Consider the following 72,089-nt stretch of genomic DNA (forward strand, 5'->3'; position numbering starts at 1 on the left):
TAGGCATGGTATTTAAGACAACCTTCAGGCCTTATTAAACCAAGCACTTCCAAATAATTTCATAGTAAAATATTGGACAGTTTGGCTATTCAACTTCCTCTACTTCTCTAAAATTATTCAAAACATAACACAATATGAGAATGTCAGGTAGGGTAGGGTAAAATATATATTATCATTTGGGAAATTTAGCCTTTTTTCAAGTAGACTAAAAAACATGGCTATAAAATAAAGTTAAATAAAATAAGAGGACTGGATTCTAACTGTTAAAATACAATAGATCACATTATAAACAAGTCAGGGGCAGTAAATATTCTCCTTTAAAAAAAAAAAGAAACACTGCCCAAGATTTCTCTATCATCAGTCCAACTAAATTTAATTCCAGAAGAATGTGTCAAAGGGGAGTAGGCATTTGGTCAGCATTAGAAGTTTATAAAAACTCACCATAGAAATATCTTCTCTGTCCTTATAAACCCAACAAACATTATACAATATACTTCAAATATTCCAGTTGAAATATATTGCCAATGACTCTGTAGAACTTTATAAGCTGAATGATATTACACATGAACAATATTTCTAACTCCTTTATTTTGTTGTGTAATATAGTAAATGTTGGTCATATTTGTATGACACATAACTACTGTGTGTTTTGTATGCACATTCTATTGTCTTTTATTTTTTATAGTTTGCTAGACTTTTATACTCCCATAGCATTGAAATTCCCAATATTATGAGTCATGTTTCCATAAGGAAAATTCAAATTCCCAAATTTCTGATTTCAACTCTAATTCTTAAAGAGTTCATAAGACATAATTTAATTTCTTTAAGCAAAACAAATCTGAACAAGTTAAAAACCACTGGAAAAATATTGTAGAATATGTGTTACAGGGTAAAATATCTCCTAAAATTTAAAGATATAGGCATATCGGTGGGACATAGCCATGATCAACTTGGAACAGGAGCCCCTGAAATTATAACCTGGTAACAAGACTTAATGGTGCTTTTGACTAATTGCCTAAATAGCATATTTCAAGGGAAAACAAAAAAATACAACAAAAAGCCTTAAACACTTCTGAAAGTCACAGACCAGTGGTATAAAACTAGAAAAGATGCAGATACTTATGAAATGAGAGAATTCTTCCATTCCTCTGTATCGTATCACCACACAAATAAAGTTCCTCTATAATGATCAATTTTAAACATTGTACCTACCATAAGAGAATATATAATTATAAAACAGAGGCTTGGTTAGAGTATATAATGTCCCAAATTTCTTACTACTTACAATGCCTAGATCTAAATCTTTGCAATGACTGCCTATACTCATCATCAGTATGCATCCTCTTTCTTGCCCTTTGCTAGATCTCCAGTCAAGTCTCCTAAAATATTTTTTTAAATCATCTTACCAGTCATTTTTTTGAAATCACATTTTTTAAATCATCTTACCTCTGCCTGCTTCCCCCAGTCTCATGACCCAGGGATCACACCCATAAGCCACCACCTGCCAGTGCCAGATAATCTCCTTATTGGACACTGTCCAGAACTCATGTTGCTTCTCCCAGATGGGAGCATAAAATGAAGCCTCAATAACCAGAACTGTCATTGAAACCCTAGCCAAACAGGCAATCAAACTCAGTACATCAAGATCCTCCACGAGCTGTATTACAGATTCACCACCAGAATCTCACCATTCTACAAGGAAATGATCATCGATGTAAAGAGAGGGGCTCAGCAGGGTGATAACATTTCACCGAAACTCTTCAGTGCCATCCTCGAGACCGAGACCGTCATGTGATGACTCGATTGGGAAGGAATGGGAGTGAAGTAGGTTGGCAGCTACACCACCTCCGCTTTGCTGATGACATTGTTCTAATAACACCAAACATTAGCCAAGTGGCACAAATGCCTGTCGACTTTGACCACAAGTGTGGAAATGTCGGACTACAGCTGAATCTCACCAAGACAATGTTCATGAAAAACAAACCAGTCCCTCACGATCCATTTGCTCTCAATGAAACGAACATCTCCGAATGTAGCAGCTATGTGTATCTGGGTCGAAAACTCAACATGAGGAATGACTTGGCGCCAGAATTGCGCAGGAGGAAGAGAGCAGCATGGAACGCCTTCAAGAGCATCGAAGAACTTGTTAAGAGGACAAAAAAACCTCTGGCCCAGGCACATCTTTTTGATTCCACCGTTCTTCCTGCACTAACATACGCCTCATAGACCTGGGCCCTATGAAAGCAGGATTGAGAGTGCTATTCTGGTATCCCAAAGAGGAATCAAAAGAGCTTTGCTTGAAGTATCACATTTCACTCAAGTGAGAGAAGGAATCTGGAGTTCTGACCTTTGTTGATGATCAAGAATCAGGGTCACTGTCTCCTTTGTTAAGGCGTCACAAATAAGAAGGACCCAACACATAATATGATTTGAAGACAACCGCTGGACTAGAGCTGTTACCAACTGGGTTCCACAGGATGTCAAAATCCCATGTGGCCACTCACCTATGAGATGGTCAGACTTCTTTGTCAAAACTCTGAACGAGCGGTTTGAGGCTCTTTGTGTTCCTGGAACTAGCAGATACCATTGGGCTACACTAGCATGCAACTGGGGCAAATGTAGATGTTACTGGAGCCCGCTCAAGCAAATTGAAGATCAACAGGATGACAAGTGATACAAGTGATACATCTTACCTCTGCCTGCTTCCCCCAATCTCCAGTGATCCAGGGATCACACCCATAAGTCACCTCCTGCTGGCACCAGATAATCCCCTCATCAGCCACTGTCCAGAAATCATGCTGCTTCTCCCGGAAGGGAACATAAAATGAGGCCCCATAACCATACCACCAAACTCTGATCCAGGATGTTTACACTTGGGGTGTCCCAGAGGGGGGCAGGTGAAAGTCGTCCCTACCCCAAAGAACCCAGCCCCAGCAGTCGACCTCCACTACCCAACTGCCACCATGCTCCAAGCTGCTTTTCACATGCTTTAGCCAAGCCTCACGAACGAGTGGACATATTCCTGGATCATGCAGCCACTTTGCAGACACATGACACATCATCATAGAGGGAAATTTATATATATGCCTCTTGGGAAGCCCAGCAAGCTACTAAGAGTATTCTGCCCACGTGGCCGAGCCTAGCGATCTCCCTGTGGTCAGGTCCCATTCCCCGACCCTGAAAGAGCCTCCAATCATTAGAAAATACAAGTAAGGAGAGGCTGCTAAAATCTCAGGGCTGGGACTAAAGGAGATGTTACTGGCACCTGCTCGAATAAATCCATGAACAACCAGATGACAGTGACAGTGACAGTGATAAAAAGTTTCATATGTATGTAGGTATTTTTGGGGTCAGGGGGTTGAGCCACATTCACACATGCAGCTTGCTCAGGGTTTACTCCTGATTCTGTGCTCAGGAATCACCCATGATTTTTTTAATTTGTTTGTTTGTTTGTTTTTGGTGAACTATGTGCCACAGGGGATCCAAGTGGATTGACCACCTTAGAGATGAATATATTAACCACCTGTACTATCATTATAGCTTTATAATTCTTAATTCATCTAACTGATAAATATTTAAAATAAGTATAAGAAAATATTTGGTGATTATAGCAAGGAGTATATCCACAAAATACGGAAAAGTCACAATGGCACAACGTGACTTTTATAAAAAAGTATGAAAGTATAAAAGGCACAATGGGGAAGCAATGCAACAACTCACCACATTTAATGGCTGAATATGGTAGCCTTGAGGAGTAAACCAATATAAAGTACTTATATGGTTATATGACCTATCTGATAAGGACTTAGAGAAAAAATGTTGAGGATGTTTAAGAAACTAAAAAAAAGAAACAACAATGAAATAATACAATAAAACACAAAAGAATATGAGAGAAGAAATGGGAAAGCACTAAGCGGAAATAATAGAACTAAAGAATTTAGCTTGTGACATGAATAACTCACTGGAAGACTTCATCAGCAAAGTACCCACAGCTGAAGACAAACCAGTGACCTCCAAGACGAAATGCAGAAAAACTTACAGAGAAAAACACAGAAGGTAGGGGAAAAGACAAAATAAATGAGACAAGAAACAAGAGAACTCTGAGATTAATTCAAGAAGAGCAATATAAGAATCATCAGGGTCCTGGAAAATAGGAAGGCAACACTACTGAAGAAGCAATGCTGAAAGCCTTCATTGGGGAGAAATTCCCAGAGCTGGAAAGCACGGACTCCTAGATCCAAGAGGCCCAAAGTTTACCTGGAAAGAGAAACAAATAAAAACGCTCCAAGACATCTCCTAAAGAGAATAACAAATGCCAAAGAGAGAGAGACAGAATACTTAAAGCATCAAGATCAAGGAAAGAAATTACATTCAAAGGACCATCAACAAGACTTATAGCACATTTACTATACAAGACCCCCTGAGCCCTAAGTCAATGGTGGGACAGAATTAAAACAAACAAATAAACAAACAAAAAACCTCAATGAAATGAAGACCTAATCAAGATTACTTTACCATGTCAGACTTTCATTCAGATTTGAAGGAAAGATACACAACTTCATGAATAAACAACAGCTGGGGAACTTCAAAGCCCAAAACCATCACTTAACAAATAAAAATATTACTCTAAGACTAGTCAAACCTCACAAGCACACCAAACTTCTACAGAGTGAAGGCACAAAACTCCATGACAACAATCTTAGTTAATGTCAATAGCCTAAATGTACCTCTTGAGAAACAAGTGACAGGATGGATTAGAAAATTGAATCTAATCTCCTGCTGCTTACAAGAAACACATCTGAACATAAAGGCAAACTGTGTAATCACTAGGTGGCTAGGAAGCCCCCCAGCTCTCTTTCCGTGCCTGTGTTCAGTGGTCTTGGGCCACTTCCCCACCTAGGACAGCCAATGCCATGGGTGGACGAAGGAGGAAATGAGGGCCAAGCTGGTAGGTGATCAGTTGCATTTATTCCATTCTCCCCACATGCCTGTTCCAGTCTCACCAAGCTTCTCATTCTAGTCTCACACTGCCCCTCATTCCTGTCTCCTGCTGTCTCTCCCACTCATCTCTCTGTGCTCCCACTCGCTGCCTTGGTCTTTCTCTCCAATTCCCCACATTGGAGACAGCCATACACCCAGTCAGGTAGCATCATAAGAAAGCCCTTCTTCAGTTTAAGGACAAAATACCACTTAGGGGTGCTTTTTCTCTCCTTAGTTCAATAACTTAACATAGTAATTAACATCTTAATTCTACTTCTTAAATTTAGTTATTGTGTATGGACACATTAAGATATATATTAAGCTTGTAAGGTGGCTCTCCTGGGGGCATCTCACAATAGATCTCAGACTACAGTGCTCAGGTCAGATTAATCTTTCCTAACCCTAGTAGGGTCCTAGTTTAGTTGTTACTTTTTGGATCGTGACAGAATTTGTCCATGACCATGCTCTTAACTTATAGTTAAGTATTATGGCTCTTTGGTATGGACCATTTTGATGGCAGGGTAGTTCACAGCTTGCCCTGGGTCCATCCAGACCTTTGTCGGGACCCTGTTTTGGGGGTGCTAGAAAGTATGGTCAACTGAGGCTTAAGTTGAGAGAACAGGCACCCAGGATTGAATATTATTTGAAGTCTATTAACTTCCAAGTTACAAGAGCATAGCATTAACTGTCTTCTTGCTATATATAAAGGACATTACTCTGAATTAACTATGCAAAGGACTTAAGGATAAGAGAAACGCAATATTTATAAGTTAACACAGTCTGATTAGGAGATAAAAGTAATTGACCGGTTGGGGAAGCAGAGCACAGAGAAAGAGCTTGCAAGTAAACACAGAGGAATGGGAGCACTGTGGTGGGAGTAATAGAATAAACCTAAGCTCCCTGTGGCAAGACAGAAAGGACAAAACCAATGTTACCTTACAGTAAACACACACTCTCAAAGTCAAAGGTTGTAGGACAATATCTCCAGCAAACAAAACCTACCAATAGGCTGACATGGCCATACTGGTATCAGACATTGATTTCAGGATTAAAAATATTACAAGCGAGAGAGAGAGAGAGAGAGAGAGAGAGAGAGAGAGAGAGAGAGGGCTATTTCTTAATGATGAGAGATAGATACATGAGGAAGCATTTACACTCCTAATCAAATATACAGTTAAAAAGGACTAGCAAAATACATGAAACAATGGCTAATAGACATAAAGGAAGTCATCAATAAAAACACAACAAATAGATGAAAATTTCAACATCACTCTGTCAGCATTTGATAAACTAAAACTCAGTCATGAAATTCTAGAATTGATGGAAGAAATGGAATAGAGGGGATTAGTAGATATATATATAGGTCTTTTAATCCCTCCAAAGCAGAATATACATCTTATCCACTGCACACAGGACATTCTCCATGATAGACCACATGCTAGGCCACAAAACATACCTTCATAAACTCAAGGGGATAGAAATCATATCAACTATCTTCTCAAACCAGAGTGCTCTAAAAATAAAAATTAACCATGAACAGAAATGTAGAAAAAATCCAAACACCTGGAAATAAAGCAGCTCATTACTGAACCACCAATGGGTCAGTGGAAATCAGAGAGGAAATCAAAAGATTCCTGTATACTAACAAGAATGAGAAACTTATGGGAAGTAGCAAAAGCAGTGTTAAAAGGAAAGTTTATTGCTATGCAAACACTCATCAGGAAAGAAGATAAGTTAACAGCACAGACTGAAAAAACAGAAAGTTATAAGAAAATAAGGAGTCCCAAAGCAAACAGGAGGAAAGAAATGACAACACTTCGAGCAGACCTTAATAATTTGGAATGAAAAAAAATTCAAAAGATTAACATAACCAAGAACTGATTCTTTGTAAGCATACATAAGATAAATAAACTATTAACAAGCTCACAGAGAGAGAAAGAGAGAGAGAGAGAGAGAGAGAGAGAGAGAGAGAGAGAGAGAGAGAGAGAGAGAGAGAGAGAGAGAGAGAGAGAGAGAACCTTAGTTAATAAAACCAGAATTGAAAGGGGGCAGGGGGGTGCATTGGAACAAATACCACAGAAATTCTAATGATCAGCAGAGGTTACTTTGAAAATCTGTATATCACAAAATGAGACAGCCTAGAAGAAATGGATAAATTCTTGAACTCTTAAAACCTCAAAATGCCGAACCAAGATAATTTGGAATACTTTAACAGATACATCATTATCAAGGAAATTGAAGTGGTAATCAAAAATCTTTCCCAATACAAAACTCAAGCTCAGATGGATTTACCAGTGAGTTTTTCTCAACCTTTAAAGAAGACCTACTGCCTGTTCAGACTCTTCTAACATATTAATGAAACAGAAACACTCCAAAGCATATTAATATAAGAAAAAATAAATATGATCATATCAATAGAAGGAGGAAAGTAGTTTACAAGTTTCAAAACCCTTTGATGATAAAAGTAACTCTCAATAAAATTGGAATTGAAGGAACTTTCCTCAACATAGCCAAAGTCATTTACCTCAAGCCCACAGGAAACACAATATTCAACAGGTAAAAAAGTAAAACTCTTCCCCTTAAGATGAGACACAAGACAAGGTTGCCTACTTTCACCACTTTTATTCAAAATGGTATTGTAAGTACGTGCCACAGCAACTAGGCAAGACACATTAATCAAGGGCATCCAGATCGGAAAAGAAAACGTCAAGTTTTCAGTATTTGTAGATAAAATGATACTATATTCAGAAAACCCTAAAGACTACAAAATAGTTCCTAGAAACAATAGATTTGTATGGTGAAGTGACAGGTACAAAATTAACACAAAAAGTCTAAGACATTCCTATATGAAAATGATATCATAAAAGAGATTAAAAAATAAAAATAAGAACAATCCCATTCACTATCGTGCCTCAGAAAACAAAGTACCTAGAAATCAGCTTAATTAAAGTTGAAGGATCTACATAAAGAAAACTACAAAACACTACTACAAGAATTAAAAGAGGACACAAGTAAATGGAAACACATCCCTTACTAATGGATGGGGAGGATTAATATTGTCAATATCACAAGAATTCCCAAAATATTATACAGATAATATAGATGATCAGCTAAAGCATTACTGAAATTTATATGTAAAAATAAGCCCTCCATAAAAGCTAATGCAATCCCCCCAAAAAAGAACATGGGAGTCATCACTTTCCCCAACTTTAACCTACTATAAAGCAGTAATAATTAAAACAGTGTGGTACTGGAATAAGGACAGATCCTCAAATCAATGGTATAGAATAGAAAAAAATGAGATAACAAACAGGTATATGGTCAGTTAATCTTTATAAAGGAGCAAAAAATGTGAAGTGGAGAAAGGAAGATCTCTTCAACAAGTAGTACTAGAAAAACTGGTTGGCCACACACAAAACAATGAACTCAGACCTCTTTCTAATACAATGCACAAAAGCAAAATCAAAATGGATTTAAAACCTAAGTATTATACTTGAACCCATGCATTACAAAGAGAAAAACATAGAACTATCCATGACATGGAATCTAGAGGCATATTTAAGGGAGAAGCACAACTAAGCAAGTGGAAGCAAAAATAAACAAATAGGATTACATTAAACTAAAATGCTTCTGCACTTCAAAGGAAACAATGACGAAAATAGAAAGTCAACCCACAGATTGGGGGAAATTTTTTTATCCACCACTCATCCAGTATCCAAGATATATAAAGCACTGGTAGACTCTACAAGAAAAAACATCCAACCCTATTTAAAAAAATTGGGAGAAGATATGACAAGGAATTTCTTCAAAAAAAAAAGAAATACAAATGGCAAAAAAGCATATAGAAATGTTCTATATCACTAACCATCAGAGAAATGCAAATCAAAACAATAATAAAATACCACTGCATACAACAGAATCTGACACTCATCAAACATACCGAGAGTATCGAGCCCGCAAGGCAGAGCCTAGCAAGCTACCTGTGTGTAACAGAGATGCCAAAAACAGTAACAACAAGTCTCTCAATGAGAGACGTTACTGGTGCCCGCTTCAACAAATCGATGAGCAATGGGATGACAGTGATTCATCGAAAAAAAAATAGCAATGTTGGGGATGATGTGGGGGAAAAGGGAAACTTATTCACTGCTCGTGGAAATGTTGACTTTTCCAGCCTTTTTAGAAGACAATATAGATATTCTTATATATATATATATATTTTGTTCATATATATATATATATGAACAAAAACCAGGGGTTGAGCTTCCTTATAACCCAGAAATTTCACTCCTGTAAATACAACCCAAGGGCCCTAAAACCAAAATGCAGAAAAGGAAAATATATCTGCACTCCTGTATTTGTTGCAAAACTGTAGACAATAGCCCAGATATGGAAATATCCCCATAGTCCATGAACCGATGGCTGGATAAAGAAACTATGTACATAAACACAATGAAATTCTACTCAGCGGTAAGAGAAGATAAAGGTATGTGATTTGCTGCAACATCGATGGATCTGGAGAGCATCATGTTAAGTGAAATCAGTCTGAGGAAGAGGAACAGACTCAAAATGACCTGTCTCATATATGGGATATAAAGAGAGTTCCTGTGGGAAATCAAATGTCCAGTGGCAATAGAAACAAAGAGCAGGAAAACTAGTCTTAGAAGATTGACAATGGGAAGGCATGTGGAAGATAAATTAGGGAAGAGAACTCTAGGGCGACATTGAAAGGAAAAATTACCTGTCACAGGGACAGCCTGGTAGGCTCAAGAGGAACAGGGGACAGTTGTGGAGGGCCATCATCATTGGCTAAGGGATTGTTGCTGAAACAATATCTGCTTTAAACAATTATAAATATCTTTGTAATTTGTGGTGATTTCGTTTTTAAAATTTTAAAAGAAAGGAAGGGAAATTGAAATAAATAATGTAATTAAGGTCATAAAGCTGGAGTAAAAAAGAAATAAATAGAAAAGTCACAAACATATTCAGGAGTTGGAGGTATAGTACAGTGACCATTTTTATATAAATAGTCAAAATATGCCAAAGAACTACCAATTAACTACTGGTAAAATTATCAATTTAGAATGGAAAAGACACATGCTAATATTAATAAAAGGAGATTTGGAAGGCCTGAGAAACAGTCTAGGTATTGAGGCACATACCTTGCATTTGGTTAACCCTGGTTAGGTCCCAAACACCACATCATCTCCAGAGCATTGGTGGGTGCAACTCTAGGGTCCCAAGTTTTGATTCAAAGGCTTCTAAGTATCACGAGTGGCCAAGTAACTTTTACACTATAGAGCCTGAGCATTATTTCATCCTTGGACCCTCACACTATACAACTGGTTCCAGGGCCCTTGAGCACCACTCAGGAAAACACTCTCTTCAAAAATAAAAATAAAACAGAAAGTAAAATAAAGAATTCTGGAGTGTCCATTTTAAGTTTAGGAGAGAAAACTTCAGAGTAAGGAGAATTATCAGTAACCAAGAGGGGCATCAGTGATAAATAGGATCATTAGAGAATGACTAAGGAATATATCTCAAAGTGTCAAAAGATAGATGGTAAATATGATAAAACTGAACAAAAAACTGACAAGTAGCCTGAAATGCCAAAACTCCTCCTTTAGTAATTAATATATAAATCAGGTTAAAAGTTTATAAGAATATCATTGACATAAATAGCACCACTCACCACTATAGGTCTAGTTAATAGTTATAGAAAACTCTAACTGACAATTAAAAAGTATCCATTTTTCTCAAGTAGAGACCATATTCTGGAATATAAAGTGTACTTCAACAAAGTACAAATCACAGAAACCATGCAAAATAGTTTTAATTCACTTACTAACTTATTAAACTAGAATGTGAATATATTTTTTATTTATAAACTGAAATTAATTAAATGAAGCACTCCATACAATATAAAAAGGTAAAAAGGTAAAACATGGTGAAAAGCTGTCACAAAAATTAAAATATTTTGAATAACTGAAAATAATTGTATAACTTATCTAAGTTTAAGTGATCCTTTTTATGATAAAGATTATTTTCCCAAGTGAATTAAAAACCATGGTTTCTTTTGCCTGCCTTATGTAAAACGTATACTCTTAGATATTTGAAAGAAATAACCTCTGAAATTTCACATCTATTAATATAATATGTCAACACTTAGTGTAAAAATAGCACAAATATTTGCTTTTATCTTTATGTCGTTTGTCTGCCTGAGTGATAATGAAATATTCTTAGCAGAAGAGAAAGTTTTGTTTTGTAGAGAAAGTTCTGATAGTATATTATCATGTTAAAGTGGAAGTTTTTATCTTTGATATATATCCTTTTAAATTCAACAATAATAAGACAAAATCACTTGAAAACCTGTTAATGTGAAAATCATTTTTGTTCTAGGATCTATTGTAAAAAATATTGTAATCTTCAGAGAATAAATGGTGTTTATTTAGATATTTTTTTAAAAGTGTGGGATGTGATGAAAGCAGAAGAAAATTTTCAGCGTTAGATGCATATTTCAGATAAGAAGAAGCAGCTAAAATTAATAACCTTTACTTTGACTCTCAGAAACGAGTAAAGAAAAACAATTTATATCTAGAACAAAAGAGAATAACAACTAATAAATTTTTAAAACTATGAATCAAATTTAAGGCACAAAAAGAAAAATTGTCACACGTTGGTTCTTTGAAAAGACCAATAAGTCTAGTAAACACGTAATTAAGTTAAACAAGGAAATGGGAAGATACAAATTCCCAATGATATGAAGAGCAAACCTGATTAAGCAGGTGATTACTTCATGTCCACAAACCAGATTATGTAGATAAAATGAATCAATTCCTTGAATGAGAGAAACTACAAAAATATGTATGTGCAGTGAAAGCATCTAACTGGCTTGATATTTGCTAAATAAATTAAATTTGTATTAAACACTTTCCTCACCATATGTAAAAAATATAAGTGCCACCAGAACCATATTGTTTTTTTGGTTTTTATTATTGTTATTAAATAATATATTATAAAATGATATTAAATAAATAGTCATCCCATTGTTCAAATATTATTATTCTTATTTGGCAATTCTTATTACCAAAACTTAATGGGGGAAATGACTCCAATTCTCAATGTCTTTAAAAATATTTCTGTTTCCCAGTTTCCTTATCCAGAAACTTCCTTACCAGTTCAACAAATGCAGAACACAGGCATTTGTTCTTACCACTGCAAGCAAGACATGCCTTTAAGAGATTATAGTTGGACAAGAAAAAGGTAAGAAAGCCCAACTCAGTGATAATTCATGGAAGCTGTGGCAGATGTCTAACAATCCCCTGCTTTTTGGACTCAGACTTGCTGGGATTATGACCTCCAGCAAGCTGTTAGAATGACTTTAGTAGTTCCAGACACATAACTACCACATAGATTCTATGATCTGTTTAATTCAATTATGTATCTGATTAAAATGCGTAAACTAAATTCTGTGGCTTGCAAGAAGGTTAGTGTGAGAGAGATCTACTTAACCATAAACCTCTAATGCATAGTCTTCATTTTGTTTCATTTTCAATGTTGATTCATTTTTTGCAGGGAGGGAGGGGAATATTCAATGATGCTTAGAAATTACTCCTGACCCCATACTCAGGAATCAACTCTTATGGTGCTCAAAGGATGAATTTTGGTGCCAGAGATCAAACCTGATACTCTGCATGCAAGGCAAGTACCCTACTCACTGAACTATCTTCAGCTCTGCTATGTTGTGTCTTAAATAAAAGATGAAGCAACCAACCATTTCAGCAATGAAGGAGCAGTTTCATATAAAAGGTAAACTCTGTCTTTTGAGCTGCTTCCAACCACTAGCTTGGTCAAAGAAGTCTATTAGAACATTTAGTAGCTGCCAGTAGTTAAAGGCCAAGAACACCAAATATTCCAAAGTAGAGCATATTTCTCAGAACCTGGATTGAAGTTGAATGGAAGTCAGACCCGCTAGCAACAGATATTTAAAGTATGCAAATATATACAGTCCTTGGAGACTAAACGTATAAACCCTGCTAGTCAGCAGAGCCAGACCATCTGGAGGCTTGGGCACCAGTTGTGAAAGTCAGAGATCCAGAAAAACTGTATTAACTCCTTTCTGCGATGTACCATTGAACTGCAAGGCAGGAGAGATTTGGCGTCCGAAGCTTCCATTCCATAGAATAATTTCCTTGGTTACTAGGTGTGCCAAAAATAGAAGCCTGTCACTCAAGTCATAACTTCAGAACAAGCAAATAGGCCTCTTTTACAGAAAGCCTGTAGGGTGTCACTCAGGTATTTGTCTATGCCGTGACCCTGTGACAGCAATTTATGGAGAACTGTTTCTTCAATTGCACTGTCACATGGGACCCAAAAAAGTAAGCATCCGTGGGTGACCTGAGCACAGAAAGCAAGAAGTACCTCAGCAATAGTGGCAAACAGAGAACCATAGGCAGACAAACCAGAGCACTGGGCACCAGATGTCATAAACAGGATATACCAGAGAGGTGTAATATACCTGTCCTGAAGTTGCTGGTGTTCTGTTAAGGGGCAGAGGGAAATCACAAAGCTGCTGTCTGCTGTCTGAGATTTCTGTAGCACTGTAGCACTGTGATCCTGTTGTTCATCGATTTGCTCCAGTGAGCACCAGTAATGTCTCCATTGTGAGACTTGTTGTTAATGTTTTTAGCATATCGAATACGCCACGGGTACCTTGCCTGGCTCTGCCTTGCCGGCGGGTTACTCTCAGTAGCTTGCTGAGCTCTCCGAGAGGAATGGAGGAATTGAACCAGGGTCAGCCATGTGCAAGGCAAATGTCCTACCTGCTGTGCTCCAGTCTGCCCCTACTGCAGCCTTAATTAAAATCTGCCATTAAGCCACAGCCCTGAGCTTTGGGTCATTCTCCACAAAAAAAAAAAAAAAAAAGAAAAGAAAAAAACTCTAAAGTTTATTATCTCTTACTGTGTCCAAATACTCTTAATAGAATCAGTTTAGGGATTCATTTTCCTCTGAAGCCCACAAATACAAGCCTACTGGACACAAAAGCCAGATGAGAGGCGACACAGGTATCCTTTTGGCAACAACCACAATGATTGATGGCTCCAGAAAAGGGTTGTGAGCTCCTTCCTGGATGATACTTTTATAGCCACATGGGACCACAGTGACACAAGCTCCACATTCTTCAGAGTCATGCAATGAATACCCTGGTAGCCCCTACAAGACTGGGGTACCAAACATGAAAAAGTTGCCTCAGGGAAAACCCCAGTGCTTTAGAGACAAGCAGAAGAAACCAAGATAAGTGGTGATCACTGGTACCTACCCCAGCCCCAGACACCCCAGCAGGTTCTAAGGTGTGCATGGTAAATTATATATGAGCCTCTTTGACCCTAGATTCAACTTCAATTACCTTAAGCCAGATCTTAAGGCAGATTAGGAGAGGGTTTTTAAGAGCAGCTTCTCAGATCACTATAGACCATGACATAAGTGTCATTGGTTTTCAAAGTTAACAGATTTAGGGACTCACTTCTCAAAAATATTAAAACTTTGGGTATCCAATGTGGAAGTGAATCCTTCGTTCCTCAGAGGGGAAATGACAGGATTGAAGTTTCCTCCCATTTAATTGGGATCACAGTATTGAAGATGAGGAGTCTCCCAGCTTCTACTTTCTTCATTGGAGTTTTCTTCTCATTTGTCCAATATGTCGTCACTGCTCAGTCAGCCTTTTCGAATTTTAAATTTTCATTTTGTTTGTTCCTTTTAGGCTGGAGCAATAGCACAGCAGTAGGGCATTCGCCTTTCATGTGGCCGACCCATGTTCGATTCCTCTGCCCCTCTCGGAGAACCTAGCAAGCTACCAAGAGTATTGCACCCGCATGGCAGAGCCTGGCAAGCTACCTGTGCGTATTGGATACGCCCAAAACAGTAACAATAATTCTCTCAATGAGAGACATTACTGGTGCCCACATGAACAAATAGATGATTAATGGGATGACAGTGACAGTGATAGATGTTCCTTTTGCTTTGCTGCAGAAATCCATAGCTGTATCGAATATTGGGCTGTAAGGAACTGTGGTAAGAGGGGAGAAGGACCGGGTCTCCCCGGAGTCTGCCCCTAATGGTCCTCTGGCCAAGGCTTGCCCAAATAGCCAGTGGAGAAGAAAAGTCCTTCCCTAATATAAATCTGCTTCCTCCTGTACCCATGCTTGCTGAAGGTATATAAGAGAATCCCCTTTCGTTCTCAGAGATGGACTCTGAGTAAGATCTTTCAAGCCTTTGTCTACAGGTTTAATAAAGTTACTTCCCGAGAAAGTCCTGATGCATCTTTCTCTTGCCATAGTTTCCTGTGCCATTTCCTTTGGTGTGTTTTGGGAATCTATACTCAGAGTTCTCCCAAACAATACTCAGTTCAGGAACTGCACCGTGCTGTGCTCAGGGGACCATACAATACCCAGGATAGAACCCAGGGCTCCCACATATAAAGAACAAGCTCCGGTTCATCAAGAAATCTTCCCAGCTTGTTTTTATGTTTTTAAGTGGTAATTATTCTTTATGCAATTGTATTCTTAATGTGTCTATATAGAGAAGAATTTAAGTTCTTGTTAGGTTGCCATATTGAATCAAAACTCCTTCAAATTCATATTAGGCTTCATATATGAACTCTGTTTTGAGAGATAAGATAATCTTATCTTGACTGTGAACATTTCAAATTTTCACATACCTGTAATTTCATAGTATTTCCCATCCAGACAAGGTTAAATCTACCGCAGCAATGTTGGCAGCTATAGAGGCACTGATCTTGTTTAGGAAATAAAAGCATGAGTTTGTAACCAGAATGGATGTTGTCACTGCTCTGCCCTTTCTGGCTGTGTTTTGTTTGTTTGTTTGTTTGTTTGCTTTTTGGGTCACACCCAGAGATGCACAGGGGTTACTCCTGGCTCATGCACTCAGGAATCACTCCTGGCGGTGCTCAGGGGACCATATGGGATGCTGGGAATTGAACCCGGGTTGGCCGTGTGCAAGGCAAACGCCCTACCTGCTGTGCTATCACGCCAGCCCCTGTAGCTGTGTTGCTTTAAGAGAGTTACAAAGACTGAATTTCATCTGCAAATACAGGTAGCACTGTAGTACTGCATTGTCATCCCGTTGTTCATCCATTTGCTCGAGCAGATATCAGTAATGTCTCCATTGTGAGACTTGTTGTTACCATTTTTGGCATACTGAATACACCATGGGTAGCTTGCCCAGCTCTACTGTGCTGATGGGTTACTCTCCGTAGTTTGCAGGGCTCTTCAAGAGGGTTGGAGGAATCGAACCTGGGTTGGCTGCATACAAGGCAAACGCCCTACCCACTGTGCTATCTCTCCAGTCTGCAAGTAATGAGACATACTGCCTCTGGAAGGTACTATCACTTTGCCTACTAATTAGGTATCTCTACCTATTCTTGATTAACACAACCCTAATTCATGCATCGAGAGTTGTGTCCATTCTTGGATGAATCTCTTGATTGAGAAGTATAATTCTAGTCGAGCTTTCCGGTTAGTAATTGGTTTAATGCTGGAAATGTGATTAAATTTGGTTCAAAGTTACTTCCTACAAGTCATAATGATGATATGTGAAAGATAATTCATTCCCTAAAACAGAGGTAACTGAACAAGATTGAGAAAATGCCCCATTTCCTTCTTGCATTCAAGAACAATTTTATGAGGGTTTTATTCTAAAGGTTACAGCCAACACCTACATCATGTATGACAAGAAGACTAGGAATATGGCAATATACAAACTAATATAATAAACCATATTTCTCTATATCTACCATGCTAGGAGGAAACCGTTAAATTTCAGTTGGTTTGCTTACATCTAAAGAAATACTATTGAAACACGGCCTCACGGGATATATACAAGGACCTTGCAATTTTCTTTATTTTAACAAAATATAAACTACTACTTTCCATCTTACTTAATGTCAATTACCCCAACTTATAAAGCTTATAATTTATTCACTGCTATTATCTTACCATTAAATCTGACACAGTCAATGACAGTCTTTTATTTATTTATTTTTTCATCCCATGATCTGGGACTTTGAGATGTGAGCTGTGCCTCTCACACCCTGAAAAAGCTCCTTCTGATGGATACTTATCTTAATTGTTTCTACTATATATACTGATCTTCTTCCAGACATATGCCTGACTAATTCTGATCTATTCGTCTTTGGTCTGACCTCACATTACTGATACCTTACTGGTCACCTGTCAATACACTTGATCCCCTTTACCCTGTTTTATAATTAAATTTTCTTCATAACATTTTTACCTTTATGATAATGTAAAATTTATTTTGATAATTTATGATAAATGAATATATGCTAACATGATGCTACATAAGTGCAAGTTTTTGTCTTTCATTTATTGATTTATCTCAAGGGATGAAAGCAGTGCCTGGCTATTCTAAACTAGTGTTCAATATATGGATATTTTCAAATAATTTGTCTATTCCATTTATTCAATAAATGTTCCCTTATTCATTATATACTTGCTTGTTTGTTTTTGTCTTTTATATGCTCCACACTTGTAACAGAATTCACCTTGTGGTTTTCTGTAGTCCTCCTTTTCTTTCTCCATTTTCTATTTTTCCCTCCAACTTTCTTTCTGTATATAGTACTATTGCATTTCTTATAGCTGTTTCTTCTGACTTTTCTTTTGTTTGCACATAAAACATTATTCTTACTCATATCCCAAATATTTAGTATGAAAATATTAGGTACTGACTTAGTTTCAGACTATCAAATAAAAATAAAGTTGTCTAAGCTAACAGGTAATCTTATGTATTCTCTCATATCAATTTAGCTAAAATTGTACATTTATGTTCTCATGTCACATATGAATAAAGAAAATGTGGAGGGCAAAGATGAAACATTTGTGATTGTCACTGGTCAAGAAAACAAGTGGATTATCATGCTGAACAAACCACTGAAGGAAAGGTCAGTAAAATTATAACATAAATTATTATACAAAGAGAAATACAGGGTTCTGCAACTAAGACAAGCCAGTAGTTTTATTCAATCAAAAGGAAATAGCTCTGAGTGTAAAGCAGCATAGAAACTTTACAAATTTGTAGAAAACAGACTATTTTGGTCAAAGATAGAGTATATTTTAATAATCCTACTATTTCAGAGAAATTAAAAATATGATACATATTTGATTTACATAAAACATTTGAATTATTAAAAACATTTACAATATATTCTTGAAAAAGCTATTTAATGTGATTCTCTAGTAATGACATTTTTTAGACAGTAGTTTTAATGCAGAAATTTCCAATTCTCAGTAGCTGTCATAATGCCAACTGAAAAAGTTATTCATCCGTGAAAGCTTCCTTTGTTAAAGTACAGATCGCATTATTTATACAATCTGAATGTTTAATGAATGCATACAAATTCAAATGTCAATGTAGATAAACTAAAATTACATTTCTATCAAAGAAGAAAGGCTTCTCAACAAAGGACAAGACTTGTTTTGAGGTTAAAAAGTTTAAGTATAAATCCTAAATTGTTTTTCAAAAAGTAAATGACGCAGCAGCATATGAAGGTTTTTCTGAAAGGTTATCTTAAATAGAACATGAAGCCATATTTTGAAACAACGATTGGTCTAACCATTTCATTTTGTAGCTTAAAGAATTAATTAACTCTTTATCTCATATCATTAAAAATACCGTATTAGCATTTGTAAGTATATAAAATCATTCTTATAAAGATAATGTGATTTATGAATTTGTTTATGCAATCAAGCTACAGTGGCATTATCTATAATGATATAGATATTTATCAACAACCTACTTGAGCTGAATGGTCATTCACAGGAGAATTTAACTATAACAAAAGATTCTATAAAATTATATTTCAACTATCTAGGAAATTCTACTCAAAACCTTTACCCAAGTTGATTATTCCAAAATACTTATTCTTTATGAGGTCCTATGAGGAGAGAAGGCAAAAAGAGCTAAATAGATTCTTTCAATTTTTTTCTAGTGTAAAAGGAAGGACTTTTGCAGAACGATTTTCAAAAAATGTCTTAGGTCAAATGGAAATTATACAGAAGAAAGGTTTTAATTACTTAGTCTTCAGGCTTCTCAGTTAGTTATACTCCTTCTGAAGACCAAGCAAATAGGTAAAAGGGAGTCATTTCTACTTTACAGAAGACCTAACTGATGAACCTGTTCAATAAACGTTAGTCAAACTAAAATTATCACCAAGACATTTTCAGTGAAATTATCAATAAAAACATTGATGACTAAAAGTATAAATTCTTTGGGCTATATATCCTCGAGGAAGATGCCCACATAAAGAGATTCATGTGAAAATCATCACATAAGATCTTAAACACCTGAAATTATAAATTTCAGTTTAAGATAAAAATAATTATACTTTCTGATTCAAGAGTGAAACAAATTAAAATTGATAAAATAAAGTGAAAGGCAATTTATTGGCTCATGTAACTGAAAATTATAAGGTGTTTCTGTATCTGGAAACTTAACAACGTTACAAGATAAAGAACGTGTCCAGCATTGACTGTCTTGTCCATAAAATCCAACAGAGAGCCAAGTTGTTACTAGAGAAGAGTTATGTTCTCTTTCCCAATTTACCTTAAAAAACAGGATTTTTTCTGGGAGAAGGTCAATTCTTTTTGCAAAACTTACATACCATAAATGTTCTAATTTTTTTCTAAAGGAACAAACAGACACTATAGGAAATCATTTATAGGAAGAGAAAACATAGGGGTAATTACTGGGCTCTGGCTTAAAACAATTTAGTTCCTGAAGTGGTACTATTTCCTAATAGCTTTTCAATATAAAATAATACTACATTTTAACATTTTATACAATGTTCAATATAGATTATGTAATATTCAATATATTAAATATGCTACATTTAATATATTCAATATAGAATAATACTACATTTCTTGAGCAAGAAAAGTTTAGAGTCACACCTTTGATTGAGAAGTATTACAATACCATTCTCCTCTTTTAATCATGCAAAAAGAGTAATAGACTTGGATTACTATAAATCTGTAATTTCTAATTGACATTTATAGAATTGTGCATTTTATTTATTTTCTTCCTTTTTCTAGCCATTTTTATTAAGGCAACAGTATTCACAATACTTTCGATCACACTTCATGCATGCATCATTCCAATCCCATGCCTATTACCAAGGAGCCCACTTCCCTCCACCAGTGTCCCAAGGACCCCTCCTAAATGCCCCCTGGCCCCAGTCATGTAAGGTCAATTCTGTAGACAAAAATCTCAGTTCCAATGACAGTTACCATTTGTTGTTGCCTTACTGTGTTTCTTTCTAGGTAGAGGTAATCTTTTGACATACCACAAAATTGCAAATTAATGATAAATTTAAAAAATAATATTAAAAAACTATTTTATTAGATGTAAATACATTAGAAAACTACCAATATGAATAATTATGTGCTAATACATTTTAAAATTGACATAAAAATAGCTAAGTCTTACAAGTATAAAATTTAGTAAGAGTGAAGATAAGTAAGATAATGTTAAGAGAAAAATATGAATAGGCCTATCAAAGTATAAAAGTGAGCTTCAGTCTAAGAAAGGGCATGTTAGTTATATATTAGTATATGTATTATAGATACTATTTAAGTATATGCATTAATAAAAAAGTAAAAATGTATAATAAAAATTTCTATGGATGTAACAAATTTTTTTCATCAGACATGTAACATTCAATATAAATAAAATATCAATGTCATTGAAAAGTTATAAAATCCCTTTGCAAGCTAGGAGTAAACATGTCTTTCTTATTTAGTAAACGGAAACTATATGTGTCATGAATGAATGCCTTACCCCAAAAACTCTTAATTAAACTCACATGAAAATATCACCAACACAGAGTTATCAAGATCTCTGAAAAGATCATATATAAAATAATAGAAAAGAAACAAAGCATGTTCTCAGAAAAAAATGTATTGAATTACATAAATATAAAAATTATCTGGGGAGTGTTCAGAAATTAAAAACACAGATATCACATAAATATAAGAATATAACATGGAGATAAAAAAAATTCCCAAGATAAATTACAAAATGTTTTAACTAAGTGAAAATACAACTTGTTAAATATCTGTGGAAATTAGTAAAAGTAGTGTTCTTAAATACATATATTCAATTCTTTAAACATTAGGAACAAATTTTTAGACTCAGTGTTGTTTTACATTTCAGTTTTAGTAGACTCAATAAAGAAGAGTTTAAGCCTTAAACAAGTATAAGCGGGATTTCATATATTTATAAATGTAAAAGTCTGGTCTGTACTTAAAGTTTTAATAGTTAATACATCATTTCTTTTCAAAATTCTCAACAGAATGCTTCCAACTTCAATCAAAATTTCAGCAAGATATTTTATAGGTAACAAATTGATAACAAAGTTTACACAGGAAAACAAAATTCCTAGAATCACTAACAATATTCTGAACAAAGCTGAAAGTTCTAAATAAAATCATAAAAAGAATAAATACATGAATCTAAATTTATCCACATAAATACACTAAATTCTTCTTTCAAAAAGGAATGAACATTATTCAAATGAGAAGTGCAATGTTTTCAATAAGCAGTAGCTATCTAAAAAGTTTTATGAACAAAAATAAAAGTAGAGACTTCATATCTTAAATAAAAATTAACACAGAGAATAAAATATGTAAATGTGTATTATAAATCCATAAGATTTAGAAGAAAATATAAACAATCTTGTGCTTTAGTATTGATTTTTAATAAAACACCAAAACCAATATTTAAACAACCAAAAAAACTAAAAGTTGAATTTTATTAAAATTTAAAACTTCAATTTTATGACAAAAATTAAGAGAATAGGGGCTGGCGCGATAGCACAGCAGGTAGGGCGTTTGCCTTGCACGCAGCCGACCCAGGTTCAATTCCCAGCATCCCATATGGTCCCCTGAGCACCGCCAGGAGTAATTCCTGAGTGCAGAGCCAGGAGTAACCTCTGAGCATCGCCGGGTGTGACCCAAAAAGCAAAAAAAAAAAAAAAAATTAAGAGAATAAAAAGATAAGGCCACAGATGGAAAGGAAGCATTTAAAAATGAATATATGATATATTGCTTCCAAACTAAGAACTCTTATAAGTCAACAGTTAGAAGACAAACTTTTTTTGTTTGCTTATATTTGTTTAGATTATTGTTTGGGGTAACATTCAACAGTGTTTAGGTCTTACTCCTAATAAAGAGCTTGGGCGTCACTCCTGGCCAACTTTGGGACCTTGTAGTATGACAGGAACTGAATCTGGGTCTGTAAAAGTGCTCTTCCAGCTGTACTATTTCTTCAGTCTGAAATTCAAATTTTAAATGAACAAAATGTGCAGAAGAAAATATGACCAGTAATTTTTAAACGTTAACTAAGCGTGTTTAAGATCATTTGTAATTAGAGAATAGAATATATAAAAATGACAATGAGATATCAATACACAGCTAGTAAAATGGTTAAAATAAAAAACTTGATAATGGTAAATGCTTCTGAGAACATGTAGCAGTACAACTACTCATTCATTGGTGGTATAAGTAAAAATGACACAGCTACTGTGAAGGATACTTTTCTGTTTCTTAAAAGCTGAAGACAATCCTACCAGGCTACCCAGCAATTCATTGTACTCCTGGTCATTGACCCAATTGATTTGAATAGAGCATTATACAAAAACCTCTATTTAATTGTTTATTACCAATTCACTCATAATTTTTCAACACTGGAAGTGGTGAAAGTGCCCATTAATGAATGAATGGATAAATGAACCATACAATGAGATATTATTCAGCAATAAAAAGAAATGAGCTACCAAGCCACTCAAACTCTTGAAAGAATTTTAAATGCAAAACTGATAAGTTGAAGAATCCAGTCTTAAAAGGCTATCTACTTTATAACTCTAAGGAAGTTTTGAAAAATGTGAACCTGTAGTAACAGTTCAAGAAAAAGAAAGCCAATAATTTCATAAGGATTCACAGAAAAGCAAGGAGGGTTGAAGCAAGAAATATGCGAAAAAATGAGTGTGCTCAAAGTACAATACTTCAGTTATTGAGAACCTGTATTCTGCATTTATCAAAGCATGCTGTTTTGGAGATATAACTCAAAGGGCTGGAGTGAATGTTTGCAGTCTGACCTCCACTAATGCCTCTCCAAGTACTAAGTCAGGAATATTCCCTCTATACCTCTGGCTATATCCCCCAAAGAAAAATCAAATAAATAAATAACTACAATGAACATATAAAAACCATTTGTAAAAATAGTGTTAGAGATTGGGTGATCCCAGGATGAAACACAGCATGAGACAAAAATATTATCTTCCTTAAATATATGAAACAACCTGCCTTAACAGAGTAGGAAGGAAAGAGGCTGATAAAGAAGTCTGTACAACTAATTTGATGAAGTAATATTCCATTATCACAAGTGTTAACAGTCCTAATACTGGGATTTGAAATATAATACAGGAAATAAGGCAATTACCATGCATGTGGTCAAGCTGGTTCCATTTTCATCACTGCATATAGTCTCTCAAGAATAGCCATGGCTCACTTGTAAGAATAGAGCAAGGAATATCCACTGAGCACTGGTGAGTGTGAGTCCCTCACCCACTCCCCTCAAAAAAGAAAATAATTCTGATAATGCTATACATGTATACTAGAAAGGAATAATTAAGTAAATTGATTACTAGCAAAGGATGGTTTTTTTCAACTATTAGAGTTTGCTTAATGAAAGGATATAGAATTATATATGTGCTTAGTGCTATACTGACTTAAGAATAATCTTTATATATATGCAGATATATATAGATGGTACACATAGAAATTATCATAAAATACGTGCATAAAATATTAGTACACACATATATTTCTGAGCATTTATTTTCAGCTGAATAATCAAAGCAAATAACCAGTAGTAATGAGTATGATACGTGATACTCCTAGCATAGCTCTTTCAATTCCTCTTTGGGAAACCTGAATAGTGTTCTCATCTTGTTTCCATAGGGCCCAGGTCTCTGAGGTGTATGTTAGTGCAGGAAGAATGGTGGAGTCAAAAGATGTGTCTGGAGCCGGAGGTTGTTCGTCCTCTTAACCACTTCTTCTAGGCTCCTGAAGGTGTTCCATGCTGCCCTCTTCCTCCTGCGCAGTTCTGGAGGCAAGTCGTTCCTCAGGTTGAGTTCTCGACCCAGGTACACGTAGCTGCTGCATTCAGAGATGTTCATTCCATTGAGAGCAAATGGAACGTCAGGGACTAGTTCGTTTTTCATGAGCATTGTTTTGCTGAGATTCAGCTGCAGACTGACCTTTCCACACTCGAGGTCGAAGTCAGCCAGCATTTGTGCCACTGGGCTAATGTTAGACATTATTAGAACGATGTCATTAGTGAAGCACGGAGGTGATGTAGTTGCCAACCATTTATCTTCACTCTCATTTCTTCCCATTCCAGTCTTCGCATGATATTCTTGAGGGTGGCACTGAAGAGTTTCCGTGAAATGGTATCACCCTTCCGAACTCCTCTCTTTACCTCAATGATCACTTCCTTGTAGAATGGTGAAATCCTGGTTGTGAATCTGTAATACAGCTCCCAGAGGATCTTGATGTTCTTAGTTTGAATGCCTTGTTTGGCTAGGGCTTTGATGACTGCTTCAGTCTCAACAGAATCGAAGGCCTTCTTTAAATTGATGAACATTAGACAGAGCGGCATCTTGAACTCTCGTGAAACTTCAATGAGTTTGGTTACTGTGTAGATATGGTTGATCATGCTGAATCCTTTTATGAACGCAGCTTGCTCGCATAGTTGTCCTTCATCTAATGTTCTGCCTATTCTATTCAGGATGACTCAAGTGAACAACTTGTAGATGACGGATAACCCATTTCACTTAAAGGAGAGAAGGAATCCTCAGTTCCAACCTCTGTTGATGGTCAAGAATCAGGGACGCTATCTCGTTTTCCAAGGCATCGAAAATCAGATGGGCCTGACACATAATGTTATTCAGAGACTACCACTGGAATAGAGTTATTACCGACTGGATTCATGGGATGTCAAAAGACCACGTGGCCACCCACCAATGAGAAGGTTACACTTCTTCGTCAGAACTCTAAATTAACGATTTGAGTCTCTGTTCCTAGAGCGAGAAGATATCATTGGGCTTCACTAGCACGTGACAGGGACAAATGGAAATGTTACTAGCGCCTGCTAGAGCAAATTGAAGATCAATGGGATGACAAGTGATACAAGTGAAGTAATGAGCATACCTGTAAAAAACATAAATGTGCATGGAATGGGGTGATGTATGTGTGTTGTTTGTGGGCTCTCAGAGTGGCTCTCTCTCTCTTTCTCTCTCTCTTTCTCACCGTGCATGTTCAGTGCTCTTGAGCCACTGTGTATGGAAAGAATTGGGATGGCTCCTCCTTTGTGCTCTGCTTCTGTGTGTGCAGGTGTGCTCTCTTCTATCTCTCTATCTCTGACTTGTCTCTGTTGTCTTTTTTCTGGTCTCTTCTGATCTCTCTTCTTCTTATCTCTCTTTCCAGAGTCCTTCTGCTTCTTTCGCTGAAGCCCTTCTGCTTCTCTCTCTGGAGTCACACTTGCTCTCACTTCTGACTCTGACTCTGACTAGCTTTGTGCTCTTTCTTTCTCCTTCTTCTGGCTCTGATGACTCCCTGATTCTCTTTTGCCTTGTGTTCCTCTTCTGTGTCTTCTCTCCTGCTTCTGTGTGTTCTCCTCCCCCTTCTCTTACAGTCTTAGTTTATATAGCAATCACATAGGGTGGTGACACAAAGGTGGGCTGAACATTAACAAATCAATAAAGAGGGGTAAGACCACTCCTCCAGGAGATTAACAAAATCTCATCTAAGATTATTCCAGATTGCTAGGAAATCCGCTCAAGGGCAGGATCCAATACAGAGTGTATTGCTTTCTTCTTTCCTCAGATAGCAATCCACTTAAATAGTTATATATACATCTACTTCTAGTGTTTCTAGCAATGTCATTCTGTATGAGCACAGTAAGAGATATATCAAACTTAAATTAGGTTCTTCCTAAGGACATCTCACTATATATTCCAGACCACAGTCCTCAGGTCAGGTTAGTCTTCCTAACCCCAGCAGGGTCCTAGTCTCATTACTTTTGGATCATGACAGCATTTGTCCATGACCATGCTCTCAACTTACAGTTGAGTATTGTGGCCCTTTGGCCTGGTCCATTTTGATGCCAAGGTAGCTCACAGCTTGCCCTGGATCCATTCTGTCCCTTATCAGGACCCTGCTTTTGGGGTGCTAGGAACTAAGGGCAACTGAGTTGAGAAAACAGGTGCCTGGGAATAAATATTATTCGAGTCAATCAGCTTCCCAGTTACAAAGCATAATATTAACTGTCTTCCTCTGTCCATACAGAAAGGAAATTGCTTTAAGGTAAACTAAGTTGGCTTTGGCAAGGCTGAAAGGACATACCCAATGTTATCCAAAACATACTTAGCTCCTGGATCTGAGTTTCTAATATCATTGAATATTAAAGAATCAAAGATCAGGGCCAGAGAGATAGTACAAATAGGTAAGGGGCTTGCCTTGCATGTAACTGACTTGGGTTTGATCCCCAGCATCTCACATGCTCCTCTGAACTCTGGCAGTAGTGATGCCGGAGTCCAGAGCCTGGACTTACCCCTGAGCATTTCTGGGTATGGCACAAAAATAAGAAAATTCAGCAACCTTTGAATAGTTGAGCAAATCTAGTATTAGGGACAACACTATAAATGTCAATATGTAGAACTAATGCCCGAGAACAGTCAAAACAGAAATAAGGCAATCAGGAGGTTATTAAAAAGAAACCATGTGTCAACTGAAAAAATATTCATTAATCAAGATGAAGCAAATCTGAGCCAACAAAGTAATAAGTATGGACTGGAATGACAGTACAGGTATTGGGCAGTTGCCTTGCACATAGCCCACCCTAGTTCACTGTCACTCTATATGGTCCCCTGAGCACCACTTGGGGTAAACCAGAGAATAGAAAAAGCCCTAAGCACCAACAGATATGGCCCCAAACTCCTCTTACCCAAAATAAAACAAATTAAATAATTCATATTCAATTTAATAAAACAGATATAAAATATGCAAACTTAGTACTGAAAGAATTGAGGTTGAGTCTATAAGTAGGAGAGAGGAAACAATTATCAATGGAGAGTTTTGGACAATTGGATCACATACTTTCTCTTAAGGAGGTAGGGCATAATTACCCATTCAGATTGAGTTCTTTCCAAAAACACTGTAATGTGAAAAGAGAGCTGGGGGCAGGGGGAGAGGACAATGACCAAAGATTTGAAAAATATGGAAAATACTACTTTACCAAGAGACCGATAGCAGTGGGTAGGGCATTTGTCTTGCACGCAGCCGACCTGGGTTCGATACCTCCATCCCTCTGCAGAGCCTGGAAAGCTACCATGGCATATTCGATATGCCATAAACAGTTACAAGCCTCACAATGGAGACGTTAATGGTGCCCGCTCGAGCAAATCAATGAACAACGGGATGACAGTGCTACAGTGCTACCAAGAGACCAAGGTGAATATCAACAGTGACAAGTCATACAGCTGGCACATGTTGATAAAGGAATGGTAAATTCATGGTCTTCTCCTAAAAAGACATTAAATAACAGCGTGAAAAATAACCACAAAATAGATATTAAATTGAAGGATTTTCCATGGGGTACCTGAAAGTTACTCACCTGAACTATAAAAGTTATTACAAAATTAAAGAAAGATTTGAGCATTAGGAATTTTTACAGTATAAGCAAAGCAGACATGAGAGCATGCTTTCTTAGAATACTGCAACGGCAAGAGAAAATTAGGCCAGAAATAAGGAAGAACCAGAAAGGTATGAATTAAATAATAAGGTGTTATGTGTTCATTACATGCATAACTGCTCAATTAATTTAGTTGTAATGAATAACCTTGAATCAAAATGTGTAGTACACTGCAACCCTTGTTATTAAGTTCACAATATTTTTTATAAATATAAGTATTTGAATAAAATATTTTTGTTTATAAATACTATTTTTTAAATAGTATATCAAAATTTTCTGACACAAGAACTGTATTACAAACAAAATGAAAAAAAAATTTACGGCTTTCATGAACCAGCTAGTGAGGAATTTTCTCACAGTGGTCAAATCCAAAGCTTCTTCACACAAGTAAAGATTAATTACATACATGAAAATACTAAACCCTTTTCTATACAGAGTGGCTTTATTGAGGGATTAAAGAAACAGAAATAAACAATGTTTGAGCCCTAAATTCTTTATGTCTCTATATGAAATTCTGATATTTTTCTCATGTCATATTATTATAATTGTACATATCAAAATTATATGACATTTTAATTAGTGAGTTATCCTTTACTTCAGTCAATACCCAAAAAGTATTTGTCTCAGATTATCCAGGAATTACTAGGTTCAGATTTTCTTACCATCTACCTGGGCAAAAACTGGGGAAATACTGTTGGTTCTCAAACCTGGGTCTTCTCCTGATGAAATCTGAAATTGTTTCCTAAACATAGAAGAGCAAAGAAAGACCATAAGAAGGCTGATAGCACTCCTAACCAGGAGGCGGTAATCATTTTAACAGGCCAGGAATCTGTCACACAGCTTTTCTTGGGTGGCTGGAGTACAAGGAGGTCTCCTCACATGTGCCCTATGTTCAAAGTGCTTGCACAGAACGTTTAGTGGGACTCACTCACTTAAATATAGTGCTTGTCTCAAAAGTCCATTACTTTCCCAAGGCAGCATCCTTGAAAAGGCTCTTAGCTTTGGTAACAGTGGACACAATGTACATTTCAATAATAAAGAGACAGAAAGGAACCTTAATTTACCTGGTGGTCCTGCTCATGCCAAAAGATCGTCGTGCCCACTTCATGATATCCTACAATAACGTCACAACACTTGTTCCAACTTTTCAGAAAACCATGACCAAATAGCATGATGTCCCCTAAGGCTCAATAAAATTTGCTAAAAAAAGGTAGCAGTCAAGCAAAAGAAGAATGGTAATATTCTTTTTGTCATGAAAATGTACCATTGTGTTTTCTGAAGAAAAATGATGTGATACATTAGATGTGTGGTGTGTAATAGTCTATAAGTTTTCTGCATGAAAAACAAACTGTCATATTCTAAAGAGCAATACTTGAAGTTAATCAATTCATATTGTACTCAACTAATATTATGTGTGTCTCACCACCACCAATTAAGAGTCAAACTGAATCAAGAGTAATTAGCCAAGATAGATTTTAGATTTATATATTAAAATCCTTGGTTAATTTTAAACTCAAAAATTCATTTACCCAACAGAAAATTCTATTAGGTATTGTGTATTAATAATTCACCAAACATTTTCTCTTGAAATACTGATAAAAGGCCCCACAAGTGAATGAATAGCAATTAAATGTTTCAAATAAAAATGAGAGCTTTATTTTCTTCTGCTAGACAGCAACTTATAAGTGAAAACTGAAAGACTACAGAGAAGTTACAATAAATCCTAGTGACTTTTCTGAAGAAGAATAAAGCTTTACTACTCCCAAAGTTACACAAAGTTTTAGTTTCAAATGAAAGAAAGCCAGAGAATGGTTTGATGAATCTTTTTTGTTCAAATGCAGTTCTAATCGTGTGTCTCATAAAGCAAGACTTATCAGAAAGATGTTCAAAAGAAAGTATTGACTTCTTCATATAAAGCTTTAAATCTCCTACCAGGAATTCTGAAAAGACTAAATACGGATTTTGTCTCTTGGTAAGATGAAGGAATAAAAACAACTTTAGGAAACTGAATACTTTCATTATGGATTACTGAAAAGACTTCTAAGATCTTTGCTCATCTTCTTCAAATGAAGCATATCTGCAACTACAATGTGCTACTTTATCTAAAGGCACAAGTAAAAGAACACTGCTAAAATGTATGAGATAAAATTTGGTAATTATTTTAAAGGAACTCAAACTTTCTCACTATATGCTTAATCTGACCATTCTTGTGCGTTATTGAAAAAAATTGAAACTTTAGGGAAGCTGGTGAATTTCTATTTTCTTTCTTCACTTTCTCTCTGATGTTGTTTCTCATTTCCTTAAAAATCTTGTTTTAACTATAAACCTAGTGTTAATTCTTAATATATTGATCTTCCTAAATATAATAGGTCTTTCTAAAAATTAATATTATATTACAATTTAACAGGAAAAGTTCTCTATTGGATTATACCCAAGTTACTGCTAGACTAAAGCAATACTCAGCCATTTTAGGGCCTCTTATGAATTGTTCATTTTTATAGTCTAATATTCTCACTTAGTAGTTTTATCATAGAACCAATTTATAGAAGACTGTTATTAAGATATGAATATGCTACTTCACTATCATTTCTTCTATAGGTATGTATTGAGCACTTCCTTTAAAGTACTTTTATTGTACGCACTAAAGTATAAGCTCCTCTATAAAAAGGATCATTCATTATGAGTCTGTTTCTGAATATTAGATTTAGATATTATACCACCACATAGAACTGCAAAAATTTAGATAATACAAAAGGGAACCACACAGTAAGAAAGAGATGGGTAAATAAAAATAAGCTAAAGCTTGAGAAGTCTTAGCAAGCCTGCATATCTTCAGAATTTGGGAAGTTTCAGATGTTTAGCTAAGAAGTTACCTCAAATAATTGGTCACTATTCAGAAAATCCTTACATGAAGAAATCTTCAGATACCCTTGTAAATTACCATTTTTGGAAGAATTTACAAAGGACACTTTGGCTAAGGGATAAAATAAAATAACCAGATTAACTAATAGCAAAGGTGAATTTATTAGTCTGTCAGCTAGGAGGATCACCATGCCATAACAACTTAGAAGAATTTCCCATGATGAAGTGACACATGCTCTAAGTATAAACTTGGTTCACAATGAAGTATAGAAAAAAATTTAATTTTTTTCTCTATTTCATATAGGTAGATTGATAGATATAGATACAGGTATATAGGAAAAACAAATAGACTAAGCCTAAATGGAAAGAGAATATTTAAATAACCACTGTAAACTGAATTTTTATTGTAAATGGAGTGTACTTTAGTTCATTTTGAACATTAGCAACATGTGAGAGCTGATAATCAATAAAAATTTGATAGATTCTGCCATCTTAATCTAATTAAGAATTCACAGCTGCTCTATGCTGTCTGAGATATTATCTAATTTTACCCATGAAGAGACCAAGTCTTACAGAATGTATGACATTTCCATTATCATCTCCCTCAAAATCCCCTCCCTGGGTCCCTGGAAACAGAATGCAGGTTTGTGTGACAATGAAACTCATCTTCTTTCCTCCACAGCATACTAATAAAGTAATTATTTTCTTCTCATGCGTTCTGTTAGACCTTAGAAGTGTTTCTTTTTCCTCAGTGAGAGACACTTGAGGTGAAAAAAAACATATCATTAAAAATTGTTTATTTTATTGTCAAAGCAGTTTATGGTGTTGTTTTTCCTTTCTTTTCTCAGCTACTAGCTCCAATCTGAACATTTCATTATTGTTTTCACAGCTACCTCTGACAGGTTTTCCAGGCTATGAACACTTTTCTTCACCTAAGGATCTTGGAACTGCAATTGCTATAAATTCAGAAAGACTTTCTGTAACACTTTCTTACTAACTTTTACCTTAACCCAATATTATATATATATATGTATGTGTGTGTATATATATATATATATATATTATACCATAGCATTGCATTTCCTACTTAAATTTCTTACTCTAATATTTTGGCTCAGTAAGCACTGTTCATTTTTAGATTATCACACATTGTTTAAGAGAGCCGTGAATAAAGCTAAATATCACCCTTTGTTTTTATTAATTCTGAGTCATGAATATTTGAGTATGCATATTTTATTGTTGTTTTCAAGCCTTAAAACCTAAGTAACAAATAGTCAATACTAGTTATTTTTCTACTTTGTCTATTTCTTTACAACAGCCATCCATTTTCTCAAACAAGTACACTATAATAATCTTGCAAAACTTGCTCCAGTTAGCATTTTCTTAACAAAATAACCTCTTAACTTTTCTTTAGCCATGTTTTCAAAATGCTGGACCAGAGAAATACTACAGGGGTTAAGATACATATTTTGCATCTGACTGACTGACCCCAGTTTGATTCCCAACACCACGTGCAATTGCAAGCATCCCAAACATTTATTGGTACAGCCCTGGAGACTCTGAGGATAACTGGAAATAGCACTGGGTACTGGAGATCACCATCAGGGCAGGACCATCCCCTGCACCTTATGACTGCAAGGCACCACAATCTCGGCCATCACATTAAACTGTTTGCCTTGTTGACCAAAATTCCCAGAAAGGACCGTGGGCCTCCCAAATACTACTGTCTAATTTTCATTTGAATGCACACGTTGCATATCATAAAATAATGTCTGTAAGGCCACAGCAAGAGATGAAAAAAGAGACTTTCAAGGAAGATTATTTTGCCCATAAGGAACACCTTCCACCCAAGATCACATTTTAAATCACTGAATGAACAGGAAGCAGAAGGAGATTGGAGAGCTCACTCCCCCAGTAAAACTAAGTCCTTATTGTGAGCTTGCAAGGGGATTATGACAGAGCAGAGTAACCAGTTTAAGGTTGGGGAGTTTGAGTAATTCCAATTAGTTTGGTTTTGCTGTATCTGGTTTGGAGGCCATACCCGGTGGTGCTCAGGGCTTACTCATAGATCTACAATTAGGGAATACTCAGAGAACCATATGAGGTTCTGGGATTAAACCAGATTCAGCCAGATGCAAGGCAAATGTCTTAACCCCTTACTATAATTCTGGCTGTTCAATAGATTGCAGACAACTGAAGTGGACTGGAGTTGCCTAGGGCCTAGCCCTGGAAGGGTTTAAAGCATGAGAAATAATGATTGGTACGAGTGATAGCACAGCCGTTGGGCGTTCGCCTTTAATGTGGCGGACCAGAGTTCGATTCTTCCGCCCCTCTGGGAGAGCCCGGCAAGCTACCGAGAGTATCAAGCCTTCGAGGCAGAGCCTGGCAAGCTACCCGTGCGTATTGGATATGCCAAAAACAGTAACAATAAGTCTCTCAATGAGAGACGTTACTGGTGCCTGCTTGAACAAATTGATGAACAACGGGATGACAGTGACAGTGACATGAAAGCCAATAAAGAGAGGTTCATGGGGTACCAATCTAGAATTGATTGGTTTGAGTATCGAAAGATATTCTATCTGCCATACCTTTCAATTTATCAACTCCTTCTGTGATTTCTTATTTACTCTTAAACACTCCTAAAGTAGTATTTTGCTCAGTGCCTATATTTTTTGGTCCATTATTTCTGTTTGAAACTTTTGAGTAATGTCCCTGTCTTTATTATAAGTCTCATTTTCATTATATATTGCTTGTCTTATTTCATTTAACATTACTCTATATGCTGCTTTAAATTTTTCAAGCTAGTGAGCCACTGTATTTACATTTAATCTTCTTTTGTTGTTTGTGTTTGATTCCTCCTTTCTGCTTAATGTTGTTAATCAGTCACATAAGTTGAGCATCTCTCTTCCTGGGCAGTTGAGTAAACTTTTATCAGAATCATTGGCTTCAGTCTTTTATCCAGGATATTTACCTGGAAACTGTGGTGTCTGTGGCTTTCTGTACTAATAACACATCACCTATCTCAGTGATTTGAGTACTCATGCCAACAGTGTAGAGATTACTGTTGGAGCGTACCACCAGCTTATGCCTCCCAAGGGGTTAATCGTTTCTGAGATGAGAAGAATGAGATGCCATGTCCCTCTTCTCTAGGTTTTCCCTAGCACTAGGCTTAACTGCTGTTTTCTTGATACTAGAAGAGATTCACATGGAAGTGTGATGTGAAGCTATAGATTTGGACCACAGTTTGGCTGTGAGATCAAAAACTGAATTATTGTTATAGATATATGTTCTTAGGGTGATGATTCTTAAAGTCTATAGGTCCTCCAGTTAAAAAATTCTGGACAAGGAGCTAGTACAGGGCTTGCATGGACTGAGTGGACACATACTTGGTACCTTGAGTCCTGTCAAAAATGGTTCTTGAGCACAACGCCAAGAGAAAGCCCTAAATACTTCCAACTGTGCTTCTCCCAAAACAAACAAACAAACAAACAAACAAAAACACCCTTCTTTAAAGTTACTTTCAAATTATGTGCTCTAAGCTGTTCCTGGAGATAAGAAATGTCAGGGGTTGAAGAAATAGTGCAGTGGATGGTGGTAAAGGGGGTTTGCCTTGCAGGCAGCCAATTTGAATCCAATTCCTGGCACTCTTGAGCCCTCCAGGAGTAATTGTTCAATGCAGAGCCAGGAGTAAGGCCTGAGCATCACCAGGTCTGCCTCCTCTTCCCCAAATAAAAAACAACACCAGCAGAATACTGGCCTAGATAGTGGGCTCTTCCCCTGGATGTGAGAAGCATCACACAACTGAGCTAGACATTGCAAGTTGGCTTGATTTTTCTGAGTCGGGGAATATATACAGCATTCCCGCAGGAATAGCCCAGACCCTTAGCTCTAAAGGTGCAGTGGAATTTGCAAGGATGGTCCTCAAGTTAACATTACCTCTTCTGCCTCCAAGTGTGTCTTGAAGTGGGGAGGCTGGTTGTGCGATGAACCCAGACTGCCAGCTCCCCCTGCTTTGTGCACAACTGTGGGTGCTGAAAAGCTTCCAGGTTTTTGTAGTTTGCCTAAGACTAGAACAATAAGATACTGGGTGGTAGGAAGTGGGAAGAGAGACATTCTGAAAGGAAGAAGTGATACTGGAATGAGGCAAATAATCCTTATTACTTCAAATAAGAAAGAAGCCAAATACTACCCAAAAAATCAACAACAGCATTGCCAGAAACACTGTCAGTGCCTGCAGCCCCAGCACTGGTCCTGATGGTCCCGTGTGGCTAAAACAGGTGCTCTACCAATTCAGAACCAGTTACACAGAGGGCATGCTCTTAGGAGAAGCCATTCAGCTCCCTGCATGCTCCACAGTCAGGTGCCCTGGGGTTGCACTGCTGGCTGACTGCACCTGGGGTCATGTGGTCGGGCTCCAACCTGGAGAGTGGCAGGACACCTTCTAGACCCTCAGAAGCAAGGGGCCAGGGCTTCTCCCTTTTCCTTGCTCTTCGCTTCTTACCTGGCTCTATACCCACTCAGCCCTGCTTCCCTGGCATCCAGGTGGGCTCTGGGGGAAACCCACTCCATGGGGTGTCTACCTGGAGTACCCTGATGGTACTCGAGGGGCTTACACTTCCCCAGCTCTCTGGGACTTTTTTCATGATCCAAATTTCAACCTATTTTTCACACTTGATTTTTATTTTTTTTAACTGAATAGCTGTGAGATACAGTTACAAAGCATTCATGACTGAGTTCAAGCCATACATTGGTCCAGCACTCATTGCTCCACCACTGTACATTTCCTACCACAATTTCCCCAGTTTCCCTCCTAGCACCCACACCCCTACCCCACCCCATCCCCTGCCTCTATGGCAGGCATTTTTCTTCTTTGTACTTTTAGGCATTATATTTTGCAATACAGATACTGAAAGGACATCATGTTTGGTCCTTTGCCTACTTTCAGCACATCTCTCGCATCCAGAATGGTCCTTCGAACCATCATTGTCTTATTGGTCCCTACTCTACCCCAGCTGCCTTGTCCCTCAGCACTTTATCATCATTATAGTGTGGGGTGGAACAGGACTCAGTTTCTTGACTCACCCCACCCTCTTGCTAAAATCAGACCTCAATTTTTTTTTAAATTCACTTTTTATTGAAGTAATATTGGTTTACAAGATTGTAAATGCATATATGTTTTAGGGCTATGATGTTTCCACACCAAACCTCTTGTGTTACTGCTGCTTTGTTCAATTATAACTGTGAACAGGTTTTGTTCTCCATAGCCATTGCCCAGTGTCAGAGCCCAGGGACCTTTCAGACACTGAGCTTCACTTTCATTGCTGCTATGTCTGCTCCAGCCAGGCGAGAAGTTTTTAACTCTAGGTGACTTCTCCTTCCCCTCCCCACCCCACTGGATGAGAAACAGAGCATAGGATTTTCATTATTTTGTTTTCTTGTATTAAGTTGCTGGAGCAATAGCACAGCGGGTAAGGCGTTTGCCTTGCACACGACCAACCCGGGTTCGATTCTTCTGTCCCTCTTGGAGAGCCTGGTAAACTACCGAAAGTATCCCTTCAGCATGACACAGATTGGCAAGCTACCTGTGGCACATTCAATATCCCAAAAACAGTAACAAGTCTCACAATGGAGACGTTATTGGTACCCACTTGAGAAAATCAATGAGTAACTGGATGACAGTGATACAGTGATTAAGTGACCATGAAATCCAAAGTAATTCATGACTGGGTTTCAGGAATACAAAGTTTCAACATTAATCCCTTCACCAGAGTCCACTTTCCTCCCCCCATCATCTGTTTCACCTCTCCACCTGTTTCCCTGCCAACCAGCCTGCCTCTATGACAGGCACTTACCTTAAGCCCTTGCTTACAGGGTTTCAGGCTTGGCCTTTGGTGGAGGAAAATTAATCTTTTTTCTTCTTTTTTTATAATTTGGGTTTCACCTGAAATTTATGGGGCCTATTCCCCAGTTTCTTGCTCAGGCAGTGACTCCTGGCAGTGCCACAGGAATCATTCAGTGTCAGGGATTGAATGTGAGGTTCACACAAAGAATGTATTCCAGCCCTTTGAATCAGCACCTTCACCCAAGGGTGTTAAAATAGGTCTGGGGAGGAAGGCGCTTTCTAAAGACCTTCAGGGTTTATTTTTGACTTGCACTAGAGGACCAAACCTGGTGGTACTTAAGGCAACCAATGGGTTGCCAGGAATTGAACCCAGATCTGTCATGTGCAAAGCAAGCATTCTAACCTGTGCTATCTACCCAGCCCCACAGTATTTAAATTTTTAACAGTTTGTTTTACCTTCCCCAGCTTATCCAGAAGGATAAGTAGCACTGCACTGTCATCCTGGTGTTCATCGATTTGCTTGATGTTCACTTGTATGATTATTTTTCCTTTAGTAAATAGAATGTAACAACTGTGGAAATTTTCCATTAATATGACCACTTACTGAGGAATAATAACTCCCCACTAAAAGCTAAAGGACCCTGTCGGCCCATTTCCATCCCTACTGTAATTTCAGTTCTGTACTCAAAGAGTTTTGCTTTCCTTGGACATTGTCTATTCCTTTGCTTTCTTTCTTTATATCAAATACAGTGAGATTGCCCCTATCTTTCTCTTTCTCCTTGTGACTAATTTTAGTTACCATGAACTTTTTCCTAGATCTATATGTATTGTGGTGAAAGTTTATTTTTTATTAGAGATGAAGAGTACTCTATGTGTGTAGGTATCAAAATTTTTGTATTCATCTACCTGTCACTGGTATTCAGGTTGTTTCCAGATATTGACTATTGCACGTAATACAAGGAATGTAGGTGTGTGTTTATCCTTCCAAATTACTGGCTTTGTATCCTCCTGATATATACCTAGGAGTACAACTGTTGAATCATATAGTAGTTCTATTTGTAATTTTTGAGAAGTCTCCACACTGTCTTCTGTGGAGGTAGAATCAGTTCATAATTATTCTAGCAATAAACAAAAGTTCCTTTTACCCACATCCTACACCAGTGCTTATAATTTCTGAATATTTGATATAGGCCATTTTCACTGTTGTGAGGTGGTATCATTTTGAAATCCTGAAGTTTTTTTTTTTTAAACATCATGATGTACTCAAACCATGAAAGGTGAATTTTATTGAATTTAATAAAATTTCAATTTATTGAATTTAATTTGAATTTATTGAATAATAAAATTTATTTTAACTTAATGAAAAAAAAGGAGAAAGAGAAGTGCCTGAAATGATCTTCATGTGCATTCCTCTTTGTGATTCTTAAGGGGGAATACTTTAAAGAGGCATATCATTGTGATTAGTAATAAAATTAAAGCATCTGGAATTCAAATGCCAGGTCTACTAATTTCTAGTTATATAGCTTTAGAAATATTACTCTGTGCCTCAGTTTTCTATTATAAAACTGGATCAAAGTCTTACGTGATCACTATCAAATTAAGTGAGATGAAATGCACAAAATACATAATGAACTGGATACAGTGCCTGCATATCATGAGTTCCCAATAAGTATCAGTATTTAAGTATTTTATTCCATTCACTGTCACTATCAGTGTCATCCCATTGTTCATTGATTTGCTCGAGCAGGCCCCAGTGACGTCTCCATTGTGAGACTTGTTACTGTTTTTGGCATATCCAATACGCCACAGGTAGCTTGCCAGACTCTGCCATGGTGGATTTTATTACATTATATCTATCTATCTATCTATCTATCTATCTATCTATCTATCTATCTATATATATATATATATATATATATATATACTTTATATAGCTACTGGAAAATGGGGGATCTGGGTGGAAGAGGCTCAGTCCCGATCTGAGCAGCCTTGGTGATCTCAGCCCCAGGTCCCGCACACTTGGGTTCCTCCACCAGCAACCCTATGCATGAGGCTCGTCTGAACGTGTGGAGAGTGGCCCTGAGCATGTGTAAGATTTCACATGGAACCCAGACATGGCCATGCTCAGGGCCACTCTCCACACATGGGGAGCCTCACGCATGGGGGAGCCAGTGCCTCCACCGGTGTATGCAGGACCCGGTGACAAGATCACCAAGGCTGCTTGGATGGGGACAGAGCCTTTTTCACCCAGATCCCCCATTTTCCAGTAGCTAGGCAGTCATGCCCAGAGACTGCCCCCAGTGCCCTGTAATCCCATCAATGGCCAACATCCAGAGACTAAAAAACCAAGCATCTGGAAGCGTGTGGCGGAGATGAGGCCTCACAACATCTAATAGTCTAGTTCTCCCTCTTGGAGAACCTGACAAGCTACCATTGCGTATCCATATCCCCCAAACAGTAAAAGATATATGCATACCTCTCGGAGAGCCTGGCAAGCTACCAAGAGTATCCCGCCCACACAGTAGAGTCTGGCAAGCTACCCATGGTGTATTCTATATGGCCAAAACAGTAAGGTTAGGTCTCATTCTCTTGATCCTGACAGAGCCTCCAGTTGTTGCAAAAAGATGCGTAAGGAGAGGTTGCTAAAATCTCAGGGCTGAGTGTAATAGAGATGTTACTGGTGCCCACTGGAGTAAATCGACAAACAACAGGATGACAGTGATACAGTGATACCTATTTATTACTAGTAGCACTTATCGGTAATTATATAAAACTCAACAGAGTGATACTGCCACCTCCTAAGTATCTCACAATTTAATTACATATTTCATATATTTATCCATCTTCCAAAGTTATCTGTCCATCACGGGGCTGGAGAGATAGTATGAGTGGTAATGCACTTGCCTTGCAGCAGTCTACGTAGGTTTTATCTTTGGTGCCACCAGGAGTGTTCCCTAAGTAAAGAGCCAAGAATAAGCCCTGAGCACAACCACGTGCCCTCCCAGCAAAAAATAAAACAAAACAACAACATACTCAAAACAATAGAAAAACAATGTCATTTTCCATCAAAGTAGTCAAGATTTACCGTACATTAAAAAATAAACTTTTAAGAATTTTCATTTAAATGCATAGTGGAAGATAAATTTGTACTAGAGATAACAAATATAGATTAGTATGGTACCAACAGAAGCATTACATAAAAGTAAATTTTCCTATAATTGTACACCTTGTCTGCCAAAAGTCAGCCCTTTCATTAGTAAAATTAAATTATTTTCCTTTCTAAAGTATCTATGATAAACTAAATGATATGGGAACTCATATAAAAATGCATATGCTCAGAAACTTTATTTAAATATAAAATAGCCTTTATGAGGTTGATATTCTCTTACAGTTTCATAGAACTTTATGAATAATTCATTGATTTGAAATTCACATCTTTTCATTATTCATATAGCTTTATTTAATTATTTTATCTTTCCTATTACTTTGAGGATGACAATAAAATATGTCTATTTAGAGGAAAAAAACTTATGACTCTCACTCATAGTGTTCCCATTTAAAATCACATGATATATTCCAGTATGTACCATGGCAAATACAACAGCTTGTCTGCCATATTATAATTCAAAATGAATTTTTGTTGTACTCTTCATTATATTTGTAAGTGGCAACAAATACAATATTTTTCTAATTCAAGTATCCTTTACATAAATAATTCCCTAATTTTTCTCTAAAACCTCCTTTGATTACTCACAATTTCTTAACTGGGAATTTCTAACCCTTAATAGTAAAATGTTATCTAGATTCAACTCAGATGCCTCTTGATCTGAGTCTCCTAATACAGCACTATCAGAATTTTACAACAATAAAAACGCAACAATAGCAGGTATTTACCCTTTGCTTGTTAAAATTGCTATCTCTTCAATGGTTGTCAAAAGTTATCTCTCAGCTATTATGCTTGCTCTTTCAAAATGAAGTATTAGAACAATTCCAAATACTATTTAATAAAAATGCCTGGTCATAATTCCCAATAGAAAAACCACTATCTGCCTGGCCATCCTGTACAGTTATATAACTTGTATACCATACAAAAGTACTAAAAAAGACAATACCAACATAAATACCACCAGTGCGCTACTGCAAATTCCACAGTAGAGGCTATATTTTTGTTTATGTAAAAACATATTAATCTTTTTCTAAACCAGGTAATGATAGAGCCTTCTTCAGTTAAATTGTGTGTTTTAAAATAAGTGGGTGTTTCTTCTAATGAATACATCACATATGTATAAACTTGCTAATAACCTTAAAGATTATAATACTTCTTAGTTTCATATATATGTGTATATGTACATATATATGTGGTCACCATTACCAGATACATTATCACTATGCCTTTAAAAACAAACTATGGATGCATTAAACTTTGAATAGTCATTCAGTAACTTCACAAGAGTCTATCATAAAGAACCACTCAGTACGTGTATGTATTTAATGAGCTATCTCTCTGGAGATTAAAATGAGAAGGAAATTATGCTGAATGCCACTAGCATATTCTCACCACATTATTTATTTGATACAATTTTAAATTTATTGCCTTTTTCCCCCAAATTCTCTACTCATAGTATTGTCTAGGATATTTTTCATTTAGAAAATATCTACTCCAAATAAAATTGATTTGTGTTAATCCTGCCTAAATAATTCACCAGGATAAAACTTCCTTATTAGTTTCTTCACAGGGAGGACAAATGCCTCATGAAATTTAAACATCGATCTGACAATGCTATACAAATCAAATAGAATGACTGACATTGTGAGTAGCACAATACACTGCATACCAAAATTAAATTGCTCATTATTTACTCAGAACAAATACACACACCTTTATTTGTACATTGTAAGCATCATGGGGAGAAATTCAATTAGAAATTTAAATCATAGTTGAGCGCTGGAGTATATTACATGCTAGAGGACTACCATTGTACCATTAACAATAATAAATTGAACAGCGCATACTATATCTCTAAAGATCGCTCATGTGAAAATACAATGTTACATTTATAAACCATTTAACAAAGACAAGTACTTTTTTTTTCCAACATCAAGTTTGACACCAAAGCACCAATTGCAAAAAAAAAAAAAAAAAAACAGTAGATTTTCTTTTTTTTTTTTTTTGGTTTTTGGGTCACACCCGGCGATGTACAAGGGTTACTCCTGGCTCATGCACTCAGGAATTACTCCTGGCGGTGCTCGGGGGACCATATGGGATGCTGGGATTCGAACCTGGGTCTGCCGTGTGCAAGGCAAACGCACTACCCGCTGTGCTATCACCCCAGCCCCTAGATTTTCTTTTTGACTTCTGCTTTATAAACTGCTTTTTACCTAATTATTTTTAAGATACTCATTAATGTATTGAATCAATAAAATGAACACTTTCATTTGTTTGCCAAGCAAATGGAAAGCTTAATAACTTTGTGTGTGCAGAGAGGGGCCATGGGAGAAGTTTCTAGAAGACTGACTATTTTCTACTTATTGGCCTACAGTGACCAATATAAACTTTTCCTAATGGTATATTTTCCACAAAAGATGATGTAGTCATGCTTTTACAAAGCTGTTCTGTTCCTCAAAATCTTTTCTGGGATTACCTAGCTCACTCAGGATGAAATATGAAGTTCTTACTCTGATCTCTAAGGCACTCCAAAAGTGGTCCCTTCTCCCTTCTTTTTTTGTTTCTCAACCCTATAAGGACAATTGAACTGGCTCTGCTAAAGAGCCCTCCTCCACGCTGTGCCCTCTTTAAAGGAGCACTGCTCCCAGTTGTCCCTATTCATTCCCTCATTGCATTCAGCTCTCCATTCAAATGTTTCTCTTTCAAATATGCCTACTCATCCCTACTCTTAGCTTCACCTTTTATATGGTTTTATGCTTCTTTTTATGATTTGATCAAGGTTCCTTCTGGTCATTGTTTTTTCTTTTTTTGTAGTTCTGCATAAAACTTGAAGAACTGAGATCTTGTGTCTTTGTGGCTGTTTTATCATCATGTATAATAGTGCCTAACATAATGCAAGCTCAACAACTTTTCATTAAGTTAAATTCTATCAGTGGGCAATAAATAATGTATAGCTAGTATACTTTAAGTATACAGAAGAATTTAGTGTCATTAAAGATTTACCGGTATAGTGAAAAAAGTTAAATAATTGACAAAATCTGAACACTTTGGTCTATCTAAGCATATGTGATTCTATTTTAATTGTTTAGCTGTAGTAATTATTTTAGTTAAGAAATTACTAGTAGTTTTTGCTGTGAATGATTTTAGAAATTTATAGGTATTTCCAATTGAATTTTTGTAATACTTTGAGTATTTTTATTTATTAAGTAGACACATATTAGATAATAAAATAATTGTACAATGTAACTTATTCTGGAACAAGTTCAAGAAAATAAGTCACCTACATAAGAATGTTAACTCTTCAGAATTGAAAGCTTTAGTTCATGACATCGCTATGTACCAAAGAATGAAATATCAACTGATACACAAAAGATAGATCTTACCTGATCTCCAACTGCATATTCCTACCTCTAGCTCCTGAAATTGCATTGCTATTAAGGGTATTACTGTGGGGAGGTTCTCCAGACTCAGGGACCTGGGAATTTTGCAACAGTACTTGGTCAGCGGAGTTGGGTGGTTCAGTGATGCAGCCTTGGGAGCATCTTCTCTCAGGTCTGCTTGAGACCACTAGGGCCAATCAGGAGGTGCTTGGGACCACCAGAATCACATACTAGAATATTCAGGGGAAACATGGCTGCTGAACCATCTTCTTTATCTTGGTAAGTGTAATTTAATCATAACTGCAATTGCCTATTTATTTTAGTAATAAGGATTCTTGGGCACTTAGCAAAATATTACAGACATTAGTAAATGTGATTCATGGAAATGCCCATGCATGAGTAAATGCATATTGTAAACATTTAAATCTGCAGATTACAGCTTTGTAAATCTGAGATTAATAATACTAATATATGTCTTACTCTTGTTTTATTAAAAAACCTGTAGACATCGGAATTTTATCATATCTAATGGGATTTATTCATAAAATACACTCCTCCAAAGTATGTATATTTTTGTATTTGAAGAGAATTATTTTTTTTTTGGCTTACAGTTATTTAGAACATTAAAACACAGGGCCAAAATACAGAGTTAAGTCACATACTTTGCATGCCATTGATACTGGTCACCAGCACTACACATTCCTTTGAATATTGCTGCCTCATCTGACCCAAACATTGAATCACCAGTCCAGTTTACCACACGGGACCCTCAAGCCTCTTAAGCGCCTCCTGGGAACACCACCAGCATGTTTGCTAATCATTAGATATGTCTTATATCAACATGTTTTGCATGACTAATACATGTCTAATATTGTAATATTGCATTGAGTAAAATTAAAGATTGATGATGTAATTTCTGCCCTTTATGAGTTGGAAGTTGATTAAAAATGTTCCCTTGATGGAACACCAAGTAAAATGTGGTTGGAGACCATGCACAGGAAGGGAGATGCATGCTGAAAGTAGACTAGAAATTGAACACAGAGACCCTCCGCTCCTAAAGACTGTGATCCTGAGGTCTCCTAACCCATTTTGGCACCAGAGCGGCTTCTTGCAGCCATGCATTCTGACTGTGAACTGGGCTACAACCTCGTGCAGCCCGGGGAGGGATTTTCCCTCTCCTCCCCGTTTTTCTGAGTCAAAATGGCTGCAGCGGCAACATCCACATGGTGAGAGCCACCCTCTAAGACCCCTCAACCTGGAGGTAGGACTTTCTTTAGTGAAGTAGCCTGTAGGTGGTCCTGGGAGGGGGGGGCGTTACCAGTACGCCTTCAGCCCAGAGATGATCCGGAGCCGCGGCATGAGAAACAGACCCTCCGCTCCTAAAGACTGTGATCCTGAGGTCTCCTAACCCATTTTGGCACCAGAGCGGCTTCTTGCCGCCATGCATTTTGACTGTGAACTGAGCTAAAATATTAGAAACCCAAAACTGCGCGGCCACAATGTGGACTCAGAGTCTTCACTCTCAGCAATGAAGAGAAATTATCAGATGATGCCTATTCAGCAGGCCTGATTGTTGGGGAAAATTTCCAAACAATAATAGTGAGTTCTGTATGGAAATATGGAATGTACTCAAAGTATATAGAGAATAAAGGGAATATCATTAGCTACTTAGGTGAGGGGTGGGGTGGGAGGGGGATGTATTGGGGTTCTTGGTGGTGGAACATGTGCACTGGTGAAGGGATGGGGGGTTAATCAGTATTTGACTGTGACTTAAACCTGAAAGCTTTGTAATTTTTTTTTCACGGTGATTCAATAAAATATTTTTTATAAAAAAATAAAATAAAATAAACTATAAATAAAAGAAACTGAACACAATGGCCACTCAATACCCCTATTGCAAACAATAACACCCATTGGAGAGAGAGAACAAAAGGAAATCCCTGCCACAGAGGCAGTGTGGGGTGAGGGGAAGATGGGACTGGGGGGTGGAAGGGATTCTGGGTTTATTGGTGATGTAGAATGGGCACCGGTGGAGGGATGGGTTCTCGAACACTGTATGAGGGAAACACAAGCATAAAAATGTGTAAATCTGTAACTGTACCCTCACGGTGATTCACTAATTAAAAAATAAATAAATTTTAAAAAAATAATCCATTGACTATACAGTTTACAATTAGTACAGAAAATAGGTGTGCAAAAATTATTATTGCAAATAGAAACCAAGCCATGGTAATATGCACAGTGTATCACAGAGTTTCAGAAAACCCGTGAGCTTTAGAATGGGTTGTCTAATAATGATTGAGATATCAGAAAATGACTAGGGTGCCAGAGTTTTGCAATGAAATAAAAGATAGGGGAATAAAAAATTTAAAGAAAACACAAAGCTTACACCTAGGCATTCTCTTTGAGCACACAAGAGTTGGGTCATTTAGTAGGTTATTGGCCTTATGTGAGGCACAGGCGTGAAGGGGCAAAGGACTAGTAGCTGAGGGACCAGTTGAGACATGTAAGTATTGTTCAAAAGTGATATTGAAGTAAAAGGTCTCACCAAGCTGAAGGGCTAAAGATCTTTTTTAAAGAGGAAAATGTTCAAATATTTAGGCAGTCATTTAGGAGGAATTTTTTTTTTCATTGAAGACGATGGTGAGAAGAGAGGAATGAGCCACGTACAATCACTGAATCACATACAACTAAAATATTGGTACATATTGGTATTATGGAGAATTAAAGAGGAACTGTCTAAAGCTGAAATAAATTTAATTGTTGAAAATATTGCTTCTGCTTTCTCAGAGAAAATTATTCAAGTTATCCATTTCTATGTGGATCCATAAGTCTTGTCCTGTGACATATCTTGGAAATGAAATTAAAAGTGATACGATACACTTTTGAAAAGAAATCTTAAGAGCAATTGAAAGTACCTGTTACATGTCACTGTTTTTCTCAAACATGAAGTTAACAGATATCTTAGGTGAGGCTATTTTTTTTTCAGTCTGGATCAAGGATGAAGGCAATTTACAGACCACACACAGATTTGGAGCAGAGTTGCTACTCACTCTGAATGCACATGAAGCATGAAAGAGAAAAATTAGCCTTGTTTACATTTGTAACAGACATTTGGGGTATGTTTATTTCTGAAACACACCTTAGCCTCATTAATTCAATAGCTTTCCTAATATTAGTCTAAGGGTAAGTACTTGCCTAAGTAATAAATGGGGTGAGTTGGAGTACATGAGATTACATGAGTGGTGATATCAGGTGCAGAATTACAAATTATCATGAGGCAGGTACAGATGATTTCTTCAAGGAAGAATGTTTTCCCTGAAACCAACAGGGAACTTATCACCTGCAAAAAGAGCTTGATACTTTATAAGATGTTCTAGAGCTTAAAAGGCAGCAGTAGGGGGCTGGAGAGAGATAGAGGGTAAGAACCTTGCCTTAAACACAGTCAAACCAGGGTCTATCCCCATTGTTCCCTGAACACTGGTCAGGAGTGATCCCTGAAAGCAGAGCCAGGAGTAAACCTTGAACACCACTACTTGTGGTGAAAAAAAATGTTTTATTTTTAAAAAAGTCAGCAAAACATACTTTAGATAAAGTGCAAGGGCGAGGATCTGCAAGTAGTTCCCTGACTTCAGTTATCCAATGTTAACAGAGGCATGAAAATGTTAGGTATAATAAGATACAGAAAGACAGAAAAAAAAGAGAAAGACCACATTCATATAATGTTTATTAAAATGTATTGTTAGAAGCATTTTAATTAGCTATTTCTAATCTCTTGGAATTAAGTAAAATTTTAATTAATTAATTTTAATTAAATTTAAAATTTTAATTAAGTTAATTTTAATTAATTAATTTTAATTAAATTTAAAATTTTAATTAAGTTAAATTTTCACCATAGGTATGCATGTGTGTGTGTGCGAACAATACCATGCACAATTTCAGTCTTATATTGGAAATATATTCTGTAGATATGGGAGGATACTGTGTAACATCTCCTCTTGGCAGTACAGATCTCTCCTAAAAGAAGTATAAACAGCATGAATGTAAATAGAACACAATGATCTGAATGGATACAAAATAATGGTAAAATTATGCTCTCCCCATTTCACGACATGAGACTGTACCTATAAAAAACTGGATGTATAGTTTATGTTCTGGTTGTATCCTTATAATTAAATATACTTCAAACATTTTAAACTTCTAGATGTAATTTGCTGTCCTATTGTGAGGGGAGTGGGAGGTTGCCAGATAGAATAAATAGGTTTAAAGCCAGAATGTAGTGTTTCTGGGAGAGTTTTCTGCTACATTATTGTAAGTAATAGCAGTAACCAGGTTTCCAAGATAGACTATAAATGTTTAGATATGTCTGGATTCATACTATGTGTTCCATATATTTTTTCCTAACGAAGCCACTTGAAAATGAGTACAAAATGAAATAGGAACTGGACAAAAGAGGCAGATGTTTGTGTGAGAGTAAAAAGAAACCACATAGCAAAAAAGAGAAAGAAATAGATCCATCATGTGATAGTCCTAGAGTACCTATTGCAGCAAAAAGGATGGATCCAGGCAAGAAATTTTTCCTTTTCTTTTTTAATTGAACCACTGTGAATTACAAATTACAGTTATTCATAATTGAGTTTCAGGAGTACAAGTTCCAACAGCAATCTTTCACCAGTCCACTTCCGTCCATCAAGTTTCCCTCCCACTGCAAGCCTGACTCTATGGCAGGCACTTTTAATTTCCTTTCAGCACCCTGTCCTCCTCAAGGTAGACCACTGTCATACTTTTTCCCTCCACCACTGTCATACTTTTCCCTTTCCTGACTTACCTCCCGCTCTCCTAGTGGTAAGCTTCCAAATGAACACTAGTTCACATTCTCGTTATTTCTATCATCTTGGGGCATTTGCTCTTTCCCCATCATGTTTATTTATATCCCCCAACTGAGAGAAACCATTCTGTGTCATCCCTCTCCCTCTAGTTCAGGAGAGAAAATGTCAAAGAATAATGTAAAAAAAAGGCTGTTTAGAATGTAATAAATATCTCTAAATAGAATAAAAATTTAAAGGTTCGAAACAAGAAAATCTATTCATAGCACATGACTTCAGCAATTGAATATTTTCATAGAAATAAAAATGTGGATATCATTTGCTAATTTTCTTTTTTTACTTTGAATAATTTAAAATACAGATGGTTCAAAATGATTGCACAAGGGCTACGGTGCTTGCTTTGCAGGTGACCCAGATCAATCTTGGTATCACATAGGATTCCATATGTACCAGGTGCAGCCCTGGAGGCATCTGGATACTACACAGAGTACCAGGATGTACTTAGCACTGCAGAGCTCAAGTTTCTTAGGGCAGTCATATTGAGCTCCAGCCTGGTTGGCAGACACTCACTGGAAGCTGCCTCCTACTCTCCTACTCCCTCAGAAACAGTTTCCATCCCCCCCGTCCAGTAAATTTAAATTAAAGAGTTATAAGTACAAAAAAAGTACTGCCAAACTCCAGTGGATTTTGATTAAATGTATATTTTATAAAATAAATTGAATAAAAATACTCCTTTACCTTAATATGAATGATGACCTTGTTACTTTTCCCAATTCTAAGAAACCATCTTCATTATGTTTACATACATTAAAGATTTATGTTTTATATAACAATTTAGAGTAATGTGTATATATTTTACATAATTTTTATTCTAACTCTTGAAAATGACACACATTTCAACTTTCTGCTATGTATAAATGCATATGTGATCATGTGTGGAGCAATGAAAAACTGCCTAATAGACAGACTTGGATGTAAGAATTTTAGAAAACTAGTGATATCACTGTATCTCTGTCATCACGATGTTCATTGATTTGCTCCAGTGAGTGCTAGCGACGTCTCCATTCATCCTGTTGTGTGCTAGTGTAGCCCGAGGGCGTATTGGGGGCTCTTTCAGGATCAGGGGAATGATTACCATCGTTGTTACTGTTTTTGGCATATTGAGTACACCACGGGTAGCTTGCCAGGCTCTGCCATGTGGGAGGCAGAGTTTGTCGGGTTCTCCAAGAGGGACAAAAGCTATTTTTTTTTAATTAGTGAATCACTGTGAGGTACAGTTACATACTTACAAACATTTGTGCTTGTGTTTCAGTCATACAATGATCAAGTATCCATTCCTCCACCTGTGCCCATTCTCCACCACCAATGATCCCAGTCTCCCTCCCACTCACCCCAACCCATCACCCCCCTCCTTACCCTGCCTCTGTGGCAGGGCATTTCCTTTTATTCTCTCTTTCCTTTGGGGTGTTGTAGTTTGCAATAGAGGCATTGAGTGGCCATTGTGTTGATTTATAGTCTACATTTGGCACAAATCTCCCAACCCAAACAGGTCCTCCAAAACCCTTTACTTGGTGTTCCCTTTTCTATCTGAGCTAACTTTTCCCCCAGCATTTGAGGCCTGCTTCCAAGCCATGGAGTAAACCTCCTGGTGCTTATCTATACTATTCTTCCGTGTTAGGCTCCCATTGTGATACTTTATGTTCCACGGATGAGTGCAATCTTTCTATGTCTGTGAGGGACAGAAACTTTTGGGGCAGCCTCTAATCACCTTTACAGGTGTTTGCTGTCTACTGAATATAAGATTTTGGTTGACTGGCACGTTGTAATGATATGCACACTGACAAACACGCACCTGCCTGCATTTCTGGGCAGCAAGTGGGGCATCTGTGGCCTCAGGTTGATCTCCTTGAGGTTGATGAAGTATGCCCAGAGGTTGAGCTGGCAGAACAGGACCCTATCGTGGAGGGTCTGTGCCAGGTTGAACACCTGCACTGCCACCCGGTGGTTGGCTGACAGCGCTCCGCAATGCATGAGCCACTGTGCGTACTGTGGCCATAGCTCCATGTCTGACGGCACTGCACTCAGCCAGCTGGGGCAGGAGGAGACTCTGCGGCCACTGCCACCGTTTCTCCATGCCCCACCCATGCCATTCTGTCCAAATTTTGCAAAACAGCCGGTGATGTCTATCAGAAATCATGCATAGAGTTCCAGCAGGGATCACGCATAGCGTTACATGCCTGGCATGCTGAGCCACGCATTGTCTAAGGTGAGATGGTGAGCATTATATAGGAAAACATAAAAGTCCACATCTCAAGAGCGGAGATGTGGGCGACACATGTGCTCAGACACCACATGTATCAGCCACGGGGGCATGACCAATACACAGGCTCTGGCAGCATGTGCACAAGAAAATGTGTCAGAAAAATAGTGGTGAGAGCATAAATTTAAGTAATACTAATTTTAGTAGAAATACTAGTACATTTAAAAATATATCCATTTATTTAATTTACTTCATGGTAAAAGGCAAAATGAGCTTAACGGGATGGAATGCAAGATAATATCAATGCCTTTATGTTATAGACAATTACTTGGAGTCAATTGACCCCCCCAAGTTATAAAAGCGTAGCACCAACTGTCTTGTTGTCTCTACATAAAAAGAACATTGCTCTAAAGTAAAACTTGCAAAGGACATAAGTGAAAGAGATAAACAGTATTTCACTTACAAATACAAAATTCAGAGTTCTTTGCAAGAAGCATTAAAAAACTTTAAAGGACAGAAGAAACTTCCCATCACATGACAATGAATATGGCACTCACTGCTGGTGCATGTGGTCGTCCTGTACTCGATTAAGAAAGGCTGAAAACATAGTAACAATCACTAATTAACTTTTTAAAATGTTCTTATAATTTTATTTACCATTCATGTTTTATTGAATCAAGTAATATGAAATAACTTACTACTTGGTAATAAGGCTGGGGGTGGGAACGAACTGAGGGTACTGGTGGTGGGAAGGGGACACTGGTAGTGGAATTGGTGTTGGAATGTTGGAAAATACCTATTTCTAGATAGAGTTGTTATCTAGTTATACACAACTTTGTAAATAACAATGCCTCAATAAACATTCCAGGATTAGTGGGGAGAAGAGTATGTTTCTGGAACTGAAAAATGGCTCAAAAGGTTAGAGTCCCATGTTTGATCCCTGGCACTGCATGGCCCAGTCCTTTCTCCAGCCAAGGATGGGAGCAGTGCCCTGAGCACTGTGGTGGGTGTCGCCCCCAGTGACACTAAACAAAATCAAACCAAATCCAAAATATAGTCTTGAGGTGACTCAATTGTTTTCAAAGGAAATATACTTACAAATGCTTATTCCGTATTGAGACAAACTACAACCTAACCTCCTCACTTCTAGTTGTAGCCTCATCTGTCTTCTCCCATTAATATAAAAAAAAATGTCTCCAAGAACCTCAATGTTCTAAGTGTAAGTTTTTACCAGGCAAAAGGGTGTAAGGGTAACAGTATGCTCTTAATCTTTAAGCAAAAATGAGCCGCCAATTCTTTGTATCATATTGGTGATGTGTGGCATATATAATGCAATCATACCTGGCAGTAAAGGTAAAGAAGAATCTCCTGCCTCAAACCCAAAATTTTTGTGAGACATTAAAATATCAGCCAACATCACACCTAGAGAACAGTAACTGTGAAACAGACTGATTACTAGAGCTTGAGAGTAGAATTGGTTAGTATTAATTACCTTCCACCTCCGCAGTCCATCCTTCAGAATCTTCAAATCCAGCAGCTAAAAGTGTGATTAAATTCTCAAGGCATCTGTCATATTTACTTGACTGAATCCTTAGTTGCCCTTAGTTCTTGGCATCCCAAAGCAGGGTCCCGACATAGGGACTGAATGGATCCAGGGCAAGCTGTAAGCTATCCGGGCATCGAAATGGGACAGGCTGAGTACCATAATACTTAACTATAAGTTAAGAGCACGGTCATGGACAAATTCTATGATGGTCCAAAGAGAAACAACTGGACGAGGACCCTGCTTAGGGTTAGGAAGGGCTCATCTGGCCTGAGCACTGTAGTCTGGGATCTATAGCGAGATGTCCCCAGGAGAGCCACCTTATAAGTTCAATACATCTCTTCCTGTGTCCATACAAAATGACTAATATTAAGAAGTTGAATTAAAATTTACACAGCAGAGCCTGGCAAGCTACCCATGGCATATTTGATATGCCAAAAACAATAACAATAACGGGTCGCATTCCCTTGACCCTGAAAGAGCCTCCAATACGGCAGCATTGGGAAAGACAAGTAAGGAGAGGCTGCTAAAATCTCAGGGCTGGGAGGAATGCAGACGTTACTGGTACCTGCTTGAGTAAATCAATGAACAATGGGATGACAATAACAGTGATGGTGATGTCATAGACAAGGGTGAAATGAATAAAGATTGGTAAGAACTATACCATCAACTTGTCAAAAAGCACAAGTAGTGACCAAAATAAAGTTATAAAAGAACATAATTGAAAGGATGTCACCTAAAATACTGTAGAAGTTTCTGCCCTAATATATAGGTTCTGGAACTATGATTAAACATTAAGTCATTCACTAGTAGATGTCAGAAAAAAATTAACACCTTGAGAAAAATTTACTTTTGAATTACTAGAATTACTGCATTATTTTCTTAGTTACCACGGATATGCATGTTGATTGGCCTAAGAACATGTGTTGCAACTAAACAGATTGCAAAAGGGACTCCTGTGTGTGTGTGTGTGTGTGTGTCTGTGTGTCTGTGTGTCTGTGTGTGCTGTGTGTGTTAAATGAATGCTAGTATCGTATTATAAAATAACCAAAACGTATTTTATTGCCTTTTTCTTTTTCTTTATACTACTGTTGCATGCAGTTCACCTCTTTTTTTTTCTGCATTCATTTTCTTTTTTAACACAGTTAATCTTTATAGTTTTTCAGTAGTGCCTATGGAAAATAAATTATTTCAGTTTTTTCATATATCTATTTTACTGTCACCCTCTAGTGATGTTTGAATTGGAAACAGAATTGTAATTAGACAGTCATTTTACCTAAGTTCTTTGTTTTCATACATGTGTTTTCTGTTTAGGGAAATTTCTGTCAATTTAGTCTTTCTTCCTTTGTTAATAATCTTAATAATCTTATGTTTCTTTCAAGATTTTTATCACCATTGATGTAATAATGTTAATTATTTTTCTCTCACATTGCTCACCTTTTTTAAGTCTGACCAACTTTCAGTTAATATTGTTAATCTGAAGAATTCATGCATCATATCTTAATCATTATTTCTTTATTATTGTATGGATTATCTTCTGAAAATGTCTATTAAACATATACTGGAGATTGTCATGTTTATTTTCTGTATTGATATTTCTTTCTATATCTTGTATTTTTCTTTTGTGTCCTCTTTGTATTGTATGCTTTATTGTATACTTAAATATAAAGTTTCTCTGTAACTGAGATGAGTTTGTCTCTTATTATTACCATCTATTAATCTTCTATTGCACTAAAGAATATATTTTTCATTTCTAAGACATATAATTTATTATCCACGATTTTTCCTGTCTCTATTTTATATTTTAGTATTTTTTCAGGGCTATTTTGTCATTTTTATTTGTTATAAACATATTTATTTTATGCTTTCTTTATAAAGTTTCACTATTTCTATTGTCGAAGGCTTCAAGTATGTTTATTGTCTCTAACACTGGAACTCTGGGCTTGCTCTTCAAGCCCATGATTTCCCTTGAACACATATCTTGCTTGTTGTCTCTGTGTTTCTATGCCTGCATGTTCCACTTCGGAGAAGCCTGTGTTCCCTGTTGAACACGTTTCTCCTCTTTCTCTCCTTTAATCTCTGCCTGAGAAAGTTTCATTCAATAAAAATTACTTTGCCTCACTAAAAAATAAAACTGGAACTTCACTTCAACTTTTGAAATGAATTAATATTTTTAAATAAATAATTCATTTTCAGTACATGTATATATATTTTAATTTTTTTATATTTGGGGATTTACTAGACACATTTTTTTAATCCCTGTGGTTCTCACTTGACTGAGTCCATCACTCCAAGGTAGAAATGATAATGCAAGAATAGTGGTAATACTGTGAAATATAAACCAAGTTCTTCGTTTTGAAAGTTTACCTCTCCTTCTCCTATAAAAGGTTATGTAAGTCTGTCCAGATTTGAGGGGTTTATTTTTCTCATCACTTGTGTCAATGTTTTACTTTCTATGGGGCTTATGGCCATAACTTATTTGAAACTACAGATTTTTCTCCCTTTCTAATCTATAGACATTGATTATCTTTTTTTGAGCATAACTACGTGTTTGTAAGTGGTATAAATTTATACCTATCACAGTGTGGGAACACACATCTTTGGGCTATCAAAAGAGAGGAAGATTAGTTCCTGTTGACTCTCCTACACAAGCATTTTTTGTTGGTTTACAGTATTTAGATTTAATTTTTATACAGCACTCTGCCTCCTCATACTCCTTATCAACTTTATTATTCTCTACTTTGCCTTTAGGACTTATCATCATCTATATGCTATCTATTAACTGGTTTACTTTATTTATGATTTGTCTTTCTCCACTAAAAGTGAAAAATTTCATAAATTTAGATGTATTTTATTAATTATTATTATTATTATTTTACTTCTGTAGCCCTATTTTATTAAAGCATGCCTACACAAAGTGGGCATTCATAAACTATGCACATCAAATAAATTGACCAATAATAAATGTACTAAAATTATTTTTCAATTGTGGTTATAGAAGATAATGCAAATATCAAATATCATCTAAAGTGACTATTTTTTTAAATACAAATCAGAAAGTCTTACATATAAAAGGATTTTTACAGTAAATAAAATAGTCTATCCATGGTAGACCCCTCATCATACAAATAAGAGTCAAAGATCCTATACATAGTTAAGAGGAAAAACAAAACCATACCTCGTATTACCTCCTCATTAATCAACAGAGAAATGTGATGTTGAAAAAGATTATAAATAACTTCTAATGACTTGTATTGTCACCTTTATATTAAGAAATAAATATATAAAATCAGGAGATATAAGCATGAATAATTTATAAATAAAAATGAAAAAAGCTACCATGTAGGGGATAAAAACTAAAATAGACCAGCAAATGTAAATAACAATTGGAAATAGTAAGACTATATATACCCTGGTGCGTTTCATTGTAAAACATTTAAAATATTGGGGCTGGAGTGATAGAACAGCAGGTAGGGTGTTTGCCTTGCACGCTGCTGACCCAGATTCGATTCCCAGCATCCCATTTGGTCCCCCGAGTACCGCCAGGAGTAATTCCTGAGTGAAGAGCCAGGAGTAACCCCTGAGCATAGCCGGGCGTGACCCAAAAAGCAAAAAAAAAAAAAAAATTAAATATTTTAACTATATACACATTTATTTATGAAATAATAGAAGAAAAAATGATCTGGAAACAAATAATAAAGAAATCATTTTAGACCATCTAATTTTTTTTATTTGTCTTGTTTTATTTTTATATTCATTTTAGTACCTGAAACTGCATTAGTGCTATGCAGAATTTAATTGCCAAATGGTGATGAGGAAAACATTATTCAAGTGTTGTGTAAGTGGTATTTACTTTAACAAGATAAAAAAATATGTAAGACACAAAAGTGATAATGACAAAGCCTGGGAGTATTTTGTACCTCGGGTGGCCAACAAAAACATTGTATTGATTCCTTCCCACCAAAAGTTAAGGAAGTTTATTTCTTTTTGACTTACAATGATTATTTTCTTGCCTATATTGAAAAAGAAAAACTTTTGTGTAGAACATTTTTGTAAGGGGAAGGAACTTTCCTTTGAGGGGTAAAAAAACACCCTTTTGGTTTACACCAGGCTCTTAGGGAATTATGAAGAACCAGGGATTACCTTGGGACTTCTTCTTGCAAAGCATGCATTCCGGCCCTTTCAACTATGTACCTGGAAACTGAAACGGTTCTTTACTTATCCTGGGTCTGGTGATTTTAGAGAAATGGCCTGCTGTGAAACTGCTGAATAAAAAGGTAGGCAGAGCTTGCTAATTGAAGCTTAGGAGACACAGAGATACTGTGATGCTTGCTCCTCTGATTCCTTTAAATCACGTAAAGAAGAGAATGTTGCGATAGCAATAGACACCCAAAAGATCAATATAAAAGTCTATTGATTAATTTGTCACAAAGAATTTAATTTGTCATAGTCGAGCTGTATTCTTTTTGATTTACTTAAATAGAGTGGTGGTGGGCATCCATTGCAACATCTTTAGAATTTATTTCATTATTGAAAGTTTTAGTAGCACCATGAATATTTAATGACACTAGAGGGGAAAAAAAAGCTTTAAAATATATCTCAATTTTACCAATGAAAATGCTTAGATGGCAAACAACACAGTTTCCAAGGTGAAAAGTTTTATTGAATAAATGCAGAGACAGCTGTTTTCAGAAAATCACATTTTCCCCAGTCCCGAGTGAGACATGTTCTTACACATCACAACATTAATAGTCACATTGTGTTACTTGATTTAGTGCAACATAATGCAGTGTGACTAATACAACCCGATGGTACACATTCATGTAAGAGAAAAATCCATCACCTAGGAAATGTGAAACAAAGATGCACTTTTCTGAAAACAGAGGTTAAATAAATCAAAGTTTTCCGAAGGAAAAAAAAAAGCCATGCAAAAGTGTTTTATTCCAAAACACATTTCAACCCACCATTGCGATGATCCCTGGGTACGTTAGGGATGGGAATAAGAATCAAACATAAAAAGCTCTTAAGCTGTTTGAACTCAGCAGTACTTTGTGATTTCATGTTATTTTCCTCTGAACTACCAAACCCAAAGTGATGGAGAAGAAAGAGCTTATCCGTCAGTCTCCACATGCATCACCCAGGTGCTGGCTATACAGGTTCAGTTAACAATATATCATCCTTTCTCCTTCAGCATCTCAAAAAACAAAATCACTTCTATACTCTAAGTTTTTTCCAATTGATGTTATCTACTGTCTTGACTTCAAAAATTAGCAAATTCATTCAGAAGATATTTTAAATTGCAAAGGCTAACTCATTGAATGAAGCTCTTTTTATTTCCTTAATTTTACTGACTACTGCTGGAACATCCCACGTGTACCTTTTACCACTTTATGAACAAAATCAAGGCAAAGAATTGAGTTGCCTACTTAATACATCTAGCAAATACTATCCAGAAATATAGACTTTGAGAGCAAATGTCTCAAATGTCTACTTACATCAATGTCCATACAGGTTGCTAACATCTATATAACAGGTTTTAACAAGTTGTTTTTCAATCACATCAGAGAACTTTATTGTCAATATTTTATTTTTAATTAAAAAAATATTGATGGGCAAAGCATTCATGCCCATTGTTTTAATGACTAAAAAGTTACCAAAACTTATTGGAGTAAGTATCATGTAGAAGTCTAAAGACAAATGTAAACTCATTTCAAGGGCAATCAGAGGGATTATGCAGATTTAAACAAGTGCTGTTTGTGTAGGCTATTACAATAATGACTTCCAATGAACACTCCAAATATCTATATTCTATATATCTATATTCCAAATATCTATATTCTATATTTTAGTCTCTGTTCACATGAAATCTGCACTTGGTCAAGTAATTTATTTTGACCAGATGGCTAATGGTAAGCATAAAGCTTGAATACATCCATGCACATTTGGGTCTTTTTCTCTTGCATGCCAGAGGCCTTAGTGTTAAGATGAACTAACTACTAAACAAGAAGAGATTGGAGATCATATGACAAGAGAACTTCATAGTTTAGTGACTATACTCAGTAGTACTGTCTTACTTGATCCACGAATGAATGCAGTGAAATAGAGACCTTCCTGAAATTGACAGGCCTCTCCAAGATGCTCGAAATATACCTACCCAAGACATATGGATTATTTTGAATTAATATCAATCAAGGTTCTCATGCTTATTGAAAAAATTTAAAACTTTAATTTCTCTTTACTTAGGAAAACTTAAAAATTGAGAGTAGTACCAGAATTAGTACTTCTATTTGAAACAATATATTAGAGTAAACTATCTTTATAGTAAGGCAAGTGTGTCATTAAAGAGCATCTGTTGTTTGTCATGTAATTTTCCCTCTATCATCTAGGACCTTCTCTTTTTTCCTTAAAACCTAGGATCATATCCATTTTTAGTTAAGTATATAAATACATTTTTTGCTTGTTTGCTTTATAATCTATACTCTTGTACATTTTCCAAAGGAATGTAATTAAATTTATTTTTTCCTACTAATCAGTCTGATATTAACCTTATTGTTGTACCACTGCAAGAAAAACACAAAAGATTAAAGGTAAAATTCCTCTCCAGTCCCACGACTGCCATACAAGTGATTGAATTAGATCACAACTAAATAAATACTATCAATTCTCAAAATCACAGAAATAAATTGTTGTTTTATATTACTAAGTTTAAAATTGGCATACAATTTACCAAGTAATAACTAATGTGCAATCTTTAAAAGATCTCATATATATTCAAAGAACAATATACAACAGTGATATTTAATGTTTGTTTGTGTAGTATGAAAACTGCATTGGAACAATACTGAGAATTGAACCAGGGCCTCCATGCAGACACATGTTTTGTTTAGCTCTTTCTAGAGCCCTGTGCAAGAATTTTAAAACAATATATATATATATATGCATATATATATAAGCATGATAAAATTATCTTTGCCTTCACCAAAATTTCTTTCTAAATTCTACACATGAGATTTTCAGTTATTTTTAATTTCCTTAGATGTATTACCTTGTAGTTTTTAGTAAATGGATTACAGGTGTCAATAGTTAAGCAATTAAAATTCCTCTAGTAGAATGCGAGTACTAATATATCCTACTCATTAAATAAATGTTATTACTATATTCCAGGTATTATAAAAATAATTTTATTAATTACATAAAATAGTGCACTCTTACTCTTACTCTCCCCATTTTGTAAGTATGAATACTCAAATGCAGAGATAGTTTTGGACAAGTTTAGACAATACCATTTGAGGACAAATTTTAAATAGAAGTATATATGGATCTCAATTTGCATTTTTATCCTCTAGATACTGAAATATGCCATGCTAAGTATTGTTTTGATGGCAAATGATGCAGGGACCTCAATAACATATAGTGAGGTAGATCCATATATGTGAGTAAGTATACAAAATCAGTATATAATCCATGATATAAAACACATAAGATGTACATTTAAGAACAAAATAAATCTCATTCTTGACCAAAACATGGTTGTGAAATCATTGATCATTAAGAATTCCTGAAGATATAAGGAGAATCTTTGAAGGAGAAACAAAATTAAAGCTTTAAGAAACAGAGTCCAGGGGATGGAGTGAATGCACAGTGGGCAGGGCTTTTGTCTTGCATGCGGCCGACCCGGGTTCGATTCCCAGCATCCTATATGGTCCCCCGAGCACCGCCAGGAGTAATTCCTGAGTGTGCAAAAGCCAGGAATAACCCCTGAGCATAGCTGTGTGTGACCCAAAAAGCCAAAAAAAAAAAAAGAGTCCAAGAGAAAGAGCAAATTTACAAATTTACAAATTGTTCTGGGGTAGAGTATCCTGGCAGCTATCTGATAAGCTGATATGGTAAATATTTTTCTGTCAGACTACTGACACATAAAACTAAACAGACTAAGACCAATATTTAGTTTCTCCAGTAAATTCTCCTATTCAGATTGCCTTGTGATTATAATTTAGCTTTCCACAATTTTATATCTATAAATTGTTCTTTCTGGTTTCTAAACTTCAGTTCAGTCAGCTCAGAAACACTCAAGTGCTGTTAACTCCTGGTTAACTCCAATGATGTGATACTACCTGAAGGTTTCTGAATTTTCTGAAAATTCAGAAAATTTAGCTCATCAAATGTATGTAAAAAATGCTGATTTCATTGTTGCCTGTCACAATGGCACATACTTTTGATAAAAAAAAAATCCCTGAGCTCAATTATGCTGAGTGATTAGTGAATTTCATAACTTATCTACTCCTGTTAAATGAGTGGGGAAGTACATATGGTTCATATATTGTAAGAAAAGTAGAGACGAAATCTGTGGACTCTGCAGTTGATCTCTAAGACGTGAGTTTCTCTCTGTACAGGAGCAGTTATGACCATTACCATATTGCTAAACTGTATGTATATTATAGAAACTTTTATCTTGTTTATACCAATTAGCCTGTGATAAGATTAATTTTATTTCAGATCATTTCACGAAGTTTTCAAGTTCCTATCAATGATGATCTAAGTCCTAGGTGAGATCTTACTGTGCACTACAAAATCAAGGTCGAGATTGTGCCAACTCCACACAGATTAGCGTAGTGGCCCTGACCGGGAATCAGATTTTTTCCTTCATCATGTTACCACTATAGGAGCTACTGTTATATTCTGTTGTTTATTTTAGGGTGAAGGTGTAATAGAATTTGGGGGCAAGGTTTTCTAAAAATGCATGGTGTTTGTTTTCATTTTTATGTTCTGATGCAGGACCAAGTAGGGTAATATAGCGGTGTCGCAGAAACTAGTTGGCCAACTGCTGCCTGTCAGCAGGAATGTTAGCACATCCATATATGTGTAGATGCAGAAGAATTATCTTTGTCATTTGAGTGCTTTGGGTTTCTTAATGATCACAGGTGCTTATGTTTAAAAATTGTACTTTAGGAGACAGAGATATAGTATAGTAGATAGGATGCTGAACTTGGCTGAACTTGATTTGATCTGCATATACTGAGCACAGGGCCAGGAGTGATACCTGAGCACAGAGCCAGGACTAGGACCTGGGCACAGCTAGACCTGAGCAAACTAAAATGAGACAAGTTGCACTTTAGTTATGCTACTATAACTTAACTGCAAAAGGTTTTATGTATATGAACTGCAATTTATAAAGTTGAATAGATTTGATAGGGGGGACAAATGGTGCTGATTCTACCAAATCATGCAGCTTTTCTATTGGGCAGATAAGACTTGTAAAATTCAGGGTCATTAGTCTCTTGATTTGTATGATGGCTATTATTTCCCATCTAAGTATTAAAAAAAAAGTTACTGTAAGGGGCATGGCAGAGCCTGGCAAGCTCTCTGTGGCATATTTGATTAATGCAGTAACAATAATGGGTCTCATTCCCCTTACCCTGAAAGAGCCTCCAATGCGATTGCTGGGAAGAACAAGTAAAGAGAGGCTGCTAACATCTCAGGGCTAGGACAAATGGAGACATATCTGTGCCCATTCGAGCAAATTGATGATCAACGTAATGATAGTGATAAAGTGACAGTGATGTGTATCATAAAGTAAAAATAATAAATAATGCCTCCCTGATAGATCATAAATATTAAATGATTATTACAAGTAAAATATTTATGGTAGTGAATAACATAGTAAGTACACAATGAAAGTTTAAGTAGTAAAAATAGTCATCAGTGACTGTTAGATTATTGGTCCAAACTTAAAAAAAATGAGTTTGGCTCTTCATAGTATGTAACACAGAGTGCCATATAAATCAGCAGAAATATGTGTATATGTGTGTATGTATGTATATATATATGTATATATATATAGGCAGAAGTGATAGCACAGCAGGTAGGGCGTTTGTCTTGCACACGGCAAACCTGGGTTTGAATTTCTCCGTCCCTCTCGGAGAGCCCAGCAAGCTACCGAGAGTATCCTGCCCTCATGGCAGAGTCTGGCAAACTACCCGTGGAATATTTAATATGCCAAAAACAATAACAAGTCTCACAATGGAGATATTACTGGTGCCCGCTCAAGTAAGTCGATGAACAACACAATGACAGTGACACAGTGATTAAGTAATCATGAAATACAAAGTTATTCATGACGGGGTTTCAGGGATGCAAAGTTATACAGTGATCTGTATTACTGTCATCCCATTGTTCATTGATTTGCTCGAGCAGACACCAGTAATGTCTCCATTCTTTCCACCCCTGAGATGTTAGCAGCCTCTTCTTACTCGTCTTTCCCAATGATTGGAGTCTCTTTCAGGGTCAGGGGAGTGAGACCTGTTATTGTTATTGTTTTTGACATATCAAATACACCATGGGGAGCTTACCAGGCTCTGCTGTGAGGGAATTCTTACTGTACTACAGTTAATTCATTTATGTGCTGAAGGACATGTAGACTGAATCCAAATGTGGTCTGCTCTGAATAAAGCTGCTCTAGTATTTAGTGGCTGACTGTCACGGGACTGGAGAGAGTACAGTAGGTAGGCTGTCTGCTTGCCTGTGGCTGGCCAAGTTTAATCCCTTGGCATGATTCCCTGTGGGCACAGAGAAAGGTGAAATCCCTGAGCATGGCTGGATGTGGCTCCCAAAACAAAACAAAACAAAAAACGATTTTGTGATGAGGGGTTAAGTCAAGGTCTGAGTAGCCTTTATCACTTCCTACAAGGGCAATCAGGCCAATGACACCTTGGTGGAATTCCTTTTTTTTCAAAGCCTATTTAAGAAATCCAACATTTAAAACTGCTGAAAGAAACTGTGCTGCATAGCCTAATTTCTGCTCTTATTCTCTTTAACAGTCCTGCAGGGAAGAACTGGTGAGAAACGGGCCTGGGGAACACCTCAGGCTCTGTGACACACAGTATGAAAACCACTGGCCTAGATGAGCTTAAAGGTCTGTTTCAGCTCTTAATATATAATTTAATTTTTCCCAGTCTACAAATTAAGGAAATTAATCATTTCCTAAGTATGAAAATGAAAACATTGCTGGGAAAAATGACCAGCTGAGAAATTTCTATTTCAAAAATACATCCATTTATTATTCAGCGTGTTGTTATTGAGGTACACATTACTTAGTGCTGAGTTGACATCCTAGTCTGTAGGATGATACCGCTTTGTCCTTTCCCCCCTTGCCACAAGGAACTTAGGTTTATCCTTGAGTTACTCCCATTCCTTTGTTTATCTGTAACTACTTCTCTATGCTCTCTTCCCCAAACAGTTAACCAGCTTTTCCCCCTAATCAGACTCTGTTAATTTGTAAGGTCAGATCTTTCTAGGACACTGAACTTATATTGTAAGTTAATATTGCCTTTCTCTTCTCCTTGTGTCTTTTGAATAAGCGGCCCGGGACCGACCCCTGAAACCCAGGGGGCGGCCGACAGGGAGAGCCGCTGGAGCTCTCTCCTGGTCACCCCCAGCCAGATGTTGTTTACACTAGTCCATGGCCAAGATGGATGTAGGCAATCTTAGTAATGTATATATAAATACATTATATATGTACATTATATATGTGTGTTTATACGCACATATATAAATTATATTTATATAAATGTGTATAAATACAATTTTTCCATATTTATGTGTATATATATGATCAAAATAAATCATAAACCAGCAGGAAAATAGTAGAGTTGGTGATATATAATACATCTGTAAAGAAACAAATATAACAAATTCCACCAAACTCAAGGTATAGATAAATAATCCTTTATTTTGAGGTGGAGGAATAGTACAGATAGGGAAGTTGCTTGCATGATACCTAAGTTTGAACCATAGCAAACAATGCAGTTTGCTTCACCCACTTTCCCCAGAATGAGCCCTGAGCACAGAACTAGGATTAGTCACCCAAATGCTGCCTGGTCTGGCTCCAAAACAAAACAAAACAAAACAAAATAATCCTTTATTTTATATTTTCTTCTTGCATATTTTCAGTTTTCTCATTGGTTCTAAGATTTTGATTTTTGTTATTAGTTATAAAATCATGTGTTCTGTCCTTACAAAAAAATTTTTTTTCTTTCCACCACCCTCCCCCTCCCCAACACCCCCTATTCATTACCCTTTTATCTGGCTTTCTAATTCTTGCACCTGTAAAACTGTGCCTTTTGTTTGAAAATTTGTAAAGCCTAATTCTTTGAACTACTCTAGTCTTTTCCAGATTGTTCTGCCTTTCTTGTCATTCATCATTTGTATCTGTCAAGCTGATGGTGTGAACAGCATCATAATTGGGGAAAAAAATGCACAAAACCATAGGAAGTTAGATTGAAGTGAGTTGTATAGGAAATATCTTCATCTCCTCCACATAAAATGGATTTTATGGGTTCCATAAAAAGAAAAAAATAAAGATATGTCTTGCTTATTTGAATCTAAATCAGGAGCACTAAATTAATTAAAGTGATTAATTAAGACAAACTCTTGACAGTTTCATCTACTATATCATCATCAGTTTTCTGTTTATTTGTCTCTTTCTTTTTGTCAATCTTTCTCTGCTTTCAGCTTTTATCTTGTACTTTTTCCTGATAGTTTGAGTCTACATTATCCTAGAACACTGATTTTTAGTACTCTTCTTAAATCTCTGAGGAGCCTGTGCATACATTCTGGGAGAAAAATTCCAACTGTGTCTTAGAGTTTCAACTCTAATGGTTAAAAATTCATTAATGGGAATAAATTGATGGCTTGTTGCTACTTTAATTAAAGAGGGCTACGGAATGGCATTTTAAATAGCAATGTCATTTTCTAAATTGACATTGCTCCATTACAAGGAGAGCTACTTAAATTGAACCTGGAGTTGAACCATTTCTCTTCTAGTAATATAGAATGTTTTCATTTAAATTTTTAACCTGCAACAAACTATTGAATCCCAGGAAAGAATTCCCCCACCACCAATTTTCTCATTTTGTCTGTATCTTAGAAGCAAGGAGGCTTCAACATTATTTCCAAATATCTCCAAAGTCAAACCATAAGCGTTACATAGGTGGGAAGTAGTATTAAGTTTCTGGACAAATCTAGTGGAATAACTACTGAAAATAGTTCGATTAAAAATAGTTGCTTTTATTTCTTTTGACAGAAGCATCATATCCTTCCTCTCATCTCCCTTGCATTTTACAAATGTACCTTGGTTACTGATCTTAGTACCAGAGCAGATAACTTGGAGTTAAACTACTTAGTTTTTTATGACTGAGTCTGGTTATGGACTTTTATTGTCATCTGTTTGAGTGTGTTTTTCAACTCTGGTGCTTGTTCTTTGAAAATAAGTTTTAATTCTATATACATCTATTAGAATGTTTTGGCTTAAGATCTTAGTACGTAGAAGTAATTAGGATTTTGACAAGAACGTTAAGCTACTTCTGAGGAAATAAAAATTCCCTTCTTTATTATTTTTATGTTTGAAGCTCCAAGAAAATAAATTCAGTGAAATATTTTTGTTTTCAAGAAACTGCATGAGGTTGGATATGTTGAAAGCGAGGATGGGTGGTGTTTCTCTCTTAAATTGTGAAATTTCGATTGTGCACAAAGGTAAAGAAAAATATAACAATAACATTTGCATGTATCACTTATATCACTTGTCATCCCCTTGATCTTCAATTTGTTCGAGCAGGTGTCAGGAACATTTTCATTCTTCCCTATCATGTGCTGTGTAGCCCAATGGTATCTGCTCGCTCCAGGAACAGGAAGAGCCTCAAACTGTTCATTCAAGGTTTTGACAAAGAAGTCTGACCATCTCATAGGTGGGCAGCCACACAGTCTTTTGACACCCCGTGGAATCCGGTCAGTAACAGCTCTAGTCCAGTGGTCAACTCTAAATCGCATTACGTGTCCAGCCCATCTGATTTTCTAAGCTTGGCAAACAAGACAGCGTCCCTGATTCTTGAGTGTTGACAGAGATTGGAAATCCATATTCCTTCTCTCACTTGAATGAAACATGGTACTCCACGTATAGCTTTCAATTCCTCTTTGGGATACTCTAGGGCCCAGGTCTCTGAGGCCTATATTAGTGCAAGAAGAACGGTGGAGTTGAAAAGATGTGCCAAGAGCCGGAGATTCTTTGTCCTCTTAACCACTTCTAGACACTCTTGAAGGCATTCCATGCTGCTCTCTTTCTCCTGCACAGTTTGATTTTAGTAGTAAAACATAGCAGCGAAAGTTGCAGAAAAAATAATGATAAACTAGAAGTAACCTTTTAAATGTGTGCAAACAGTAAATATAGAACTTTGTAATAAAACCATTCAAAATAACAATAGCTATTTATTTTATTAGAATGTTTTTGCTGGAATGTCCTGTTTCCTTGTAATCTTTAACCATGTGGTTTTTAATCTATCATGACAATCAACCAAACTCAACTTTATTTATTTACATATTTGGGGGTTTTTGGTCACAGCTGGTTATACTCTGGGCTTACTCCTGACTCTCTATAGAAGTGTCATGCCCAGAGGGACTCAGGGGACCACAGGCGATTCTGTGGATTCAACCCCATTGACCAAGTGCATGGTAAGTGCCATAGCCAATATACAATTACTCCACTCACTCAAAGATCTCTCTTAAATCTTAATTTGCTACATTTTTGTGCATTCAATATGCATTCAATTATTTTAATGAAAAGTTGATGATAAATTTTAACTATGTTTAAAATTCTATCTCTATTCAGATAATATATTTATCTTTAATAATCTTTTATGACTTTTTTCTATAATAATAGTTCCTGATGCTAAAGATCTTATGTCCCAAGATATTTAAACATATTCAGACTCACAAATACACCATTAGCTCCCACTTCTCAAGCTCTAAGAACAAATATAATTTAAATATTATCTCCTGTCTCCCAGTGGTGATATCATGCAATTTTATTTAGTCATCTTTTGGGGATTTTGGAACAGTGATGTTATCATCAAAGAAGTCCCAAATACATTGCTTCTGTGTGGTTGTTCTTAGTCTCATTATTGACATATTCACATGTTCAACTGCTTTCAGAGAGTGGTTTAATTATGGGAAAATAAAAATTTAAAAATTCCAATAAAGTTAAGTGTGTATCCTTGTTCAGCATAACCTTGGCTTGAGACCTCATATTTTTATTACTTTTTATACAGCTCTTTTGAAAATCATTATATTTATTTATTTTATTTCTGTTCTTCTGTTTCAAAAGCTTCTGTGATTTCTTTAACTTTTGACTTAGTCCATTTTCAGTCTTTGGAAAGACTGGTGTCAAATATTATTTTAACTTCTGAACATGTCCAAATATATGGCACCAAATATCTAGGGACAAAACCCAAATTATTTTCAAAAAGTCCTTGAGGTTTCCTTCTCACTTTTCTCTATATAAGTAGCAAGTGTAAACTTCAACATAGAGTATTTATCTACAGATGTGTGTAATATTTCTCATTTTAAAAGTGTGGATATATTGCTAATAGCTCAGGATTTATGAATGTGCAGAATTATATCATTCACATAAAAAGAAAGCTCTTATTATTTATATAGAAGAGTTGCTAAAGCCTAACATAATTTTAAACTTTGCATCACTTTAAATTCTGAACTATTTTGAAAATTGAGCATATGAATATTTTAAATCATAGCTCCTGAAAACGATGGATTGTAGCAGAGAAGCCAAGAGTGGTAACTGACAGCTAAGAAAGGAATGTGTTAAAAGATGTGTAAGGCAAGTGGTAAGGTCAGAAAATTTTATGAAATGAATCCATGGCTTCATAAAATATACTCTCAAAAAGCAATAGAAATAAAGAAGTAAGAACTATATTTTCTATAACATTGAAGCTTGGAAATCATGGAATATGTGCAAATGGACAAACTTGAGTGAGGTGAGCTGAGGGGAAGATAGAAGCACAAAAACCAACAGAAGCAATAGAGTGAAACAAAATGAAGAGACATATGAATAAGAATAAGATGGCTGCAGAACGGAGTTTTGATATGATGAAAAAAATCTTATGTTACTCATTATCTGGAATAGAAATAAATCCATGACTTTCAGGTTGAGATTGAAAACTAGAGGAAATATTATTTCTTTCATAAGATATACTTTCACTCTGCCTTCCAAAGTCTAGCATTTTTATATTAAAACACTTGAACTAGGAATGATGCAAGGTGTCCAAACACCCTTAGGAAAGATGAAATTATGTTTGTAAAACACCTTTGGACTGTAGCAAGCTGGAAAAGTATATACTTAGTTTTTCTTCTTTTACCCACCGCACTAAAGTGGAAAAATTCTTCCCACATACAAACAGCTGTGTGCCAACAGTTACTGCCTGGTTTGTGTCTAGTGGGTAAGATAAACTTATAAATATTACTATCTAACTACAGGGAATATGATAAGTTTTCTTTTGCTTGTAAATGTCATTCTGTCAGATTTCTGAAGCGGTTTTAAATTCCCTAGACTTCTACAGAGATAATAGGCTGTGTTTATTGTCCTTAATGGGGAGGAAAAGGGGCAAGGACACAGGATGCTCCCTGCGAGTATCTTGCATTATGTCTGCAAATAAAAAAGGCAGTTTACTCAGTTCCCTTGTCCAGGTTTACTTCTACTGGGTCACTGAGGAGTTTAACTAAAGACATGAGGTTAAAGAGGAGAAAACTCATGAAAACTGATTTCTCAAACCATATTGCTGACAGTAAATCTACTATTCAATCTTTTAAGGAAGGAAATATTTTATACTTATCACCATAGTAATAATTATTCAGCCTTACAGTTACAGAGGATACTTGTCAAGCTATTATATCAGAGAAGATGCAAACATTTGCCACTGGGAATATATGGCAGGCCTCAACTTTTTACAGAAAAAAAAATAAGCACTGTAAGGGAAACTTTATGAGTATTTCTAAAATTTTCTAATTTTACACACTGCTATCCAATATATAAGGAAGAAAACACATTTATTGCATGAAACACATGACCTGGGTTTTAATTTGGTTTGATTCTCCCACAGAATCTCTTTGGAGAAAACTGCACAGATCTTCAAAACTCAAAGGGTTTCCAAAAACTTTAAAATATATAAAATGTCACTCTATTGCATTTTAATTCATTAAACTGACAAATTACACAGATGATGGTGGAAAACATGAGACCTCTCTCTTGGAAGCATAGAGTTTACTTAGTCTTTGTGGTATAACCAAGAGAAAAATTTGAGGCAAAAGATCTGAAAAAGTTATGTAAGGAAAGTATTTTAATTCTACTATTATGACTTTCTTAAAAATCTATTTAAATGGCAAAGTCAAATATATTCAGATATATGTAGGAGAGCGTATAAAATGCCAGTTGTCTAAATGACCCCACATATTCTCCTTAGAAAATGACAGAATAAAGTCATTACAAATATCCTTAGATAAAAATAAATGTACACTTTCAAGCTCTACATATTGGCTATAATTAAATATAACATATGAAGCACTAGCTCCTGCCCTCAGAAATAAATTAGCTTGAATCATTTTATTCAGTATATAATTTTATTGTCAAGTCAAAGTTTGACTCTCACTAAGTATAATCCCATTCCTACAATGTTTGAATAATTTTTTGCATCTAAAAACACTTTCTTCTTAGAGATACTGTTTTGATATAGAAATTGCATACATAAGTAGAGAAAATCAAAGAATAAATTGTTCTTTGTTTACATGAAAAGATGACCAATAAATTTGAAAAATCTATATTTGTTCATCCACTCAAATAATGGCATAAATATTCAATATCCAGAAACCTATATGGAAACAAAGAGCTTCCTTGAAAGAGGAAGATGGGACTACTGATTCAAGAGGCCAAGTAATATAAATCAAAGTAAACCCAAATATGATAATACCAAGACACTTTGTAACCAAAAAGTAAGAACCAAAGACAGCGATAGACTCCTTAAAGATAGACTTCTTAAAAAGAGATGAAGTCGTAAAATTTGCTTATAAATGGATAGACATGGAGAGTATAATGCTAAGTGAAATGAGTCAGAAAGAGAGGGACAGACATAGAAGAACTGCACTCATTTGTGGAATGTAGAATAACATCACATGAGGCTGACACCCAAGGACAGTAGAAACAAGGGCCAGGAGGATTGCCCCATAGCTGGAAGACTTCTTAAGGATCAGAGGGGAGAAGGCAGATGGAATAGAGAAGGGATCACTTGGAAATTGATGGCTGGAGGAACCAGCTGGTATGGGAGATGCATGCCAAAAGTAGATAATGGACAAACATGATGACCTTTCAGTGTCTGTGTTGCAATCCATAATGCCCAAAAGTAGAGAGAGAGAGAGTATGGGGAATATTGTCTGCCATGGAAGCAAGGGGAAGGTTGGAAAGGGGGGGTATACCCGGGATATTGGTGGTGGGGAATGTGCACTGGTGGAGGGATGGGTGTTTGATTATTGTGAGATTGTAACCCAAACATGAAAGCTTGTAACTATCTCACGGTGATTCAATAAAATTTAAAAAAAAAAGAGAGGAGCTAAATAGCATGTAAAGGGGGCAAAACAAACAAACAAACAAACAAAAATCACTGAAAATTATCCTTATATCTGTGCAAGCAAAAGGAGAATTGAATAATCAAAGCATTGAATGAGAAGATCCTCTAACCAAGAATCTTCAATACTTCAAGAACTTCAATACTTCAATACTCAGAATTTAAGGGAAGATTAAAAAGTGGGAGTAAGATGGGGTGTGGGGGCTGTTGAGACCCATCCTGGTAGGAGGGGTTCTACCAACCATTGGAACTCTGTCTCCCATTTGGAATAAGACCAGTGATTATCTTGAATCCTAGGCTCAACGGGACCCAGGAACAGAAATACTCTGCCTGCTTTCCCTAGTCTCTGCAATCCAGAGGTCACATCCATAAGACACCTCCTGCAGACGCCTAGTAGTCTCCTCATTGGCCACCCTCCAGATCTCACAGCTGCTTCTCCCGGAAGGGAGCATAAAATGAGGCCCCCATAACCATAACACTGGGCTCTGCACCAGAAGTGCCCCATGGGAGGGCAGGTGAGAGCCCTCCCTGCCCCAAGGGACCCAGCCCTGGCAGCAGACCTCCACTACCCCACCGTCACCATGCTCCAGTCTACTTTCTGCATACTTGGACTGAGCCTTAGGCATGAGCAAAGTCCCACAGAACCCAGGTAATGCAGAACATTGTGATCTTTGACTCTGGGCTCAGCGGGACCCAGGAGCAGAGATCCTTTGCCTGCTTTCCTCCAATCTCCAGCGACCCAGGGGTCACACACGTAAACCACCTCCTGCCAGCGCCAGATAATCCCCTCATCGGTCACCCTCCAGAATTCACGGCTGCTTCTCCCAGAAGGGAGCATATAATGAGGCCCCCATAAAAAAGTCTAAAAATTAAAAAGAAGACTTCTCATATAATCAGCAGCTGAAGACATATTTAGAATCCGCCAGTTCTGTCAAAAAGCACTGAGCTGAACATCCTTATGTAAAAACACGAAGATCAAGCACCACAAGCAACAAAACCCAGAGGCAAATGACAGAAAATTCCTTCATAGCAATAAGTCTAAATGTCAGTATACTGAAATTACTCATAGAATAGCATGATATAGCTGATTATATCAGGAAATAAAACCTAACCATATATTGCTTATAAGAGAGACACTTAAACTCTTACAACAGGTACAAACTCAGAGTGAAAGGTTGGAAAACAAACAAGGGCAGTCATACTTGTTAGGCCAACAGTATTCTAGCTAGAGAAAATAATAGGACATAGGGATGGAATTAGGCACTCCATAGACCAAGAGGTTTTAGCTTTTATCAACATATATACACCAAATAAAGGCACAGCAAATTTTCTTTTTTTTTTTATTATTTTTCCCTTAAAGAAATATTTTATTGAACCACCGTGAAAACAAGAAAAAAAATACAAAGCTTTCAGGTTTAAGTCACAGCCAAATACTGATTAAACCACCATCCCTTCACCAGTGCACCCGTTCCACCACCAAGAACCCCAATACACCCCCCCTCCCACCACACCCCCATCTAAGTAGCTAATGATATTCCCATTATTCTCTATATATATTGAGTACATTTCATATTTCCATACAGAACTCACTATTATTGATTGGAAATTTTCCCCAACAATCAGGCCTGCCGAATAGGCATCATCTAATAATTTCTCTTGATTGGTAAGAGTGAAGACTTTGAGTCCGCGCGGCCGCTATCGCTATCGCGGCTGCGCGGTTTTGGGTTTTTAATATTTTAGCTCAGTTCACAGTCAAAATGGATGGCTGCAAGAATCCGCTCTGGTGCCAAAATGGGTTAGGAGACCTCAGGATCACAGTCAATAGGCGCGGAGGGTTTGCTTCTCGTGCCGCGGCTCTCGGTTCATCTCTGGGAGGAAGGCGCGCCGGGAACGCCCCCCCTCCCAGGACCACCTACAGGCTACGTCA

Source organism: Sorex araneus, chromosome 10 (genome assembly GCF_027595985.1).
Source record: "Sorex araneus isolate mSorAra2 chromosome 10, mSorAra2.pri, whole genome shotgun sequence".
In the NCBI taxonomy this organism is placed as follows: domain Eukaryota; kingdom Metazoa; phylum Chordata; class Mammalia; order Eulipotyphla; family Soricidae; genus Sorex; species Sorex araneus.